This window comes from Taudactylus pleione, unplaced genomic scaffold (genome assembly GCF_031769625.1).
Source record: "Taudactylus pleione unplaced genomic scaffold, aTauple2 ptg000051l, whole genome shotgun sequence".
In the NCBI taxonomy this organism is placed as follows: domain Eukaryota; kingdom Metazoa; phylum Chordata; class Amphibia; order Anura; family Myobatrachidae; genus Taudactylus; species Taudactylus pleione.
The window spans coordinates 1,013,199-1,085,287 of NW_028284453.1; the positions used below are offsets into that span (position 1 = coordinate 1,013,199).

The 72,089-nt window shown below is 42.4% G+C and overlaps 1 protein-coding gene across 2 annotated transcripts; it reads right to left on the reverse strand.

Moving 5' to 3' along the window:
- Positions 1 to 24,949: 24,949 nt before the first annotated feature.
- Positions 24,950 to 60,490, reverse strand: LOC148535432 (pregnancy-specific glycoprotein 22-like). 2 transcript variants are annotated; one of them, XM_088462621.1, is made up of 5 exons: positions 60,305 to 60,490; positions 37,036 to 37,110; positions 34,646 to 34,981; positions 30,149 to 30,259; positions 24,950 to 28,048 (listed from the first exon to the last, which is right to left on the reverse strand). In XM_088462621.1, the coding sequence occupies exons 2-4, from the start codon at positions 37,082 to 37,084 to the stop codon at positions 30,183 to 30,185; spliced, it is 462 nt and encodes a 153-aa protein (XP_088318747.1). In that variant the 5' UTR covers positions 37,085 to 37,110; positions 60,305 to 60,490; the 3' UTR covers positions 24,950 to 28,048; positions 30,149 to 30,182. The 2 variants fall into 2 exon arrangements, with proteins under 2 accessions (XP_088318747.1, XP_088318749.1); XM_088462623.1 differs by lacking the exon at positions 60,305 to 60,490 and adding an exon at positions 40,189 to 40,239.
- Between the last annotated feature and the right edge of the window lie 11,599 nt (positions 60,491 to 72,089).

The following is a 72,089-nucleotide window of genomic DNA, read 5'->3' on the forward strand; positions in this document are numbered from 1 at the left end:
TTGGTCACTCTGTGTCAACAGAAAAAATTTACTTTTCTTGTATTCTTTGTAGAGATGACCATTGACAGGTCTACCATCAATGGTGTCATCAGTGTTTTACAGGGCCAGATTAAGGTCCTTGGGGCCCCTGGGCAACAAACATGTGGGGGCCCCTATAACTAAAAGTTGTATGTGTGTATATGTATATACGTATAGTATATATATAAATAGACACACATACACCGGGCTACCTGCCTGGTGTGTGTGTGTGTGTGTGTGTATGTATATAAATATATATACACATATATATATATATATATATATATATATATATAACAGCATCTCCATAAAAAGGAACGACCAGCACACCTTCATATAAATGCAAAGTATTCTGTATTGTGCATGTTTAAGTAAAGCATATCGGCTTCCAAAAAGTGCCTTCAGTCACATATCAAAGTGCATAGTGCAAAAAAGCTTATACTTAACAGACTTTACAGGGACCATATTGACCATATTGAGCCATAGTATTAAAGCAAAGGCAGCCCTATGTCTGACGGCGGCGGACGTAGGAGCGGGGTTTAAGGTAAGTATTGGTTTTTTTTGTGTAAGCGGCACTACAGGGGCATTACTATGGGGGCATTACCATATAGGCACTACTAAAGGGCATTACTATAGGGGCATTACCATATGGGCACTACTACAGGGACATCACTATGGGGCATTACTATATGGGGACTACTACAGGGGCATTACTATGGGACATTACTACAGGGGCATTACCTCAGGGGCCATTACTATAGCTGCACTGCTGAAGGGGGCATTACTATAGGGGCACTGCTGCTGGAGGCATTACTATGGGGGAATTACCAGAGGGGGGCGCCAAATTACTGTCTTGCCCCGGGTGACAAAATTCCTAGTTTCGGCCCTGTGTTACGTATACAGTAAATTAATATTCTTAATATTTTCCACTGGAAATTACTTTTACTCCATAAGGGATTTTTAATAGTTTTTTTCGGACAGTCCTATTGTCCCAAATGTCACCAAATTCAAGCTCATTTATACCACTGCCTATGGGTGTGCCCAATGATTAGATCTAGGTCTCTCTCTGGAGATTTGCCTCTGACCACCTTGTCAATTATGTCCTCTTAGCCTCGTAATAGACAATTTTTGGTATCCTGCTGTGTGATGTTTGAGCCTCAAGAGGTATCTTATAAACCATTTCACTGGCTGCCCATAAAATTATTCTTCAACTGTGGATTCAAAATGCCACCCCATCCCTCAAACTATTTAAAGAAAAAAAAATCTTTATATTTAACAGGAATTGGTATGAGGCATCTCTCCAGAGGGAGATTCATACAATTTTTTTTAATCCCCATATATGTTTCGCAGGGGGCGGGTAGTGCTGGCTCTGTCTAGTAATTTCACACAGCTTCCCATTTTAGTCTACTTACGGTGTTCTCACCCCATTATGACATGCAGTTGATCACTTTAGGTAATTTGATACTTTTCCCAATTTGTATTTCACTTTTTCTGTATACGTATTACTTTGTATGCTTATGGTTGTTCGCTGTCTTGTTCCATATTTGCATTCATATTTAGTTTGCTGATGTGCTCATGTCTTTACAAGTTTTTTCTTTCACTTTCAACTTTTTCTGTGTGAATTGTTTGTTTCTTGTTTTGCTTCAATAAAGAAAAAAATTTTGAGGGAAACAAACAAACAGAGAATCTTGTATTGCAATACCTGTTAAAATGGTCAATGGAGCTAAAGCCATCATCATCTGGCCATTCCCAACACCCCACTATACAGGAATTAAATGAGAATCTCAACACAGTTAATGCTATACTTTCAATAAATGGGCCGAGTTCTCCCCAGCACCTTATTTTTGAAAACCAATGGAATCATCTGGCACTATCTTGCAGAAAGCTATAAGACACATTTGGTCAACATTCTGAACGTCAATATTTTCTACCACACCCTATCTATCTACCTACTGTACATAAAGAAATCATCAGCAAACATGTCACAGCTGACTACTGCATTCAGCAGCTACTTGCAATTGCCCTACAGGCAATGCAGAAGAGCAGGTCATCATTTTAGTCCTGTAGTCCTGATATGTATCAAACTAAAATTGTACACTTCACACCATGCTGCTCCATTACCAGTCAGAGGTGCATTACATCCACATCTATTTCTCCAGGTACAGCCAATGTGACCAGAGACAAGCTCATCGGGTACTAAGGCGTTAGCCAAGATTGTTGCTACTCCATTACAACAAGCAACATCAACATACTGTAGCTGGAGTTATTCATGAATGAACAAACCTAAAAACCTCGCAATGTTATCTTAAGTACTCAGCCAGTCATGTTACCTGGAACTTGCCTGTAGTAAAGGGCATATTAAAGTCCAAGGGGGCCCGTGTGCAGTGAGCCCTCTCCTCTGAGCAGCAGGCCCCTCTCTAGGCCCTGCATCTTACCTTGTGCTGACAAGCGGGTCCTTCCTCCTCTGCGGCACCATATTTCCACCGATATTGAGGAAGATGGCACATGCACACAGGAGCGCAAAGGCTCTGGCACAGTACAGTATCTTCTATTTCACTGCACGCCACTAGCAAGATGGCGCAGTGTAGGAGGAGGAGGGACCTGCTTGCTGGCACAAGGTAAGTATACTATGGGTGCAGGGTACTAGGTGGATCCAGGGGCCCGTGTGCACGGCACATTATAAATATGCCTATGCCTGTAGTATAATGAAAATTGTGGAGTGAAAGATTAGTAAATATGTAAATATGGAAAGTTGTATGTTATTCAAAGCAAATGGATGATTCATTATAAAAGAGACAACACTGTATGTGTACCTTGCAAAGAGTTCATAACTCCAGGAACAAGTCACTTTATTTCATAATGTATCAGAGGTGCATCGTACGCAAAGACACTGAAAAACAAAGTAAGAACCTTTCCTGAAGTTAACTTCCGTTTTGTAGAAACCACTTCAATAAGCAGGAACCACACTGTACCATCCACTCCTGTTCTTCTGCTTTCATGTGTACTTTGAATGTAAGATTTAAGGCAGTGATATTTATGTACATGTTCTGAAAACAAGCATTTGAAACCTACCTCTAGAATTCTTGCATTGCCCCTAATAGCCGTGTTTTCACCATCCGACACAGAGCTAGATAGTGCTGCTTATTTCTATAAGGGATTCCTGCTTTGTGGAGTGGCAAAGGGTGAATACCTGCACCAGATCAGAGGTATCAAAGTTTGGGATTCAGCCTATTTGCACTAAGTACATTTCTATAATCTCTTCTCTCAAGGTAAGAAAAATGAGACACAATTAGTGCCCTACAAAATGGATAATCATTAAGCAAATCAAAGCTTATCCCTGAAGGGATGTAAGGGGAAATGTGCTTTCTACAACAGTATATATGGAAGGGGCACATAAGTAATCTTAATAGGTCACTAATTCATTAAATGAATTGATCTAATAGAACTACATGCTAATGAATGAAGTACAGATGTGTCCTCATACACTGGACAATTTGACGCCATATGGCGCAAGGCGCTCGGCGAGACATACAGACGCTCTGAGATCAGTAGTGAAGAGTATTTTTCTTTAAATTTTGCATCTTGTGCACCTAGCAAACGGAATGAAAAGCCGCTCACAGTGTTCTAGAGCCGCTGGGCTGTAACTTTAACTGCACAGGAATTGGTTTTACAGAGGTACAAAGCCACGGGCTAAACACAAAGGAAATTGTCCGTGAGCAAAAGCTGTGGCTCATCTGAGCCCTTTTAGACAGATACAGACTCAGCTATGTTTGAAACTGTAAATGAAGCATTCAAATGATAGAATATGGTCATAGCAATGAGCCCATAGGACATGCAGTAACCACAAATAGTGGCGAATAAGCCCATCAAATAATAGCTGCTTTCGTAAACATGGGCCATTCACTACCAATTCATAGTGGTAGACTATCTGAGCAACAGCTAGTGCTGCATAAGAAAAGAATAGGCTGTTCTCTTACCATTAGCGCTATGTGCTAGCTAAAAATATATTATATCCATATGCTAACAACCAAACCGTCCATGAACTAATTCACAAATTCTGTTGATGTGTTTACTGACAAATATTTTCTCCATGTTTTGTGACTCACAATTAGTCTGACCCGTAATTTAGGACGGCCCTTTTTCAGACCAAACTATGCCACATTTCATCATGACAGTCACGTGATGGCGAAAAGGAGGAGGTCCAATTTTGTTGGACAATTGACACACAATAAAAGGCATTGCCAGGAAAGTTGGTCATAGTCTGAGCCAGGAGAGTAACATGGAATCACCGGAACCCAATGCTGTAGCAAAATATGTAGACAGAGTTCAGAGAGACACCTATCCCCTTTTGAGGGTATCACTGCACCTACAACTCCCACTGAGCATGATCAGAGGAGCAAATGCATAGAGTATTCCAGGTGGCAGTTTTGCCTTTTGTCTGAGTGGATCAAGTTGTGACTTGAGCAGTTCTTTTCATGTCCTTTATGTTTATTTACTTAGTGGTGTGTTTTGTTAATAAAAGCATTGCGCTTTCAAATTTTGTAATGAAGAGTGGCGGCTTTTACACGTTGACACCTAGGGCCGTATTCAATTTGAGGCGTTACATCCGGATCCGCAGTAATTTACCGCCGATGACGTCATTATTGCCTGTTTTGGTTTTACCCCGTATTCAATTTCAAAGACTTTCCACCTAGGCAGAAAGTCAATGCAATGTAATAGGCGGTAAAGTATCGGATATGAATGGGAGGTGGTAAAAAGTGTAGAATTGGGGTTTTGAGGTGCAATGTTGCGGGAACCCCCGTGCAGCCTTCAGACAGTTCCCCAAAGGTAAACTGTGTCATAAATTTTTGAAAAAACACTTAAGGGCACCCCAAAAATTAACTTTGAATTTGGGGTAAAAAAAAAAAACTTTTCGGGGGACAAAGTTAAAAACTAGCGAACTTGACTCTGGGGGGGTCCCTGAGTATGCCCCAGGTGTTTTTTTTATTGCAGGTGCTTGCAGAAGGTGGGTTTTTCATGATTTTTTCAAGTCACTTTAGCAAGTTTAAAATATACTGAACCCCATTTTCAAGTACCCCAAATTTGATGGGCATAGTTGTTTTGCCCTAAAAAAACTTCTAAATGCTCTTCTGCATTACCTTATTCAAAGCCGCATTTATGAACCTGAGGCGGCTATTAGAAACCCCGACTTCCTTCAGAAGTTAAAAATGGGGGTACCCTTTGTCATCCCCTATGTCTACACATCTTGAGGGGAGTCTCTTGAATATTTCCCGAAAATTCCCATTTTGTTTAACCTGTAAAGAATACGGGGTAAAATTTTCCAAAAAAATATGACATAAGCCTCCCCCCCAAAAAGCCAAACCAGCCCCAGGCTTGCCAGCCAGTGGTGGTTTATAAAAATATGGGGAACAAAATGTGCAGGGTTCCACCGTATTTTAGAAACCACCCCAAGGCTGCAGGGACAAGTTCTTGTTTTAAATATATGTGGAAAAAAAACATGGGGATCCCCTATATATAAGACTAGCACCAGACCCAACTGACTGGGGTCTAATGCCACAGCCCGGAGACCCAATCACCGGGGCTCCAGGGCCAAAGCATTAGCACCCAAAATCGGTCAGTGTAAGCCAGTGATCTCGGGGGAGTCGGGGACCCCCAAAACATGGGTCTGGTGCTGGTCTTAAATATAGGGGGATCCCCACGTTTTTTTTCCACCTATATTTAAAACCAAAACTGGTCCCTGCAGCCTTGGGTTGGTTTCTAAAATATGGTGGAACCCTACACATTTTGTTCCCCATATTTTTAGAAACCACCACTGGCTGGCAAGCCTGGGGCTGGTTTGGCTTTTGGGGGGGGGGACCTTATGTCATTTTTTTTGTAAATTTTTACTCCGTTTTTTTACAGGTTAAACAAAATGGGAATTTTCGGAATAGATTCTAGGGACCCCCCTTAAATATGTGTAGACATAGGGGATCACTATGGGTACCCCCATTTTTAACTCCTGAAGGATGTCAGGGTTTCAAATAGCCGTGGCAGGTGCATTTTGTAGAATTTTCAAAAAATGATTTTTGGGACTTAAAAATATGCTAGTACCCATTTCCATGTACCCCAAATTTGATGGTACCACTTTTAAAAATGAAAAAAAAAGCTAAGTGCTCTTCTGCATCACTTCTTCAAAGTCGGGAAAAAAAACACCAGCCGCGGCTATTTAAAAACCCGACTTTCTTTTGCAGCCAAAAACGTGGGTACCCATAGTGATCCCCCATGTCTGGACATCTTTGGTGGGGTCCTAGGATTATTTCCCAAAAATTCCCCTTTTTTTTTACGCCGATCCAAGTGTCACTGGGCCCCGTTTTCGCCTACTTTCGAATTGAATACGGGGATACACGGACACGCACGCGATACTTTAACGCCTACAAAACAGCGAAGTCAGCATTAAGTCGGGGCCGCGTTAAATTATCGCAGCTCGGCTCAAATTGAATATGCGCTTTAGTAAGTTAACCCCCTAGTATCCTCATTTCTTATTTGGAATGGGTAGAAATACTGTTGCATATATTTCTCAGCATTGACACATGTTGCACTCTGCTTACATACATTCTACGTCATATAGTCTCATCACTACCCTGCTATTTTCAGTTATCAACACATCTGTACTCAAATTCCTCCCACTTTCTCTGTGTTCTTATATAGGGCGAGATGTATTAAATCTTCTAAAAAGGACAAGTGCAGAAGTTACCAATAGCAACCTGTCAATCTAGTTAGCATTTGGTTTCTGTGGGTAACTTCTTCACCTGCCCTCATTAGAAGATTTGACAACTTTCTTTAATGATTTCTGTGGTGATGTTGTGCTTAAAAAAGTCTCTTTGCTTTTGTACTCTGGCAATACCAATGTGATGCCCTGCTTTGGATAAATGTTATTCTGTTTGATGTGTTGGTCGCTTGTATGCCGTGGGGCTGCTCTGGCAACCATCACCTTACAATGGCCTATCCCTCCCTGTACATGTGACAAGCTCTTTTGCGCTGGAGATAGAAGCGAGAAGCTGGATGAGCCATAGACTATACAAAAAGATCTAGACTAACCATTACTAGCAGTCCTGAGCAGAGCCTATAGCCAAGGAAGAATAGAGCCAATGTGTAAGCCACCATATGGAGGCATGACAAATAACTGCTGGCCTCCAAGCTTAACCCAGAAAGAATTCACCTAGACACTGCCGGAGAGAGTGACAGTACTATGAAGAGGAAGGAAAGCTGCTCCGCCCATTCCCAGTGCTGCAGTAGAGGTCTAAAGTTTATACTCGGGAAGTTCCTCTGTCACTGCTGCTGTCCACCAGGAGAAGGTACTGATTTCTTACAAGAAGAGAGAGGGACAGAAAGCTCTGGTAGCAACATCACCTACTACTACACTGTTTACACCATACAGGGCAGCTATAATGAAATACATACAGAACTGTGGAGGTGATTCAAGGTCCAACACTATTGCTATCGCACGTGCTACCATGGTAGCAGTTGTGATAGTACTATTATGGTAATGCGGCAGGAAGCATCACGCCTCCTTCATGCATTACAGTTCCAAGCTGCGTCGATGGATGCAGCATCAGAACATCTGCATGATCCTCTGCTGGCTGAGTGACAATGTGGTCACTGAAGCTGGTGAATGCAGTTGCTCAAATGAGGCTAGGAAATATATGTCAGCCGACGGAGATTCTGGCCTCTTCCCTCCCCCCCAGTGATGGTGACACATCTTTATTTGGGGAAACGGAAGCCGTTGCTGCCCCCTCCTCACCCAGAAACAGCAGCATACTGTCAATCACTGACAGCTTTTTGCCACTCTGTGTGCGATCACGCAGGAGCCAAACTGCATATGCGCACCAGTGCAGAATGGCGCAATCAGAGATGTGCGTTAAACATGGGGTTAGCACACATCTCTGAATTAGCCCGTGTTAATTAGTGTCTGCTGAGGTATATGCAAACATTGAGAGCAGCGGGAGCAGTGTTAGAACAGTATACTGAAGAAATAATTGTTCCCCAGAGAAAAATCTCATATGGACTGATATGGACTGATTTAATTAATTAAGTATTACTTCCCCCATAATCTAAAGGCTGGTGCACACTAGACAATGTCTAGTGTGCACTGACCTTGTTAGCGACGGGACCCGGTGGGGTGCCGGTATCATTAAGTGCGTACACACTTTCCGATGTCGGCAGTGACTGCGTGACGGCGAGGGCCATGCTGCTGAATGTGTTTAATTGTGATTATATTGTTGTGACATGTTGTCATTCTATTCAAACAGATTTGATAAATTCACATTTAATATATTACAATTATTAGCCAATGCTGTTGTCAATTACTGTGACTAGGGAGCTGTGGGAATCCTTGCCTCTCTGTCAAGGTGTAAAAGATGAAGAGAACAGAATTGTCTCTGCTCCCTGCCACACACTGAACAATTAACTTGTAACTATTTAAGATTGAGAAACCATCTAAACATTGAGGGGGGGGATGAAACCTATATAACATGAAGTGCAGTAATAACACAGGTCTGCAAAATTCAAGCTATTGAAAGCTTTTTTAATAATACTTTTATATTTTTAATTATTCTCCTGTGTACATCAAGAAATAGTATATTAAAAAAAATTACCGCATCACATTTACCTATAAGGGAATTACATACATTTTTAAGAAAAAAGTTTAATTGTTTTTGACATATTTATTGTGAAATACGTAGAAGTATAGCTGATATCACTGTTTTTTTGTCTTAATTACATAATAAAATAACAATAAAATCACACAATAAAAGAAACAAAACCATAATTATTGAAAAAATCATTAATATCTTGTTTTTTTGTCTTCAAACTTTGTTTTTTACGCTTTTCGCTTATAAGCTTTTTCTGTGTCATCTCTGTGTAACATCCAGCAGTAGTCAGCCATCATGCTGACGTCCCAATGACCATGGTATCTTCTTTCTACATCTTTAACGTCTTTGGTGGAACCGTGCACCCTGTTCTTCACTGTATTCTCTGAGATTATTCGGGAAATGCTCAATATGGGAATTCAAAAACTCTCATATTGCAGACAAGGTTTCTGTAACTATTAAGCATTTCCCTGACAATTTCTTTGTAGTTTGGATCCTTGACATGAAAATGTTGAAATCCCTTGTACTGTATGAGTGGTGTGTACTGTATATGTATTGTGTGCATGTGTAGTATGTACTGTGTATGTGTATGTGGTGGTAGGCAGGGGTTAAAATGAACCAGCACAGGGCAAAACTGTGTTGCATCTGTTGTATTTGGTTTCACCTTGTAGTTGTTGTGTGTGTGCAATGTTCCTTTAGACAGTATGGGGTTTAGGCCCTTTGTAAATTTCAGCTCCAGGCCCATGTGGACCTTAATCTGGCACCGGGCGGGGGGAAGTTTTATGACGAGAACTGAATTGCAACGTTCTATACAACTGACTGAATTCATTTAAGACAATGTTTTATAATAAATGTAGGCAGAATACATTTATTACTTTAAAGAATATGAAAAAAATTACATTATTCATAATTACACACGTTTTGCAGAATCGGGAGCCATTTTCCCGTTTAGAAGCCAAAAATCTATAAGTATCACATAAATTCATAAAAAAAGCTTTTTCATCGCAGACCTGTGTAATCTATTTACAGAATAAAAGGAAATATTATTTTCTATGTATAATTTAAAAAAGGAGGATATTTACATGCACTGATAAGATATGAAAGAATCTAAAATTACACAGGAATGTCGCCAAGAGCTCCCTGTTGTTAATTAACGTGCCAGTGTATGAATGCAAACACTCCATATTGCTGCTTTATCTGCACATCTCACTAGCTGGACTGTCCATAATAGCTTTGTCTTTTTTCTGTCTCCTTCCCTCTCCTGTTCTTGTGTAGTGCCAATGGCTAGCGTATGTAAATAAGGAGGGGGGGGCACAGATTTAGCAGCATCATTGTCATGTAGAAATAAAGAAGAGTTTTCCTTCCTCCATGCTCTCAGGAGATACTCATGGGGCTCATTTGTGATGCCAAAGATGTTGCAGAACTTTTCACATCTTTTGTTAAAACACAATGCCCTCTAATGATGGCGTTATAAATGTATATACTTGCATTGGCCGCTAAGAGGAGAAAAGCAGTGAAAAGAGAGATCTGTTCCTGCTTCCTCCCACTGTGCATCTGTCGCTCTGCTCCTCCCCTCTGCAGTCTACCGGGCAGCCTCCGGGTCAGTACTGTACTTGACAGCAGTACTCCCCGATATCTACAGCTGATGCATACATATTTGCAGCTGCGATGGCATTAACGTACAACTAGGAATCAGGCCCAGTGTCAGTCTCTGGATGCGGAGGGAGAGTGATAGTAAGATCTTTTTCCTTTGAATACGCCTCCATAGACATAAAGCGGTTTACATCCGAGCATGGTATAAACCAACGGGGCCAAACTCCTAATAGCTTTGCTTTTTGGAGTTAGGTACATTGGAGCAGGGGCGCCAAAGGGGGGGAGTGGGTTCTATATACCTTGGCCTGTTGGGGGGGCCCCATGGGGGCCCAGGTCCTGCAGCCCGCCCCCCACCCCATCCCTCACCGCTGCTACTTAGTTCATGCAGGGAGAGAGAGGAGGACTAGCTGCTGCTGCTGCTGCAGCATCCTCTCTCCCCAGCCCAGCACACACGCTGCTGTCGCTCAGTGTCCTGGGCTAGGGAGAGATGCTGCAGCAGCAGTCAGTTCTCTCTCACTCTGCGTTATATGTGCGTAGGGGGCAATTGCACTCTCACCTACTTGAGAAATAGGCCCCTAAAATTGAGACTGTCTCTCCCAAAGGGAGCACTGCAGTCAATGTGCAGCCTGTGACTCACCAGGTTTTGTAGAACTACAAATCTCTAAAGCTTTGGTTCTTATAACTCAGTTCTCAGGACCCCAAACGGTGCACAGGTGTATTCACAGGTGGAGCTACTAATTCACTTGTGATTCTGTGAGGAGGCATGGAAAACATGCACTGTTTGGGGTCCTGGCAGGTTGCCAATGCTTGCTGAGGTCAAAAATGTGCAAAGTATGCTGGGATTTGTAGTTTAATAGCTGGTAATCCCATGCCAAAAAGAAAACATATATATATATATATATATATAAAATAAATATATATATATAATTCATTTGTATCCCATTACATACCATTTATAAGTGTCAGTTTGAATAGGGATTGCAAAACTGGTTTGATGTTAAATGACTAAGTGGCCTGATTATAGCACAGTAGGGAAGGTCATCACTGGGGTGGCCATCGATGTATCCATAAGTGATTACCATTGATGGCACCAAAAATCATCTATGCTAAACCATCGATGGTTTGCACCCCTCGATGGCCACTGCTGCTGAGGGCATGGCAGGCCATGAACCAATCAAAAATAAGTGTGGGACTGTGTGTCTACTGGGGGCGGGGTTAAGCTCCATCCTGTCAAAAAAAAATAACCATCGGCTCCCACTTACTTATCAACAGTTAACCATCGATAATAACTGACTATCGATGGTCAATGGCCATCACTATAGCACAGTATCGCAACAAGGTATAATTTCATGTGTGCAAGACAGTTCAATGTACAGTAATACACAGTGTCCACCATTATACAGTACACTAAATGCAGGATGCTCAGTCACAAAGGTATAGGGGTCTATTTACTAAGCAGTGTTAGGAGACAGAGTGAAAAGTGATAAGGTGCCAGCCAATCAGCTCCCAACTGTCATTTTTCAAACACAGCCTGCGAGATGACAGTTGGGAGCTGATTTGCTGGCACCTTATCACTTTCTTATCACTTTTCACTCTGTCTCCTAACACTGCTTAGTAAATAGACCCCATAATCTTATATCTCATCTGAGTAATACCTCTTTTATACCAAAGTTCTGGGGGTGACCCTGGGGTTGGAAAAGGATTCCAATCCGGATCAGACCTGACACTAATCAGCAGGTTGGTGTTCATTAAAATTATATATACTTTAACATGCTAATTACTTAATGCAGATAATGAAATACACTTACAGAGATTAAATGACATCAATTCAATAAAATTATTGTATATTTGATAGTCTGTGCTATATATCACTAAAGGTGCATACACACGTAACGATTTTTGAATGATTTAACTATAACGACGTCGTTATCGTTCAATCGTTGAAAAAAATCGTTCAGTTTCTAAGTTGTAACGATGAACGATTATCGTTCATGCGCGTTCCCGTTTGTAGTTCATTCTGACTGACCAACTGAATGATTTTCATTAAGGGAAGTTACAAAAATTGTTTGTAGATTTAAAAATCGTTCATTACACTTTAAAAAATCTGATAGATATGGTACATATACACATGGTCAGATTTTTCTTCAGATCTGATCGATAAAGATTTAAAAAATCGTTCAATCGTTCATATCTGAAGGAAAATCTGACATATCTGACATGCCTGAACGATGGACGATGAACGATGCGCGTTCCCGATGGTCAGATCACAATATCTGACATCTGTTTGCAGTCAGACTTGGACGATTCCATTCATTTTAATGCAGTCAAAAATCGTTCAATCGTTCAAATCTTTGGTAATATCGTTCATCTGACAAATCTGACAAATCTGACTGTGTGTATGCTCCAATAATCTGCCAGAAAATTGTTCATAAAATCGTTGGTAACAAAATCATTGTGTGTGTATGCAGCTTTATCATTATTAATATATATATATATATATATATATATATATAAATGGGGATGTCATAAAAATAGTTTAATCCAATTAACCACTTTATTTAATTCAATGCTGACACTGAAATGTGCTCACAAATAATACATGGATATAAACAACCATACAAAAATTACCTACTAATATCCGCAGTCTTGCAGTAAGAGCATTGAAGCATTATAGCTGGGGACTAAGCAGGTTTAACATCCGTACCTGTATCACATTCCCACCCAGCAGCCCGTCTCTTACCTGATAGAGTAACACAGAGGCTGAGATGCTGAGAACACATTTTATCCAGTCCATGAACAGTCATTATTTGAGCAATTAACAGTAAACTTTCATTTCTCCCTAATCCGTACCCTCTGACATTTCAGGGCTGTACAGTGTACGGCAGATATAAATGGGGAAGTAATGCAAATGTTACCACACCGTGATCTAGTGCTCACGGACGATTTCTATATAAAACAATTGTAGTCTGCAGAGGTTACTCTCTGTTACTCTTTTCTAATACATCTGTGTGTTAACCCATTAATGACCAACAAGCTGAACTATGGATAAATAAAAACTAAAAAAATACTAATTTCCTCGGCCTGGACTTGCGGCAGCAGCCTGTGTCTCCTCAGCACGGCACACGCGGCTGTTTTTTGGGCTGCAGTGGAACCAGGGAGGCTGCTGCAGTTTCTTCTGGCTGTGCAGGGGGAGGGAGCGATCACACTGATCAGACCCCCACTCCCGCCCGGACTTGCTCCTGGCTGAGGGGCAAATACTATTTTTTTATTTTATTTAAGGGGGTGTGGCCACACCTACTTACATTAGGTCACACCCCTCATATTTCTGGGGTCCAGCAAAGCTCACTATGGCCCTGCCTGTTCCTCCAAACTCCCTACCTCCCTGTCCACCGTACAAAATTATAATTACAAGGAAATTGGTTAATATTTGTTTCTTAGGGAGATGCCACCACTTAGGAATGTGCCATAAGAATAAGAAGCCAATTCATAAACCACACGAACAAAAGGGTTTAAACTTGATCCACTGAATTACTGCTATTATTATTATTATTATTATTATTATTATTAATACATCTGTATTCTGTTTCATTAAATAAATAGATTTAATCCTACAAGTTCAATAAAATCAGCAACATAAAACTAAAAGTATAACTGTGAAATAAGAGGAATAAAATATTCCAGTCTGAACCTTTATTTAATTCTCTAGAAATTCTCTTTATTTCCATAAAATACTGTATGCACAATTATTTCCAATAAAGGCAGGTAAAGAGAGCCTTTTATTCTTTTTACATTTAATTTATATTTTTTAAATATATCTTTTGATATCACTGTGGCCGGCTGAAGTAATGGCAACGTTGAATCTTAGTGGATATTCTTCTATTTAACACGTGTATTAAAGTTTTATATTTGTCTCACTCTTAATTATTGCAAAACGTCAGTCTTATGTCAAATACTACTCAGGATTAAGCTTGCTGAATAAATAAAATTGCTGTAAGCATGTAGAGACTATCTAGTTAATTGTTCCAATGTCTGAATTCCTTATGAGACCATATGATGAAGTCAATTTTTCTTACTGTTCAGTAGCAAGAAAGATCATAATGTAACTATTATTCATCGGAGGATCCGCAGTTGCAACAACAAGTATGAGCATTACCAATCTGTCTCCTACGACTACTGCTGGCAATAATACATACTCTACTTACATTATAGCCAACAAATATATCCAACAAGAGTCTCTTTAGCAGCTGGCATAATGGAAATCCAGAACAGCATGACAAATGCTTAATTCAGCAGTGAGATACTTTGTGCTCTCCAGAGATTGGAAAGTGGAAAATTCTTTGTGGTTGTTCTTGCTGATTCATAAGTGGTGTATTCCACTATACAAGGTACACCCCCATCTGCACAGAGGGTGATTACTTTTGGTGAAGGTCACAGAAATATTATTTTATTGCACTAGGAGGCGCTCTCTTTCCACTTTTGTTTTACAGGATTTTACACTGTTTGAACAACAGTACATGGGAGTAGGAGTTTGAAGATATAGAATTATATATATACAGTATATATATATATATATATATTTTTTTTTTTTAACTGGGTACTCCAATCCTTGCAGATAATGTTGTGCCCTCCTGATGTTGCTATCACCCATCATCCATACAGTAGAGAAGGAACAGTCGCACTCATAGGTACCTTCACACAAGAATTCACATGACAAACTGTGTCATAGTTCAACATCTCAGTTCCACAAGCCTTTTATCAAGAAGATAAAATAATGCAAAGATACATACATCCTGCATTGAATATGGATGTGATTTGAGCTAGTGTCACTTGTCTGTTACCACAGATAATTCTGGCGAGACGTCGCCAGTCACGATCACTAAGCACCTGTGGTCAATCACTGCCTGTCCACTGTAGGTGGTAATGCATTATTATAATTGGTAATGAAATAACAGTATTCCCAGTACCCACGTGACATCTAGATCTAGGAATGTTGAATGTCCGTACAACTTTGGAAATAGAACATCACATCTGACCGGGACCTGATCCCCTTAACATGCTTTCTCGGATCTGTGAAGTTTTCATCCAAATACATCCAATGGAACTCTCAGAACAGGCTCTCCAGGTCCGAACAGGCTTCCTGGTTTAAAGTTCTGCCTGTCACACTCTGCCTTGAGGTCATCTAATTTGTTTGGAGTGGATCTATTTATGCTCTGAGTGCCGCCTGTGGAGGGTAACATACTTTATATACCTACATACATTTCCCCCATGGGGACATATATATTTTTAGGTGATGTAAAATGTCAATATGGGCAGAATAGAGCAGCTGATCTAAGGGGGCGATTCAGACCTGGAAGCTAGGCTGTGTTCGCTCATAGCTGGCTAATTTTCACATGTGTACGCATCGCAGTGCTCGTGTGTCCAGCCAGTCATAGCGATCGTGAAGCGATCGCACGTCAGCCTTATTTTGCTCTTTACTTTGAGTGACAGCATGTGCCGTTTGTGGGGGTGACGGGGGCTGGTTTTTGAAAACGGAGGAGTGGATGTTTCGAAAGCAGGCTTGCCTGTGCGTTCTAACAGCATGGGCGTTCATAATTAGCAAGGAAGCGTCATTGTACATGTCACCTGGTTGTATTACAGACTGCAGTGAAAGCAGTGCTTGCGGCGCGGTAGGGTCAACCTCAAGGGCTGCGAGCAGGTCCGATGGCTCTCGATGTTACTGGTAAAGCATACGCTTCCTGGAGATGACGTGTGCCAAGAAAGGAAAGTGGGCGTCTTTTGACCGGCGTGCGTTCCCACTGCTGACTCTCGTTAAGACAGAGAGGGCGTCCTTAAGCCAGGCCGTGTGATCGCAGGATTTGCATACTCTGCCCCTTTTGGCTGCGTGCGTTCGCAGACTAGCGTCCGGGTCTGAATCAGGTCCTAAGTTCCATTACTATTAGATTCTCCATATCATAATATTTTAAAAAAAAGTTTTCACAAAAACATTAATTTCACAGTTATCATGTTATCTATTGTTTATCTGTATAATGGTACTGATAAGAACTGCAAATTTAAGATTTCTAGTAAAAATGGGGACCGTCCTGGGAAAAGGAAGTCACATGCTAAAATATTTCATGATATACATGTTCCAAAGCTTCCCACAAGATGGCAGCATTATATAAGTACATTATACTGTAGATGTACAAAATACTTCCCTCATTTCACATTTGACCAGAGTTCCGCTAGGATCACATGCAAGTATTAATTTCAGCATCTAGGAATGGGAATTGAAAGATTATACTGTTGGAATCATTGCAGGGAAATGAACTAAATGTAAAGTAGGTGTATAAAAAATGCTGTTTTCCGGTCTTTCCTTCTTTTGCTGTTGAAGTCTCTGGATTCACTACAGGCACAAACCACCACAAAGCCACCATTTATAAAATGGCCACACGACACATCACCATCGCTGTTAGAATCCATCATATTATCATGTGGTGGTTTTAAACTATTCAGAAGAAAAGGTTCTATAACGGGGCACACTTTTATTCAAATCAGTGATATACAATGTTTAAACATTAACCTTTATTATGTTATGATAAAATTATAGCAAATTATAAAATCATTGTGAATTGTATATATTATTTATAGTTGTCTATTATGTGTATCTGTTAACAGTATTAGGGATATTTAGCCTCTTTCATTTTGTTAAATTACATTTATGTATTCTGCATTGTATAATTCTATGAGAATTTATTTCTATATAAAAAGTAAAATAATAATATATAAAATAATGATTTTCATATGTGTAAAATTAAAAAGTGACATAATTAAACTAAACTGAATTGTTATATTTTTATTATAATGGTATTAAATGTATTACCAGTTAATCCTTTAGTATACTGAATACTGTAGTACCAAAAGGGCAGATGTATGAAGCTCTGGAAAGTGATAAAGTGGAGAGTGATAAACAACCAGCCACTCAGCTCCTAACTGTCATGTTACAGAATGTGTTTGAAAAAATGACAGTTAGGAGCTGATTGGTTGGTTGTTTGTAACTTTCCACTCTATCACCTTCCAGAGCTTAATACATAATGGAGCTCAGGGGCATATGTATCAAAGATTGATGTGAGATAAAATTGTGAGATATATATCACCAATCAATCAGCTTCTAACTTACATTTTGCAGGCTGTGTTTAAGAAATGATAGTTTGGAGCTGATTGGTTGGTGATATATATCTCACAATTTTATCTCACATCAAGCTTTGATACATATGCCCTTAAGGGGACTATTTATTAACATTATTTTTACTAAAATATTGTGAAAACAGATGTTTTCACACCCTTTTCACAATATTTAAGTATCACACAGATGAACTAAAGGGCAGTTAGAGATGAAATCACACATTTTTCCTCCAAGCCCTAATTATCACATTTTTTTAGTAAGCCTATTGCATTTCCCATAATTGTAATGGGAAATGTGATCTGCTCGGATTTACTAACCAGCAATTGTAAAACAAATATTGGGGAGAGCCTGTGTGCTAATAATGCCACCTTCACATGGCGTTATACAGACTCCCTCTAATCTGCATTTGCGATTATGATGGCTCCTCCCTCCCCGATCTATCCCCCTCCCATCTACCCCTCCCTCCATGCTCTGTCTGTGTTCAGCAGCAGCAGAAAGAAAACTCCATAGTGAACAGCTGCTTGACCCGACAGACAGCAGCTTTAACCCCATCCTTGCTGGGGAGGAGTGGGACCAGTGAGAAGTGGGTTTGTAATTGCAGAGAACCTCGCTGCCTCATCAGTGAGCTGTCAGGGGGGCAGTGCATAGTACAGCTTTTCCCTGCTCAGCCCAACAAGAGCCTGCCTCAGCTTCTGTAAATTCCATGAGCAATGGAGAAATGCTTTACCATGCACTAAAAAAAGCAAAAAAATTGCAGATGTTAATAAATAGAGCCCTAACTACCCCTAAAAAGTGTGTTAACAATAAGACATCAACTACATAAATGTTAAAAATGTAACTGAAATGTCCGATAGTTGAGTAAGGGTTAATCTAACCTGAAACAAACAGAAGTAATACTGATTGGTGGCCGGGGTTTTCAAAGTACCGGCCAAACCCAGCAGTCTAGTTGACCTGTTTGATAAAGCAGCAGATGCGAAATGCGTGTCACTAGGACGGATGGACCATTATAGACTAATTATGCATTGGAACAAGAAGAAAAACTGTTGTTGTGTGTATTTAAATGTTGATTTTACCTGAATACAATGCATATGGGCACAGGAATTTAGCTGCTGTCCCAAAACACTTATCCAGTGGATAATGTACCCTACTACTGTATATGTGATCTTTGACTACAGTGTGCTATCGGGTCTACGATAACTCCGATAGTGACATCTAAGGGGTCTATGTGTTAAGCTTTGGAAATAGATAGAGTGGACAGAGATAAAGTACCAACCAATCAGCTGCTAACTGTAATTTTTGAAGTCTGTAAAGTGACAGGAGCTAAGTGATTGTTGCTTTATCTTTGTCCACTTAATCTATCTCCAAGGCTTAGTACATAGGCCCCTAAGCCACTATCCAGGCTGTGAGTATATTCTACATACGGTCCCCAGTTTAAGTAAAGTGTGTCACAGCCCGTATAAGAGACTGCAGCCACAGACCCTGCTGCTTACCTGTCCAGGCGCTGTCCCGCGGCTTTCCGACTCCCCAGCAGTCTACTAATGCTGCTGCCATTTCAGCTACTCCAGTGCGGACCACTGCGCTCTCTGCTCCCCGCCGGTGCCTGCACTCTGTTTACCTCAGCAGGGCTGGTGTCCCACGTGTGTCTTCAGCCACAGTTTGGGTGTATGGGTGTGACCATCTTTGTTTTCATCAACTAACCACAAGTCAGCCAATAGAGTGGTCTCATCGGGGTAATCGGCCAATCAGCTTCCAACGGGTCCTACAAAGGGATTCCTTCAGCACACTCAGGTTGCCAGTGCAACAGGACTCATAGCTTGCTGTGTATGCTTCAATACTGTGCTTCTCTAGTGTATTGCTGTTTCCTCAGTTTGCTTCCACTGAGTTACCTCTCGGTCCTAACCAGAGTACCAGCCGTCCTCCATTCACTTGGAGCCCAGTTACCTCCCGGTCCTAACCGGAGTACCAGCCATCCTCCATTCACCTGGAGTCCAGTTACCTCCCGGTCCTAACCGTAGTACCAGCCGCCCTCCATTCACCAGGAGTCCAGTTACCTCCTGGTCCTAACTGGAGTACCAGCCATCCTCCATTCACCTGGAGTCCAGTCACCTCCCAGTCCTAACTGGAGTACCAGCTGCCCTCCATTCACCTGGAGTCCAGTCACCTCCCGGTCCTAACCGGAGTACCAGCTGCCCTCCGTTCACCTGGAGTCCAGTTACCTCCCGGTCCTAACCGGAGTACCAGCCGCCCTCCATTCACCTGGAGTCCAGTTACCTCCCAGTCCTAACCGGAGTACCAGCCATCCTCCATTCACCTGGAGTCCAGTCACCTCCCGGTCCTAACTGGAGTACCAGCTGCCCTCCATTCACCTGGAGTCCAGTCACCTCCCGGTCCTAACCGGAGTACCAGCCATCCTCCATTCACCTGGAGTCCAGTTACCTCCCGGTCCTAACTGGAGTACCAGCTGCCCTCCATTCACCTGGAGTCCAGTTACCTCCCGGTCCTAACCGGAGTACCAGCCGCCCTCCATTCACCTGGAGTCCAGTTACCTCCCGGTCCTAACCGGGAGGTTCCAGACACTCTTTATTCACCTGGAGTCCAGTTACCTCCCGGTCCTAACCGGAGTACCAGCCGCCCTCCATTCACCTGGAGTCCAGTTACCTCCCGGTCCTAACCAGAATTCTGCCGCCCCTCAGTATCCACTCGTAGACTCCTTCTGCCAGTTTATTCCTTCATGCACAGGAACTTCATCAAACCCAGTCTCCTTCAGAGACCATCCGAGTCTAACAAAACAGACCCAAGACCCAGCCCAGAAACACAGCCTCAAATCCCTTTGACTGTGACAGTGTGCAATTATGTGATCAAGATAAGGCTGATAGCGCTACCTAAACCACTAACTTGACTGCGTCCAACTGCAGACTGCTAGCAGGACCAGGATAAGCCCAACAATGTGTGTAAAGATAAAAAATAAAAAAAATGAAATACATATCCAATCAAGGGAATGTTTTGTATTGAGGATGTCTCTGGATGGACCTACATACTTCAACATGACAGTAGTGTATATTAGATAAACTGTAAAAAGCATTAATCACACCGCTGCATATAAGTGTAGCTATGCATAGAATCAGTGGGTAATCTGCATAACACACCTCCTTGTGCATTTCTGAACCCACCGCTGCGACCAAGGTCGCAGCCTAGGATCTCCATTGCAACTATCATGACTGATTATCGCAATGGTTGCTCCTTTGGTCAAGATGCAAGAGCTGAAGCTTCCCGCAGCCTAGCCGGGTCCTGGTCACTTGAGTTGAGAGGCCAAGAATCTGCATCCGCCGATGCAGACCCTAGCCTCGTCCCTCCTTGAAAAAAGGACCATGGGTGATACAACTGTGGAACAGGAATCTGTGTATAATAGGAGAAGAACTCTAACCCAAAGTTAACCTACAGTAACTAAATTAATGCAATACTTAAGAGATATTTTTTTGTGAAAACATCATTGAAATTCCCCCACCCCCAGAGTCCACAGTAGATAAGAGGAGACCCATGTTTTTTCAGTATGGACTAGTAGCCCCCTTAAAGACATCAGTCTGGCCTGTTACTGCTGCTTTGGTATGAACTATATTATTACTGGTCTGGTTTTCAGTATGCAGAAGGACCTCACACTTGTAGGGCTAAATTTACTAAAGGCCAGTTTTACTGGGGTGTGAAAGTGATTATTTCCACCACCGATCAACGATGATTTCTTTGTCAAAACCACCAGTATTTAGAAAAATATGCTTTGGCCTTCTAAACTGAACCCACCATCGATCTCCTTCCGTTTCCAAATGCCAGTCCCACCGCAAAGCTAAAGCGATTTTGTAGTGTGCATGGAGCCCATATTTCTAATATTTTAAAATAGAATTAAAAAAAAAATGCATGCGGTCTCCTTCAAATCCTAACTTGCACTAAGCATTGAAGTTTAGGTTGATGGTCTGTTGACAGGATGAACAGAGTGAAGTTCCCCGAACAACATTCATTCCCAGCAATAGGCTTTACTAGCCAGGGCTGGTAGCACTACAACTGGAAGAAGGATGGCGAGTGGGCACCCTTAGAGGCAAACCTGCTGCTTAGTAAATTTGCCCCATAGACTTTACTATAGTGTAGACCAGTCTGCCTAGCACTGGTTGAGGATTTGGGGAGAGGTATATGCTGTCTTGTTTTTATTTTTTACATTAAACAGCACCAATCACGTGAGAGCAGGAATAAATGGTCTATTCATCACTTAATTTATACAAAAGCATAAGAAAATTAACACTTTCACATAGTTTTGTATAAATCAAGTGTCGGCCATTCACAAAGTTCCTAAAAAGCATCTTTTTTTGGAACTTGATGGTGTTACTGTACGCCAACCTGAGATGGAGTACATCCCCCGATAATCTTCACAGGCTGCCGTTTACACGGCAGCCTATGACGATTTACATGGCAGCCGCTGTAGCCCGCAGAAGGTTCTATTCAGATCCCCCCCTGCTGTGTCTGCACTGCAGATCCCCGGGAGCTGAGAGTTCCGGGTCACCGCTGGGCTCTGTGTGACTCACCTGGCTGCTTGTGATCCTCCTCCTGTTCACTGCGCCGCTTCGGGAAGAGAGAAGATAAGCAAAGACAGGTGAGTGGAAGCAGGGAGGGGGAGAAGGAGGGAGCGGGCAGGGAGGCGTGACTACACAACGGGATAGGGGGGGAGGACAGAGCCGACATCAGGAAGGAAAGCTAAAAGACAGAAGCAGGGGGAGGAGAGAGGACACTGGATGGGGGCAACTGACAGTGTGGACAAATGGCAGCAGCACACAGCAGCAGGGGAGAGATGGCATAGAGGGGGAGGAGGAGTGGTTAGATACAGCAGTGGGGGCCACAGACATTGGTGGCTGCGGCATTGGGGGCGTCACAGACACCTGCAGCATCTGGGAAATCTATAGGGCATGGCAGGTATAGGGGGAAAAGAAGCTGATTCCGCAAAAAGAGCAACTTTTTGGAAGTAATACTTTTTTTAGGGAGACATGATGAATGCCTCCAACTAGTTTTGTAAACTCGCAACACAATTAAAACATAATTATCCCAAGTGTAAATTATGTCATGATGAATAGACCCCTAACACTGGTGTCTACAGAAGGGGACGTTTTTCTCCATTATCGCTGCAAAACCAGTTACTGTAAGAAATAATTGTAGAGCAGCAGTTTCCAAAAGACTGACAATTACTTGTTACTTCGGGATAGATATGGCTTGTCGACAATCAGAATGCTGACAAGCATTATGAGGACACTGGAATACAGACTCCATCATGTAGGTGAGTGTGAAATTCTGCTTAAAGCATTTTACGTGGCAGCAGTAAAACTGTCAACATGATGGCAATTAAACAGGTTGATAGTTGTAGTGCCGGCACCACCAGTAACAAATAGTGAAACCAGCACTGACAAATCCATGAAAAGATCACCAGGAGTATCCAATGAGGAGCAATATGTATGCAGACACTGGAGCACATACTAAGCATAAGCTCAGGAGCGTTAGTGTTGAGTTTACAGAAAGCAATAAGATTTGTTAGCAGGAATAGCCTACAGTATAGAGCACCTGAGTACCTCCTATTAGTAATGTTGCCAAACACAGCATTTAACTGTATTTTATTTTATTTTCTGCAGTTTGTGCGTATTTTGCTTATCTTTCACTTTATTAAAAAATGTTGAATCAAGTGTATAACAAATAATAGTTTTAAACATTACTTTATTCAGTTCTGATGTTCTGAAGGGAACAGATACCGATTGGCTGCATACTAGTTAAATAGAGAATCCTTGCTCTTATACTCTGATGAAATATTCTGATTGGCCAAGAAACGCATAAGAACTTCCTATGATCAATATGCCTGACTTATGCACCACACCACAGTAGCACTGATTACCAGCACAGAGCAAATCTTTACCAAGGTCAGTACAAAGGGCCTGATTCAGTACTGATCGCAAGTGCAAGTACAAGCGCAGATTGAGCGATTGTTTGCCATCACACAAGTCGCACTGCACATGCACTGCAATCGCACTGCGACTACGCACGCACAGAGGAATCCATCGCAGAGTGAGTGATAGGCTGTCAGCATTTGGGGGTGGTGACGGGGGAGTAGTCGGAAAAACGCAGGCGTACCTGTCAGTTTGAATGCAGTTTCTTGGGCGTGTATAAATTAGCCACTGTTATTGCATATGCAGCTTGAGAGCGCACTGCGTCTGAGAATACAGTGTCTGTGGCTGGTCAGGCCTGCTGTAAATGCTGCGTGAGTGGTCGATGTGCATTAATGATATTGAAGAATTGGACGGATGTGAGAAAGCAGCAGTGGGCGTCTTTATCCCAGCTGAGCTTTGGAAAGCATTAGCATATATTCGCTGCCGCGTTCCTTTCAAAAACACAGTTGCAATCGAAATTGCGATCCATACTAAATCAGGCCCAGAGAGCACCTACAAGCTTCATCTACAAACAGGGCCGACGAGAGCCGTGCCGGGCCCAGGTGAAAGGGGGCATGGTCTAATTGTGGGAGCTGTGGCCACACCCCCTTAGAATTTTTAAAAAATTATAATTATTTCAGCGCCGAGAAGCAGGGAGGGGAGCGCTGTGTGCCCCTCAGCCCGGTGCACTGCCAGTGGGGGCACGATCAGCGTGATCACTCCCCCCATAGGCATAGGAGACTGCTCCAGACTGCTGTGACTTAAGAGGGAGGGAGAGCGGTACCGGGCCCCTGCAGCAAGCCCGAGCACGGGCAATTTGTACCCGCTCCCCTCCACCTCTCGGCGCCCCATCTACAAATTCTCCAACCTTGTGGCTTTAGAACTTAGCCGATTAACACTACGGACCCCTGTGTATGGGTATAGGATGTCTCACTCAAATACACTACATAATGAGATCAAGCTGGTGTGTTAATTACTGAGTTTTTGCCAACATTCCTAAAAGAAGGTACCCAGGTGCCTTGGACTGCTAATAGGTACTTTCTTTGTTGCTTTGGTATGTATGATGCTTTTGCATGCATGTTTTACTGAGATTTTTTTTCTCTTAAATGAGATGTAGGGGAGAATTTATGAAGCAGCGGCTTCTGTAAGACACTACTTCCCGGCGGATTGCAGGTGAATATTTTAAATGGCACAAACCTCGGCATGCTTTACACAGACTTCGAGTGCCGTTTTAAATATGTACCTGCAATCCGCCAGGAAGCAGCGTCTTACAGAAGCCGCTGCTTAGTAAATCCTCCCCGTATACTTGTTTTTCTATATAAGGGAGTGGTTTTAGGTTTTTACATTTTATTGATGCCTAATAGTAAATGTGTATTTTAAGCAGCAGAGCATGTGGTTAAATACAGCAGTATAATGCGGGTGACATATGCCCGGCATAAACTGTTGCTAATGGCGATACGTACACCACTGGAGTTGTGCGTGACTCAGTAAATGGGCGGAAATAAACTTTTTCATGCATTTTTTGGTAGCATACATTAGGTCCATTTGCATATATTATTTTTTCATTTATAACAGAGATAAGAAGTAAAACCAATACCAAATCAGTGTTAAAAACATTACATTTTATTCATACATGTTAGTACAGACACAACCAATCATACAGTAAAGTGGTCAGTATACTTCCAGACAATATAAATAACACATAGCATTACGGCCCCATAACTAATACTTATACAGTTCTATAACACCTTTCTCTCCCATCATATAAACTGTCTATAAATTGCTGTGTTTTTGGCCTTGATGACACATTTTCAGTTCAAACTCCATCAATTTGTTTTGTTCTGCAACACAAATATATTGAAGCCGAATATTTCTGCGTTGTCCATTGTGACATGAAGGATATCAGCTGCCCATCCAGCATAGAATAAACCCATACCTATTGGGTACTGGCACAAACATACGCCAAGCCTACCCTATTACTTGACAGAGCACTATTGCTTGTATGTGGTTTTCCTAGGGCTAACATAAGGTAGAACTGTGGGCCTGATTCAAAGGCGCTCGCAAAAAGCGAGCGCTCGCTCTGAATCAGGGCGGGCGCTTGGTTTTTTAGTTGCGGCCTCTTGGCTGCTCGCATAGCTGTGGGTTACCACTCACAGCTTATGCGAGTGGCCATGATGATAGTCGCGATGGTTAAGACGATCACGACCATCGGGCTTGCGACGAGACCCTTGTGGTAGGGTCTCGTGGCCGCAAGCCCCAGAGAGCTTTCGGCTCCAGCAGAGCCGGAAGCTCTCTCACTGACATCACTGGTGATGTCAGTGAAGCCGCCCACAAACGCCAGGCGTTCGCTTGGGAACGCCTCCGTTTGTGAAGCCACCCCCCGGCCACACCTACAAAAGGGGTCGAGCTGTCGATCAACATCGACAGCCGCCCCTTTTATAGTGAGTCCCGGAGCGAGTGCTTTTTGCGCTCGCTCCGGGGCTCGCGCGTGCGCCCTGGCCCACCATCGACCCGGTTGCGAGCTCACAGCGCTTGCGACCGGGTCTGAATCAGGCCCTAATAGCATACATTTCTATGACCACATACTCTCCATGAGATATGGTGGATTCACATACTGAGGCAGAGAATGACTGACAGCTTGGAAGACTTGTCGCACAGAACGCACATCGGAGGGGTCAGTGGCATTGCGTCACCTCAGATGACCGCAGTGTCATAATACAGTACATATTTTTGCTGCCTGTGTAATTTCTTTAACATTCCTTAGTAGAAAAAAAAGCTGCCTGTAAACATTGTCAGTTATGGAGCTGGCCTGTATAAAGACTGGTAGTGTTCAAATTGATCCTATAATTTTCATGTCACAATGTTAGGTTTACCTCAATATACTATTTTGCCTGTGACAATTAATAAATAGAGAACCCAAAGGACACAAAAGATAATAATGTAAGTTATAGAGGTAACTAAGGGCCTGATTCAGAAACTGACGCAATGGGGATTATGCAGACCGAGCGATTGCTTGCCATCGTATACGTGTGTAAGCCGCACTGTGCGTGCGCAGTGATCACATTGCGATCATGGTGGCACAGATGAAGCCATAGCAAAGTGAGTGACAAGCTGTCAACTTCTGGGGGAGGTAACACGGGGGGGGCGGCGGGTTTCAGAAACGCAGGTGTCTCTGACCGTTTAAACACCGTTACATGGGCGTGCATGAATTAGCCATCGCAATTGCTTACACAGCGTGAGAGCCCTCTGCATATCAGGAGAGCTGCCGAGTCTGCGGCTGGTCAGACCATCCGCAAGGACAAGATGGCCGCTCAATGTGCAATGTTACCGATATTTCTGCAGGTAAGCGATGTCGTACGCAGATGAGAAGGCAGCAGTGGGCGTCCCTATACTTGGGTAATCTTTGCAGACATCAGCAAATTTTAGAAACTGCGTTACTTACAAAATGGCAGCTGCGATCGCATTAGCGTCTGTCTCTGAATCCGGCCCCATCTTTCCTCTGGCATACTGTTATATAACAATAAAATTGTCTTAATCTTTCATTATAAAATATTCAGCAGTAAATCCATATGGAGCAGGAAATCGTTTACACAAACACATATATACATATGTAATTATGTATATATGGTAATATGCACCCACTTACTCAGGTGACTTATACAAAGCCACAGGACAAGTGTATCTATACAGGTCACAAATCTGATGAATATATTTACATTTACAGTAGTCTCTGTGTTATTCCTAATAATAATAATAGTGTCCGCATGAGTAATGATGTCAGAATGAAATTATACAATGATATTAGAACTCATTGTTTCTATATAGACATTGTTTACAGGAGTTCATACATAAACTAGTTGTTGCCCCCCTACCGCAACTTCACCCATGATGAAATTGCTTCTGCCAACTTTTTTATTTTATTTGAGATGTTCTAGTTGTATTGCTTTACATAGGGGCCCTGACACATCAGTGGCCCACGTGACCAGAAGCGCTATACAGACTGGTGGAAGCAGCGCCATCACCCACCACTCACACCAATGTTACTGTGTGCCCTGAGCACAGCTATTTGGCTTATCCTATTCATGTGACCGCCCAAAGCACCTCTCCCCCCACCCCTTACTGGCCGCGCGGATGGTGCCACATCTGTCTCTTGCATTGATGATGTTATTCAATTTTGTTTTTGTTGTTGCTCAGTTTTAACTTGATGGATTGAGATGAAACAAAGTGCAGATAATTTATAGGAATACAAAATGATGCAGGGTTCTTGAAAAATGGTTTAGTAGTTTTTGAGCCAACTTGGAAAAAGCAGATAGATACAACGTTCTTATAATATTAGTATAGATTAGTAACACTTTTCATTTACATGTTTTTCTTCCACTTGTAAAGTTGACATAGGAATGACATTAGAATGTATCAATTTTGAAACAAAGTATTTTTGTTATTTTAGGCTGGTAAATGTGTTCTGTGGACAGCCTTAACTATTGAAAAAATCCCTGTAGTTTGCAAAATGTTTACTTTACAAAGACATTCATGGACTAAGTATATTCCAGATCATATAGACCTTACTCATCTTAGAATAGTACATACTGTACAACTAAAAACAAAATCACAAACACGCAGCAAATCTGTCATTCTGTCACTTGTCCACTGATTGGAATATCATTTCTTCATCTTGTATTGAGTAAACTCTGGAAAATCACCTGAAAAACAGAGAGTTTTATTTTTAATCGCAAATAACTGTAAAATAAGTACAAGTAATGTACTGTTTGAGTAATCAGAAGTTCCAAAATGGTGAATCCATCATATCTCTTGCTACATTTCATTCATTCTGAACTTGATGATGGTAAATAACAAAATGTTCTGCTTTAAGCATTACACCACAAGTAGTGAAACCGGGAAACTTACAGTAACTCATGCTCTCTATTTATCAAGCCAATTTTAGACTAAATTCTGGCAAAATCAGGGCCAGCATTGCAGGCCCTGGGCAAAGCAATCCACTGGGGCCCTACTCACCCATTGATGGGAATACACATGTAAATGGTCAATAAAATTATAAAAAACTTTAGATTTATTGGTACTTTCAACAAAATCAATGTTTAAACATAAAGAAATATGTAAAGCGATGATTATAGATTCCACATCCCTCTTATCTTCTCCAGCTCGCAGTGCAGTTCCTGCTCTTCACTGCAACTGCGATTAAATATGGAAGCCCCCTGAGAAAGCCTTATGCCTCCACCCCCTAAAGCTGGTTCTGTGAATGCAGGCTGGGAGGCATGAAGAGAATTCTGTCTGGCCGCTGTGAGTGTAATTTACAATCAGAGCAGCCAGGGATCATCTATCTCTACCTGCCCCTCAGCTGGCTGCACTATGCATGGAGCAAGTGGCCACACACTCCATGTAGATATGGAGATAGCAGCTAAACCCTATTTATCAAGCTGCAAAACGCCATCTAGAGAATATGTTACCTATACAATGCCTATAGCTGTCAATAGGAACCAGTGAAGCCTCTCACTGGATCTCTGCCAAGTAAAACAATGTTAGGCTGCCAGCAACCGAAAAAAGACGAGCACAGAGAAGGAATTCACCATCTACTATCTGAGGAGGATAAGTTTTAGTGAATATCAATAGTATTCACATATCTATCACTGCTAGACCCCTTAGTCATGAATAAATGGCAAACACAAGGTTATAGAAATAAATACATTAAATCATTTCTATCCTGCCCCATAAGCAGTGCTGTCCAAACACGGTGACTAGAGGTATGTGAAATCAAGGTGACACTGTATAGTATAGTATAGTATAGTATAGTATAGTATAGTATAAGTGCAGGGGTGGCTTGTACAATATGTGTGGTTTTAATAGGGAATGAAAAATGGAAATGTCATAGGGCTATAAACAAACAGAACACCTATGAGCCCCATCTGACAAAGCAGTGACTAGTCTAGTGACTTGTATGCAATAAAGATAGCAGGACAATGACCTTTATACAATATACAGATACGTCTAGTGACAGTTATATAATACAGGAAGCATTTCAATTAACTCTATACAATACACAGAGCATTAGTGATCTCTATACAATACGGAGAACATTCCAGAAATACAATATAGAGACCACCACAGTAACCATAATACAATACACAGCATTCATACAATACAGGGAATATCCTAGTACATATATACATCATTCTAGTGAACAATACATAATACAGGTACCACTCTAGCAACTGATATAAAATATAGGCAGAATATGAGTAACCAAAATACAATACAGGGAGCATTCTAGTGACCTATATACAATACCACCATTCTAATGACTGATATACAGTAAAAGGACTATTCTAGTAAGTGTTATACATTACAGAGGGCATTGTAGCGACCAAGAAGGAAGTCCATAGGCTTCTATAGGTAACATCATCTATAAATGGCATTACCTATTGGACAGAAGCCAATGGGCACATCGCAGTCCCATTGACTTCTATGGTACTTACTGTGCCGCGGTAAACCTCAGAAAATGGCATTTTACTGTTTGATACAAACCTCCCCAAGAGTCATATTTCCTGCAAAGAACATTCCTTTCTCTGATTATATTGGTGATACTTCTATCTTGACATCTTGTTCTTATAAACTGCAATAAACGCTCCTCTCTCTGATTACATTGGTAATTCATCCTTCTCAGTGATGTCACTAGCTATTTGATAAACTGTAATCTCAAGAACGTTAATTCAGCAAACCAAACAGACTGCACCCACTGTTTAGGTGACAGGTCCATACTGACACTGTTCAGCTGAAACACTTACCGCTAGTCGACTGATCCTTATCACATCTTTTACATCATAGAAAATTGATTGCAGAAACAAATACCATCCCTAAGGTGAGGGCAAACGAAGACAGCACAGAGGAGGCATTATCTGAGAAAGGAACCAATAAAGAGCAATTTATTATAAGGTAGAATGTCAGTTTATCTTCAGGAATTACGATATCGTCACACAGCTGATCCGGGTGACTGTAACGCGTTCGGCATGGTTGCAGCAAAGCCATACTCCCGAAATATTATTATTATTACATTTATTTATATAGTGCCAGTACATTCTATTTTGCTTTACAATTTGACGTATTTCACTATACGCACACATACAGCTCCTCTTTCCAGCACGTATTGGAATAGGAATATGGACCGTAGAGAGCTCTGCTGGGCACAGGTACAGAGGGGGCGTGGCCTAATTGTGGGAGGCGTGGCCATGCCCCCTTGAACAAAAAAAATGAACACTAGCTGTGAGCCCCTCGGCCCGGCGCAAAGCCAGGGGGGGCGCGATCAGTGTGATTGCTCCCCCCCACAGGCATAGGAGATTGCTGTGGCTGCACGAGCAGTCTCCCACTGCAGCTCAGCACACGCTGTGTGCTGGGCTGCTGTGTGGGAGAGAGAAGGGAGGGGGGTGGCACCGGACCCGGGCCCCTCAGGAAGCCCGGGTCGGTTAAACAGTACCCGCTCCCCCCCCTCTCGGCGCCCCTGCCCCTACTGCATATTGCATCTATAACAATGATTAGCAGTTGTGTTTAACAAAACATTGGGATCCATATAAGCATACTTGATGACTATTTATATGTCCTCTCCAGTAGAAACCCAGAGAGGAGACGCAGCCTGCCACTTCAGTGGGCGGGGCCGGGCTTCTATGTCATTAGGCCCCACCCAATCACAGCAAACTGCCGGGAATCGCGGGACTGAGGAGTAGGGACAGGACTGAATGATGCATTTATGCATCATTTAGCCCTTCTCCCTCCATACAGAGCAGCGATTCCCAATAATTACGTCCCCGTCCTGCCCACTTCACTATGAAGTGGATGGGTGGGAGAACTGGACAATCTTCCGGGGGGGTGTGCCTACCAAAAATTTGGGAGCCTCCAGCAACTTCCAGGAGAGTAGGTATGTATGCATATAAGACAGTGCAAGCAAGGAGAGATTTTCAGAAATCAGTTGCTACAGTATATGGACATATAATGAGACCTATAAGACAATACATGTGTGTGAGGGTTGGGTACGGGATCCACGGCAGTCAGGATACCGGCGGTCAGAATAAAGACAGCAGCATCCTGACCCACTATGGTAAGTATCCTAAATACTAACCCTCCTCTTAACCCACCTTTCCCACAGTCTATCCCTCCTCCACCACCTGGTGGCCGGGATTATGGCACCGATATTCTGAGCTCCGGCATCGCATAATCCGGCATAATCTGGTGTTGTGATTTTCTGCCATATCCAATATATTTGGTTAGATTTTAGTATCCGCCTTTCTCAGAAATATGGAAGTTGCTTTCAAGCAACTATTAATCATTTTCAGAGGACATAAATCTGTGCTGCGGTAACATAATGCTGTTGGCTTTGCGGGCAGTAGTTAGGTCAGCTTTGTGACAGCCCTTGCGGTCGCTGTTTACATAGATGATACTGTGCTGGGTGGCATTCAAGTAAGCTTCTGCGTCTCCAAGTTTACCAGAGGCTGGAGGTAAGAGAGAGCACTTACAGTGCAGTATGCTCCTCCAAATGAAGTCTGTTATTGGTATCACACACAGAGAGATGTGGAGTAGGCTTTAAATGTTCATTGTCCAATATAGTCCAAAAGCTGTATAAGGTCCTCTAACCGGTTTCACATCCAGATGGAAACTTTATCAAAGAGTGCAAGGGCCTATGGTGCAGGTCTCCTCTTAATTACAGTACCTACCCACATAATAAAATGATGAACACCTGTTGTAACAGGTGTAATCCATTTAATAAAATTGGTGCAACAAATACAAAAAATAGAATCTATAAAGGGCCCCATACATTAGCAACTGATTGCAGCAATTCTGCAATTTGCAATCGATTGTGTATAAAAATCTTTCCAGATACACAATCGATTGCAAATTGCAGAATTGCTGCAATCAATTGCTGATGTGATGTATGGGGGCCTTCACTCATACAATAAACAATCTCAAATACATATCTTAATTTATGGCGTCTTGATCAGGTTGCATTAAAGAACATAAAACAAAAATCCAAGGTATTAAATTAGAAGAACAATAAAAATATATAAGATATTTTTAAAATGAAAGGGGGAAAAAAAAAAATGCCCTCCTGTACCAGGTTTCAAACTCCAGTCTCCTTAGTACACAAACAGGTCTCTTACCGTTGTACTAAGCAGCTCCTATACAAAATTAATAAATTTACTAACAAATCCCTCTTGGTAACTTAAAGGTTAAATGTCTCCAGTGCTGGCTTTCAATATCTTTCTACTCTTTATATTTTAGTTACTTAGGTATATTTTCTCTTCAATGTGTGTACCACAGATGGATAACATTAGGCTGCACATTTATTCTACTACCATAGAGGAGTAATATAGACTCCCTTTACTGCCTTGTTTATAAGAACTAACTGAAATCTATTGATAAATCATGTTGTATGTGTGGACAGGAATAAATAAACACAATAATATGTATTTTGCAAACACTGCAGCCTGTGAATATTAACAAGTGAAGGTGCCCATCCACTGGATGATTAAGTTGAACGATTGAACGCTAACGATCGTTCAATGGAATCGGTATGATATCCCGGTTGTCGCATGGCCGGGAGCTCGAATCCCGGCAGCGGCAGCCCAATAAAACAGCAGAGCCCGGCAGCGGAAGCCCGACAGCGCTGGAAATCCCGAACGTGGTAAGGTAAGTATCTACTAATCTAACCTAACCCCCCTAACCCTAACCCTCCTTAGGGGTGCCTAACCCTAACCTCCCCACCTGTGCCTAATCCTAATCCCCCCTCTAAGTGCCTAACCCTAACTCCCCACTTCCCTGCTGCCTAAACCTAAGTCCCCCGGGGGGGGTGCCTAACCCTAACCCTCCCTCCCCCTATTCTAACCCTAACCTCTCGGGGGGAGTGCCTAACCATAAGTCCCCCCCCGGGTGCCCTAAACTTAACCCTCCCCCCCCCCCCACGGCCGTCCGCTCGCGGCGCCCGGCAAACGCTCGATCAGGATGCTGGGCGTCTGTCTCCCGGCGTCGGGGAAATGACAGGAGTCTAGATATAGACGCCGGTTATTTATCCCACAGCGGGATAAAGCAGTCGGGAAGCCGGCTGCCGGGATTCCGGCAGCCAGCTTCCCAATTGTATACCCGTTCAATCGTTCATAGATAGTTTGCAATTCGTTTGCAAAAATGTCTAAAACGACCAGCAATGCCCGTGCCTGCTGGTCGTTTAGACATCTATCATTGTGCAAACATGCTGGCCAATATGACGATAACATCAGGTTGAGCATGTCTGCAGATGATAGATGAGCCTGCACTGAACGACTGCTAGTTCAGTGCAGGCTCATCACAGACTGACAAACGACTGTACGATTACAATGTCGTAAAAGTATTGCGCAGTCGTTTTCATGTCTGCTAGTGGATGGACACCTTAAGACAAACTACAGCCTTGATTTTTAAGTTTCTCCACTATTCTTTGTCTTTTATTTAGCTGATTTTAGTATAGATTGTTTATTATAAATAAGTGAATAAGTTAAGTTTTAAAAAGATTTGTATTGACCTAATACCTATACAATATACACGTGTGCATTCCACTTTAAGAACTACTGTTCTGAGGTTTTGGATTTGTGACTATATTGGTTCTGGAATAGCACCCCTAATCATTACGTGTACTTGAAATTCATTATGAATGATATATACAAGTGGAAAATATAGAGCTGTACTGTATAGGTAATTGAGAAAGATTTCTACTTTGGTTCAACCTTGTACCCTGTGTTTTTCTGAATACCCTTTATTTACTTTGTAACATGGCACTTATCTCTTGCCAGTTGAACATTACTCTATAGGTCCTATCTGTGAGGAGTTTGTATGTTCTCCTTATGGTTGCATGGGTTTCTCCTGAGTGCTCCAGTTTCCTCCCAATATTCAAAAACATAGCAATACAGTAGGTTAATAGGCATCTGACAAAAATAAAACACTGCGTGTATGTGTGTGGCCATATAAAAAGGAAATAGATTGTAAGCTCTCCTGGGGTAGGGATTGATGTGAATGACTAAACATTCTCTGTAAAGTGCTGTGGAATGTGTGTGCGCTGTATATATGAAATAAATAAATAAATAAATAAGTAAATAAATAATTGTTTCTATCCTCACAGATGTTTACACAGTCTTATTTTAATATATAAAGACATATTTTCCCTCTAGATTCAGGGGTATAGTTACTAAAGTGTGGGTTTATAGAAGTAGATGTGTTGCCCATAGCAAACATACCCCTTAGCTTCTTAATATCCATATGTTCTCACTCACCATGGAGAGTCAGCTGCACAGAGCCTTGTTGCAAAGTATTCGTCTGTACCTGGACTGTATAATAACCATCAAGTGTCTTTTCGACTTCTGTAATCACCAGTGAACCATTTGCTTGGCCTTTTGCTTTTGAGAAGTATTTATTTCCTCTTATCTCAGTGGAAGGAGGGAAAAAGTTTAAAATCTGGTCTGATGCACTCGTACTCTGTCCTTTGTACCAGGTGGCAAATCGGATACTTCCATCGATGATTCCAGTAACACGGAATGTGACCGTCTGTCCTGGTTTTGGCTTCGGAGGCACCACTTCAATACTGATCCCAGTGCAGACATGTAGAAGAGCTAAAACAGGTGAAAAAAAGAAGAATATAGCTAAATTTGTATTCTACATCCCATCTGATTATCCAGCTTTGGTATTTCTGTAGGTGCAAATTGCTGATCCTCTACCACCTCTCTGTCCTCAGGCAACAAGTGCGGGTTTAGAGAAGTGGAGATGTTGCCCATAGCAACCAATCAGATTCTATCTAATATCTTCTAGAAGGTGCTAGATAAAAGATAAGTAGAGTCTGTTTTGTTGCTATGGGCAACATCTCTACTTCTATAAAGGGGTGACTGTGAGATGTATTATACGATTTATGCTGTGAAACCTCTGACAAATGCAGTTATTGACTGCATCTCTATAGGATCCCCATATGTATGATTAGGGTTCACAACAGATACCTGCTACAGTCCCACAGCTCAGCATTCCCAAAAGCCTTCTATGGGGCTACGATATGGCCACATGTTGGAGTTTGTGCCCGATAGCTAACCCCATCATTAGAAGGCATCGACTGGTGTAAGCTATTGGCTACAGTACTGCAAAGTTGTCCAGAGCGGGATCTGAAGGATCCCTCTCCAATAGTTGCCGCCAGCACACGCACAGCATGGTGGATGCTCACTCGAGTCATAAACCCGGAAGTGATGACATCACTGGGGCAAATGGTTACATCGCAGATCTGTCTTGGCAAAAGTGATGAAGAATACCACCAGACCTTACCACTTGTAAGTAGGCGCCGATGGGCATTAATGATCAAATTATAAATGCTTTTCATTGATAAATCTAACCCTAAAATACAGGCATGTCTTGATGAATTAGACTGGGATCATTGGAGGCGTATTCATTTTTTTTTTTCTTAGTAATGTTTGATGAGCTTGTTCACAATCCAAATCTTAGGGGCCATTTAAAGAATGTCAAGCTGACCCTCTCATTGCAAACTCTTTAATGTCAGGGGTTAATTAAAGATAACATATCATTGTCATTAATCACCTATGAATTTTGATTGTGAGAGGACTTTTTGTTTAATTTGGTGAGTTTTGGCCTTTGTTTACAGCTAGACATTGTACAAATATGATATATAACCTATCCTATTCCTTGATAAATAAAAAACAGAATAGTGAAGGTTTTAGCAAAATTGGTCCAGTAGTTTTTGAGTTAATCCTAAATAAACAAAAAATAAACAAACCCAAACAAACAAACTGATAAACCTGCTAGAAATGGTTAAAGTCTGGGTACCCTATAAACTATAGCGCTAAGTTCATATCACCTAGACATTTTACAATTGCAGATAAAGTTGCAATTTTATTTTATGTTTTAATAAATATCTAATTATATTCAGGCATCGACCACGGACCAAAGTCAGAATTTGGGAACCACTACATGTAATCTTTCTTCAGCAACTGTCAGCTAAGCAAAAAGAATCCATCAGCTCAGCATTTCCCTTCAGTTGGAGTAAAAGCAACATAGACTGGTCTAACCTCCTAGTACTACAGAATAATAAGTGTTAGTGTGGTGTGTCCTGCCTAGTATCAGAAGCCGGTAACTAAAAGATACTTTAACCTCGCTTAGTCTATACAAAGATGGACAGCTGTGGTCAATATAAACATGATGTACGTAACATTTTGAATTTAGTAATACCCCTTTTCCATCAAAATCCCCTCTCCAACCCGGGACACTGAGCACGGATTGAACATAGGCCAGATCTGGGTTTTACCCCTTTCACACCGATGGCTGGACCCATGTTATGTATCCAGCCGTTCACACTGGATCCAGGTCTTCCGATGTTACAGTGGACGCTTGGAAATTATGTAATCTCCAAGCGCTACTGAAGCCAGTCAATCCTCTGGGTTGGGGCATAACCTGGGTCAACGTGACCTGCGTCGTGCCATTTACACTGCACAATTACCCGGGTCCTTCCCAGGTCCGACCATGGTAGCTACCCAGGTCGAATTTTCAGGTCACTCGACCCGGGTTATTTTTCAAGTACCCTTTTATACCGAGCCGCAACCCTGGTAGACCCGGTAATATTCCTAGTTATTGCGACAGTGGAAAAGGCGTATTAGTTTGTCATTTTCTTTACCTGTTAGGACAAATCCCTGGATAACTGGGGAATAAAGGCTGCCCCACATCTCTAAGAACGCTTTCAGATGCTAACCTAGGGGGGAAAAATAAACAGAATCATGTTAGCAAACATTATACAATGGCTGATACTTACAACAGCATTGGGAATGTAGGGGTACTGAATAAGGTCTTTATACTGATTCATTGGGGCAACACAGATGGTGTACTGGTTAGCATTACTGCCTCACAGCACTGAGGTCATGGGTTCAATTCCCACCACGGCCCTAACTGTGCGGAGTTTGTATATTCTACCTGGGCTTGCGTGGGTTTCCTCCAGGTACTCCGGTTTCCTCCCACACTCCAAAAATATACTGGTAGGTTAATTGGCTCCCAACAAAAATTAACCCTAGTGTGTATGTGTGTGCATGTGATAGGGAACATAGATTGTAAGCTTCTCTGTAAAGCGCTGCAGAAGATGTGTGCGCTATATAAATAACTGATAATAAATAAAATTGTGCAAGTTAGCAAATGACAATACTGTGCTCGTATAGAAAAATAATGAAAACTAGTTCAAATTAAACTTTGCCCACAAATTGCAGGCTATTACATTGGGGCCTTTCTCTTGTATAACAATACTTAAAATGTACACTGAGAATCGCTAATTTATAATGCTAGTGAATTAATAGAATAAATAACTAGTGGATGGATAATAGTATCTGCATGTATAACCACTATATTGTAGGATTGAAATAAGTTACTTACAATATATAGTACAGTCTACAATTTTGTAATTACTATTAGTCAATAAAATATACTGTAAGTTTAAAAAAAAGTTATTACAGGAAGCTTTTATGAGCACAAAATGGGCTTATGGCAAATTGAAATAACTTGAAGGGAGATAAAAAGGTTAAGCTGAGTACACACTTAGGGATCTAGTTACTAAGCAGTGTCAGGAGACAGAGTGAAAAGTGAGAAGGTGCCAGCCAATCAGCTCCCAACTGCCATTTTTCAAACACAGCCTGTGAGATGGCAGTTGGGAGCTGATTGGCTGGTACCTTATCACTTTTCACTCCGTCTCCTAACACTGCTTAGTAACTAGACCCCTTAATCTTGTGTGTACCAAGCGATGGAACAGATGACCGGACAACTGACAGGCCAACTTATCGGGTGGCTGGTACACATTATACTATCCGGTGCCCAACCTCCCGATATGTCGGCACTGCCTGCATCCCACTACATAGGTCATCAGGTGGATTGTCAAATTGAGCTGCATGTTTTGCCATTCTGCCTTAGGTACAGTGACCAACTGTGACACTGAAGAAGGTCGAGTCGGCCTAGAATGCACCCTTCACTCTAATGTGGCCCAGATGTTCTCAATGGGGTTAAGATATGGATCTGAGCTGACCAGTCCATCTTGGTTACCAAATTTTCTGTATACCAGTCCAGTGTCGCCCTGGAAACATGACAGGTGGCATTGTCGTCCTGAAAAAAGCTTTTGCTGTTTCCATAGAACTACAAGTGCATGGGGCTCCCTCCGAAGTGTTCTTGTCGAAACCGCCACGTGTCCAATGGTATGCTTTTTGCTTGCGTGGGGGTGTCCAATCACTTTTATCTACATAGTGTATATTACTGTCCAGATTTATCAATGAGGTATATTCTTGTTATCACTCGGTACTAATTTTTAATGGTGCTCCATCCAATCAGCTCCTAACTGTCATGTGTATAACTTCCATGTGTTTATAAAGTGACAGCTAGGAGCTGATTGGTTGGAGCACCATTTAAGATTAGTAACGAATGATAACAAGAATATCACTCGTTCATAAATCTGGGCCTAAATACCCCCTTTGCCTAAACTTGCGTTATTTATGAGGAAACCATGATTTTTGAGGGGAAAATGTTTTATATGCCCCTTAATGTTGTATTCTTAAAACATTTGTCACCGCAAGCTGCAGAATAACTTATTATAGAATGGCCACATGGGTGAAAATGTAAAGTACGGTATCGCTAAACCGGTCAGCGGGAACTGAGAAAACAGCTAAGATAACAAAGACGATGATTGTTTGGAGAACACAGAAGTGCTTATACATATAGGACAAAGAAGTCAGTCTGAAGACAGCAAATATGCGTAATATTTATGAGACGCCATCAGCCCAGGCTGTGTGTACGATGTTGAGACTAATTATCCTTTTAAAGTATGTAAAGTGACTTTTCCTACATACTTGGAAGTTTTGAAATCAGCATTCTCAGATATCTCAAGAGCAAACTTTTAGGATAGGAGATAGCTCACAAAGCACATGTGGAGGAATGCAGTAGTCACAGCCAGTACCTAATGTTGAGTGTACCTATTACATTGCGTAATTCTCTATTTTGCCCTCACTTATGTCCATCAATACACTTGCACATTCTTTTATGCATTGGCTGTCAACACTTATGGTGATATTGGCTTTGCAGAGAATAAACCAACCCGCACTTTAAAATTCCAGGAACTTTCTTACATGTCACATTTTAGACACAAATGTAAGTGGTTCCATATTCAGAACTGAGAGTGATAGTTTAACCATTTGACCAGTTAGGTCAAACATTACAGATGTCTGCAATACAGTTCTAAAGAACACTCTCCTCATTCTGCATATCGCTGCCGAATGTTACACATTTCCCCAAAGGAATTTACCATTTAAGGGCCCATGTATCAATAATCAGAGTCTCAATGCGATCTGGGCGCAATATTAGTGCCCTAAATGTGATGTGATGACATCTATTTTCATGTGTGCAATACAGGAGCATCTACCCCCGATTTGCCCAGCACTTGGTCCCGCTGTCACTGATTCCTTAGTACAGATGTATTAGTGTAGAACACAATAAAACAGACACCCGTTTTCTCCTTTTTTTAAAAAAAACATACACTTTATTTTTCTTGATCACTAACCCTATTGTATATGTTCTATCGTTTTTAATATATTTCACTGCGGTAGGACTCAACCAATAGGATATGGGATGAGTCTTTTTAACTGGTTAAATAAGTTATATTTTACTATAAGTGTTAGTCTGCCTTCCATAGCAACTCACATCCATAATATATTGCCTATTGTTGTACTTGGCCTAATAATAGCTCTTTTTGTTTTAGTTTAAAATAAATAAAAAAATAGCCCTAGTTACACTTTAATCTGCTTACCTGGGAGGTGAGAGTATACCGCATTACAGTGTTGCTGGCAGCATAGATGCAAGTATAGAGACTTGCAATCATAAAGACCCGTGGTGTGTTGGGTTGTAAGCTTGTACTTATACAGCACTGTCATTTTGCTAGATGCATTCTGATTAGTAATAGTGAAGAAAAGCACCGACAGCTGTGTTTTTGGTTTGTAATTTATATGGTCTCGTAGCTCCTACCCCGGGGTGTATGAGATTAACCAACCACTGGTCTATTTATTTTGGCTAGTCATGATAAACACATCGCACCCAAAACGAAGAACATTGTCTACCCCTGTGGTACATAATACGTTATGACTTTTTGTTGCTATGACTGGAACAAACACAGCCAAGTACATTGAAACTGCTGTTTCATTAGCTGGGGCCTTCATTTTTAAACTGTGCAGTTACTGTTAAATGTCTTCCTTACATTTCAGGGCAGATTTAAATAGCCGCCAGGTTCTGCCAGAACATTGCTAATACTACGCAGGTTATCCGTTCAGGAAACCCTCTCTTGTTTTTGCATCCCATAGAGGTCCAAGTCATGCTAAGCAAGATTGTCTCACCAAAGCAATTGTTATGTGCCCAGCCGCACATTGCGTGAGGTTCCCAAAGGACTCTCACACCTAAGTGATACTGCCCCTAAGCATATATGTAAAGTATTCATTATTAATCAATATGACTACTGTATAGGTGAAAAGTAACATGTGAGAAATTTTTGAAGGCAAAGTAAAAGAGATGCAGAAAATACAACTTTATGTCATTAAGGGGTCTATTCACTAAGCCTTGGAGAGAGATAAAATAGAGAAAGATAAGTACCGACCAATCAGTTCCTAACTGTCATTTGTCAGACACAGCCTGTAAAATGACAGTTAGGAGCTGTTTGGCTGGGACTAATCTTTCTCCATTTTATCTCTCGCCATGGCTTAGTGAATAGACCCCTAAGTTAGAGGTCAATTGCCTCACAGCCTATCCTGCCAGACAGACAGCAGCAGATATGCAAAAGAGCAACTTCCTGTCTGGCTAGTAACTACCCCTCCCTGTGACACACAGATACTGTACACTGCAGGAGACAGACACACACCTCATAAAGGAAATAGTAGACATCAGGTACAAGGTTCTTCTTTCACTACAGTGGAATGTTGTTGTTGCGTTATCACAATTCCTTTATGTATGTCAGCATTTCACACTCTGTTAAGCACGTACTCCTACCACTCTCCAGCAAATGCACTTCCCTCCATCTCAGATGTAGGACAGTGAATTACACCCTTCCTACCACATGGGATAAGTCACATGAAGCCGCAGAGCTATGTAGGGGAGAGAGATGATGTTCCTGCTCTGTTGAGTGTCTCAGTCACAGAAAAGTGTCTAAAATGTGTGCAGCCGGGTGTTCTGTGCATGTAGTGTATGGGTTCAGGGGAGCCCCATGCCACTCACTCTACACCATGTTCCCGGAGACCTGCGCATGCGCAGACCCCCTCCTCACTTAAAGCGCCTCTGCTCTTATGCAACATATTTTCAAAATATATCACTGGAAGGATGATTCTAACCTGCTGCATGGTGAGGGATTTGCACACAGGCTTAAATTTCCCCTAAATCAACCCTATTAAGCCAGTCTATGGCCAGACCTGAGTGGCTATGTAATGCCACAAAAAGATGCTGCCATCTTAGCTTGTATTTAAATTCTATGCAATGCCATTCCAGGCCAGGAATAGTAAACTGGGCAACAGGCACCCTCTGGATGTGTTCGGTGTCTCCAGGCAACCGGGCATTAAAACCCTTAAGGGATGTGTGATGACTTACAGGGGATGTATGATGAATTTAATGAACCTGGGACCTCATTCAGACCCGCTCGCAAGCGCCTATGCGCTCGCAAGTGGGTCAATGGTGAGGCCTTGTGCACGCGCAGCGGCTGCAGTGTGCTGCGCTAGCTCCGGAGCGAGTGACAAATTCACTTGCTCCGGGGGGCTCGCTACAAAAGGGGCGGCTGTCGATGTTGATCGACAGCTCACCCAATTTTGTAGCTGGGGAGGGGGGTGGCCGGACAGACGGCCATTTGTAGGCGGCCCTACTGACATCAGCAGTGAAGTCAGTAGGTAGCTTTCTGCTCTGTTAGAGCAGGAAGCTACCTGGGGCTTGCTGGAGATGAGACCCGACCCCAAGGGTCTTGTCGCAAGCCCCAATGGTCGCGATGGTCGAGACCATCGCGACCATTACCTGGTCACTCGCTAAAGCTGTGGGTGGTCACCCACAGCTTAGCGAGCAGCCAGGAGGCCGGATTTTAAAAAGGAAGCTGCCGTCCTCATTCAGAACGGCTCTGACTGAGGTCCCTGGTGGAAGTGAGAGAGTTGTAGGGAGGTAATTTATGATTCTAGAAAAGAGTGCCGCATATTATTAATGCATAGTCACGTCTATGATAAAATATCTTGCATTAGTGGGTTAATGGCCTAAAGAGCAGACTTATTGGCCATCTGTGCAGGCTCTTTTCGTGGCAATAGACTACACCTAAAGCTTTTGCACATGACTAGTTAGAAATTAAAAAGAGATTTGTGTAACCAACTTTTAGACAAGTATTCTCTAAATTAAATACATTTATTTTACAGTTGGTGGACTAAAAACTGGACAAGCGTATATTTATATAAACAGATATAACTTATCTAAAGTCAAATATATAAGCAGTGTCACAAGGCAAATAACCAGCCTGCATGTGTTTAGGTGAAGTATCGTGGGATTGTGAGAAATATTTTTTAGGATATGATAAATTAGAGCATCTGGTCCCTTTGAGGTCAGGGTTTGGTAATTATGTGCTTTCAATTTTATAAGGATCCTTATAAAACAAAATTGGATTCACAGTCACCTATTATGGAAAATCCTGATGGTTGTTCTAGTCTCCCAGACATGCAATTTCACACCCTATCAATATAGCTGACATGTATTAATACTGGTGCCCAGGGTTATCATAAGGGTACTGCAAATACTGAAGTTATAATAGAAAAATGGCTTCATCGATATTACTGTATCATTTGTATATTATTATTATTATTATTATTATTATTATTATTATATATTATTTTTACAGGTACAGTATAACAATACTCTCTCAATATAAATTAGCAGATAGAGAAAACAAGTGTGATGCAAATGGCTTTAAATAAAACAGAGCATATGTCATCTCTCTTTGCTTAATGTGTCTTCCTCATCGTTATCCAAAAATATCTATGGCATGAAGTATGCATCACTCATAATTTGTGAGACAAGGTGAAATATGAGTTCATCATTGAGTGCCACTGTGGAACCTACAGGTTGATATAACTGAAAGTCAGTCTTGTAAGCACTGGACTCTCTCATAGTAAGTACCTTGCTGAATATAACAGGGCAAGGCTACTGGAATACTTGTGCACTAATGAGAGAGTGTAGGAGTAATTGTAAAGGGTGCAATGATCACAAGGAAATCACTGAAGTAACTTCTGACCAGTATGGAGCTCCTGGGTCCTGTCTGTGTACAGAGGTGGACTACGTGATCAGTGACACGCGTTTCGCCTGGAAGTGTCTTGTTCACAAACAACCCAGACCTCAAGGGGAACAGATGCTTCTACTTATTGTAACCTAAGCTTCCTTTTTTGTGTGTGTGTTGGCTGTTATGTTAAAATATTGTCACAAATGCACTATATTTCACCTAAATATATGCAGGTGGGTTATATGATCCATGACACTGCTTAAACATTATTCTTTGGAATTCAAATAATTGTTGTCACTTTATATAAGTATCTGTTTGTTTGTGCATTACTCTGGTAGTTTTTTTAACACTAAGACCCGTATTCAATTAGTTTTGCACCCGTTTACTTTTTCTCATGCCGTACTTTTTGACGACTTTGCGTGTTTTGGCTGCAGAAAGTTTTCGTGCGCGCCCCCAATATTCGCTGTATTCAATTCCAAAAGATGCGAAAACGCAACCAGGCGAATGTGAACCAGGCAAAAAGTGCTGTCGGAATTGGGGAAATCAGCCTGACACCCAAAAAAGATGCACTAACATTGGGGATCAATGTACATGCCCCCAAATAGCCCTAATAAAGCTATTTGGGGTACTTAAGTAGTGTCAATTGCCTCTAAGTAGCGCCTTTACACAAGTGGTGAAGAATAGCATTTACCAGGTTTTCTTGGTGAAAATAAGTAGTTCTGCCAAATTTGGTGTACATGAAAATGGGTGCTAGCATGGTTTAAAGTAGGGGTGAGCGGGTTCGGTTTTACTCGGTTTTACCCGGATCTTTTTATTTGCTGTCGCCGAACATGTGTTTTGGATAGCGAATGAAATCGAGCCAAAGTTGCGGTAAAGTGGCGATAAGAACCGAGTAAAACCGAGTAAAACCGAACCCGCTCACCCCTAGTTTAAAGTCGCTAAAGTGAAGTTTTAAAAAACTGAAAAAATGCACCTGAAGCAAACACCTGCAATCACAAAAACACCTCCCCCATACTTGCAGACCCCCCAAAAATCTATTTCGCTAGTTTAAAATTTTGTACCCCCACTTTGCACTTTTTCACCTAGTTTTTCAAAGTGCTTTTTTGGGGTGTTTCTCACTTTTTTTAGTTTTTTTTTACACAGTTACCCATTGGGGGGCTGTCCCAAGGGTGCAGGGTGGTTTCCCCACCTTTGCACCGCAAATTAGCGAATTTGCACTTTTTTCACCACCTATTCACAGGCAAATCTTTTTCGCGTATTACATTGCATTGCGTTTCACGTATGCGAAAAGTGTTTGCAATTGAATACTGCGAAAAGTTTCCGCCTTGCGAAATGACGTCATCCACGTCATACTTTTTCGTGGATTCTGACTTTTCGCACCTTAATGAACATGGGCCTAAGCGCCTCATTTATCAACAAGTTTTATCATTCACAACGAGTGATAAAACTTATTGCATATGATATTGTGCTCCAGCCAATCAGCTTCCAGCTGTCGTCTGTGCGAAAAATGACAGTTGGGAGCTGATTAGCTGGAGCACCATTTATCATATGCAATAAGTTTTATCACTCGTTGTGAATGATAAAACTCATGGATAAATGAGGTCAATATAAAAAGTAAAATATAAAAAAAGAGTTTCTCTTTCTTTTCCTTGCTAAATATATGTCTGTCACCATGGCCTCCGATCACGCTTGCATCTTGCCGTCATTACATAGCTGCTATTTAACTTGGAAAATTAAGAACATCAGAGCTTTTACAATCTTGCTGAAATGCATTTTCACAATCAGGAAAATATGAAGGTAAAATGCATTGGTCAGTGTAACCCCCTGACGTTCCACTGCCAAAAGTATTACATTCTCACTCAATTACAGACTGTTGAAGCTACTGTACTACTACGTCTTCATTGTAGTATCCTGATGGGGTTTTGTACTAGTCATAAAAGCTAATTCTGCAGGTTTTTAAGTTCCTGTGACATTTATATCTGCACAGCAAGTTTGCAAAACCATCATTCAGACTCTGCCAGCTGAGATAGACCTCTCACCTAACATGTCAACCTGCTGCAGAGGAGTGACACAGAGCATGGTGGACATATTTAATTTATATAGACGCCTTTAATTTTGTGGGTGTTGTAGATGCACAAATGCCCAAAACTCTTACTGAGGCTTCTCCAGGCTAGCTCACTCCTTTAATTATTTCCTCCATCAAACATGTAATGGTGCAATGATGGCTCAACACTGCTTCAAAGGATCTGCACAAGAGCTTACACTAATTTGCCATTGGGATAGTCACACATGTTCCCAACCTTTATTCTGTCCATCAGCTCCCCTGATCTTATACAACAGATCATGTCACTTGTTCCTCTCATGGGAGTATCACAGTTACAGGTGAGATGCCCAGGTCTCCTGTCCTACACAAATCCCAGACATTAAGGGGCATATGCAATAGGCTGCGAGATTATCAAAAAACCCTGTGGCACCTGCGAGCTTTTTCCAGCAAGTGCGGGTTTTTTGCTATTCTACTTGGTGCGTGTGTTTTTTTTAATAAACACGCGTCATGAGGTTTTTTTCAACGCACCTCCTGAGCAAGCATGATTTTTCCTAAAATCGTTGGTTTTAGGTTAAATCATCGACACTTGCTTTGACACCCCCGCTGCGCCCCCTCTGAGGATTAATTAAGCAATTGGAAGGATCCAATTAGCTTAATTAGTCCTTAATTACTTACCTCCAGCAGCGCTGTCTTCTTCATCCTGCGTCGGGAGCCGGCTCTTCTGCAGCAGTGGTATGTCAGTGTGTGTGGTGTATGTAAGTGTGTATAAGTGTGTGTGTGTGTGTGTGTGTATGAGTGTGTGTGTGTGTGTGTATGAGTGTGTTTGTGTCCCACTGTCACTGTGGCCCCCTGGAATGGGCGCTGGGAGAACTACATCTCCCAGCAGCCCTTGTTCCTCCCACCAGCCCCTGGGACTCCCAGCAGCCCCCTCTCCAGTAAGAAGAGAGAGGGGAGGCCGCCGGGAGCCGTGGAGACTACTGGAGACCCTTGGTAAGGTAAGAGGTGTTTTCTTTTCAGTAAAACTGAAAACCCTGTGACCAGTATTTTTGGAATTGAATACCGAGGGTATCGGGAGCACGCATACCCGCGGTATTTCTAAATTGGACACGACGGGCGCCAGATTTTTACCTCGCTAAACCTCGCACCCAATTGGATATGCCCCTAAATGTCCAAATTTGTAAATGTAGCACCCGGTGCTGTGATGATTACTGCTCAGTGCTCATTGAAATTATGGGGAACATCGTACCACCCACTACAGTGAGGCTGTGATGACCCTCTTCTCTGAGAAGCATTGTGGCCGCATTCATCACTTTCACTCAGTCTTGGGCGGGACATACCAAGCAAATGCAGTTTTCTGAGTTTTTGCCGCATTTCTGTATGTACCAAGCTCCTGAATGCGATACAATCCCGGAGCTTGGACCCGGTGGGCAGCAACATCTCTAGATGGTATTACTCTATAGAAGCCTATGGGCTTCTTTCCACATTTCTTCCGGGAGGGATCCAAAAGGATCCCTCCCAGTGTCCTCCGCGAAGTGCTTGCCCTTTAGCGCATGCGCAAAGGGACTTCTGGGAATTTACTCTATCGCAAACGACAGTTCTTACCAGGGAGAGCTGTCCCTTTCAATTTTAATTGCATTTCTAGGTAGAAGCAGATTATTTGGTACTTTATCTCAGAGCCATAATTAGACTTTTTGGTGCAATGTGCCAGAGAGAGCATTGGTGCCCCCCTCCCCAATTTTTAAATAGTGACATAAGATAATGCACCTCATGGGAAAGGTCCAGGGAAGAGATAGGGGAGGCAAGGAGATGCTGGGGATTAAAGAAGAGGAAGCTACAAAGAAAAATAACAAACAGGAAAATTGACAGGCCGCACCACCCGAGTTACGGCCCTGCTTTATCTTTCCAAGCTTTGATATATCTCCCCCTGGCAAACAGTGCATCTGAGATCTCCTCGCTCCCCAGCAAACAGTAATCATGATTCTTCTGTATTAGTCTATCTTTTCTATTTAAATAGAGCTATATAAATTTCATGTTTTATCAATAGTCAGATTATTTTAACTTTCTTTATTCTTTCTATAATTTAAGTGGTGGCCCTAATGTAGTGAACTTTATTCTGACAACCAGAACATGAGATCAGATTACTGCAGTACAGTCATTGCGGCCCGGGCAGCGCTGCCGCTGAGCTCTTCTGGGAAGCTCAGGCGCTCCCAGGCCGTGACTCTGTAGGCGCGGCGGCGTGACATCACAGGTCACGCCTGCCCGCTCAGCCAGCCAGTCATCCCGCCTGATTCCCCCAGCCCTCCCTCCCGCTCCACCTGTCCTCTAGTGTGCTTACCGGCCCGCTCCACCCGACGGCTGCACTCTGCTGCACTGACAGCTCTGCACAGCCTGGTAGGTGCCAATAAATCTTTATTTATTTTTAACATGGGAGCAATGTGGGTTTTTTTCTGTAGGGGTCAGCCAGTGTTGTTGATTTTTTGTGTGTGGAGAGCATTGTGGTTTATTCTGTGTGGCCAGCCAATGTAATTGTTTTTTCTGTGGGGGCCAATGTATTGTTTTTTTTTCTGTGGGGGCCAATGTAATGTGTTATTATTCTGGGACCAATGTATGTGTGTTTATTCCTGCGGAGGCCATTGTATGTGTGTTTTATTCTTGCAGAGGCCAATGTATGTGTGTTTTATTCCTGCGGAGGCCAATGTATGTGTGTTTTATTCCTGCGGAGGCCAATGTATGTGTGTTTTATTCCTGCGGAGGCCAATGTATGTGTGTTTTACTCCTGCGGAAGCCAGTGTATATGTGTTTTATTCCTGCAGAGGCCAATGTATGTGTGTTTTATTCCTGCAGAGGCCAATGTATATGTGTTTTATTCCTGTGGAGGCCAATATATGTGTGTTTTATTCCCGCGGAGGCCAATGTATGTGTGTTTTATTCTTGTGGACGCCCATGTATGTGTGTTTTATTCCTGCAGAGGCCAATGTATGTGTGTTTTATTCCTGCGGAAGCCAGTGTATGTGTGTTTTATTCCTGCAGAGGCCAATGTATGTGTGTTTTATTCCTGCGGAGGCCAATATATGTGTGTTTTATTCCCGCGGAGGCCATTGTAGTGTGTTTTATTCCTGCGGAGGCCATTGTAGTGTGTTTTATTCCTGCAGAGACCATTGTAGTCTGTTTTATTCCTGCGGACTCCAATGTATGTGTGTTTTATTCCTGCGGAAGCCAGTGTTTGTGTGTATTATTCCTGCGGAGGCCAATGTATGTGTGTTTTATTCCTGTGGAGGCCAATGTATGTGTGTTTTATTCCTGCGGAGGCCAATATATGTGTGTTTTATTCCCGCGGAGGCCATTGTAGTGTGTTTTATTCCTGCGGAGGCCATTGTAGTGTGTTTTATACCTGCAGAGACCATTGTAGTGTGTTTTATTCCTGCGGACTCCAATGTATGTGTGTTTTATTCCTGCGGAAGCCAGTGTTTGTGTGTATTATTCCTGCGGAGGCCAATGTATGTGTGTATTATTCCTGCGGAGGCCAATGTATGTGTGTTTTATTCCTGCGGAGGCCAATGTATGTGTGTTTTTTCATCTGTCTCGCACCCCTCATTGCCGGATGGTGTGCCTTGGCAATTTTAAAATCTTGAGCTGTGTGCCTCAAGTTGAAAAAGGTTGAAAATCACTGCATTAAGGTGTCTCCTTGATTTCAGCCTGGTTCTATTGCCCACAGGAATCGGAGGTTACTCTCCCTGCCTTGGACGTTACCCGTGACAACAGCTGACACTCTGCTTACTACCAGAGTGAGACGGTTCACAAACTCCACCAGTAGCGGCCACGACATCTGTGATCGCCCCCATCAGCACTCTAGGAGAGTCGAGCTATTGCACAGAGCTGCACGGCTGAGCCGCGGTCTGCCAAGCTACGTTTGCTGTACAGTAAACTAGGATCCAGACTAAAGATACTCTACGGATGTGGTAAGACAATCAATGCAGATTACACAGAGTAATTGTGCCTACGCACATAGCGATGTGCTCACGATCCGACATTGTGCACCATTTCCCTTGAAAACTCTCCTCGGCAGCTCTGCACACGATTTGGTGTTTGCAGTGTCCAATCTTCAAACGATCTATCCTGCATCCAGACTTTTCTCCAGTGCATTGGGTCCCAGATTGGCAGATGTGCCCTATGGCACGGCAGATCTGACGATGCGATGTACGACCAGCTGGGACGCGCATCGCATCATGATTGTGAGTGGGGACTCACGATTTACTTACGATTTGGGCATATTTTACACAATCTGTCGTTCCAAAGCGTCGGAATCGGCCAGATCGTGTAAAATATCGCCATGTGTGTAGGCACCTTAAGTTTTCCCTATCTGGCTAACCTGGCCTTTTGACTGTTTAAACAGCCGAACATGCTCTTTTCATCTAATTATAACTGATGCATTTAAAACTGGAACTCAGGAGATCATTTCGGCTGATACAAGCCATGGATTATGTCTGGAGTGTGTTTTATTAATATATTGAACCCCAAATCGAGTACTGGATTAACAATATTGATTGCATTGACGGCATACTGTACGTTTAACTGTTATATTGACTAATGTTATCATGCAGGTGTTTTACAATAGATATCTTTGAGACATGAAACTCTGTATCTGAATGGGACATTGTTGTAATATAAGTTATCATTCTGTGTGTTTATGATTACAATTTCATTGAGCAGCTACGGTACATAACATTTAGAAACTAATCTGCTATTTAGAAAAAATATATTTTTTTTGTCCTTTTAATAAATGATTTTTATTAATACCCCTATCTTGTTCTTGAATTTAGTGTGGTTGGCATACCTCTTTTTTACTGCTACAGGGTGTCTTGAACCTAACAAATCTACACTGGTCTAGTATTTATATATTTTTTTGCAGAAATAAGTATGTCTATATCCGTATCCTTAACCCTAATGTCGGCATTTCGCAAAATGTCGGCATTTCACTTGACATATGGAATGTCAACAATGCAAACATGTTGACATTTTGCAGATGTCAACATGTTAGCTGTCAACATTTCAACAATGACAACACTGTTCTCTATCGACATTTGATAAATAGACCTCTAAGCATGCTGAATTGGCAGCATCAGGATTGGCGCACAATTGCTGATGGGAGGACCTGTCCTGTTTCAGATAAGCTTTACAGTATACATTGTATTAAAAAGAATGTAGGCTTGATTCAGAGGTCGCCACCGTTGCATCCGCAATTGCAACTTTTTGCTAGTTGTTGCGGTGATAATATGCAAATGTTAGTGTCAGCCTTTCCCTTGTGTACAAGCGTGCACCGGGCCGTGCAAGTCCTGAGACACTCACGTTCAATGCCCGTGTATGGTGCAACTCTGCCGATAGTTCTGAACGCTCCATTATCAGCGCACCATGGCGTGCACCATCGACCTTTGCACCAGCCTATGGTGGTGCAGTGTCTCCGTCTGAAATCCGTCTGTACATGGCCTCTGTGGCTGCAGGTCTGCACCTGAGAACGCAGCCGGTTCCACCGACATTCCCATAAAATACCCATGAGACGGCCTTTATTTCCGTTCACTTCAGGAAAGATCCCAGTCACCACCCAGGAATGTCCATGGTTTTGCCCCGACGTTCCTAATGCCAGCGCTGCCATATGCAGCTGTGTATACTCACATACCCTCCAACATTTCCCAGTAAGAACCCGGTACATGGGGGGCATGGCCGCAGATAAAGGGGCATGGTCACGGATAAAGGGATGTGTCCATGGGGGCTGGAGGCATCGGGCGCTGGCTGATTTAGAACTTGCAGCAATATACTGCTTGTTCTGTATATCAGCGCTGGCGATGTTCAGGGCAGAGAAGCACGGAGATCGGAGAAGATCCGGCTGTCACTCAGCAGCGCTGCGGGAGTCCTGTGTCCCTGCAGCGCTGCTTAAGAAATCTGGTGAGTGTACCAACACGGTACAAAATGGTACAGCCCCGTTTGCCAGTACAGGCCATTAAAAAACGGTACTGTACCGGCTAAAATGGTATAGTTGGAGGGTATGTGCACTCAGGGGGACATGTGCAAATAGTCGCTCCACTGAGCCCCTCTGTTAAGGCATGAAACCTGTGCTTTGTGCAAATGCTGAATGTATGCTGCACACTTATGTCACCTCCTGGGTATTAAACAATAAAAGTGAGTTACGTGATTACAGAACTAGAGAGTCTGTCAATTATTTACAACCTTAGATTTCTTAGTAACAGGGAGCAGTTTTGGAAGTAACTTGCTAACGTATGTGGTCACAGGTAAGATAATATTGATCTGCAGGGTAAGATAATATTGATCTGCAGCTTTTCATGCTTATCTCTTTTGAATTAAAGCCATAATGCGTATTAAAATTCCACATCATATCTCCTAATGGCTCAGAGTTTATTTTCCCCGACCGTACTACAAAAACTTGGCCAGTATCATCACAAATGCATTAACTGCAATTGTGTTATTGCGCTGTCGTACAATATAAATGCATTATCAGAAAGAACATAACACTAAGGACCTCATTCAGAGTCGCTCGCAAAAAGCGAGTGCTCGCTCTGAAGGAGGGCGGTCGCTTTTCTTTTGAAAGGCGGCCTCCTGGCCACTCGCTAAGCTGTGGGTTACCACCCACAGCTTTAGCAAGTGACTGGGTGATGGTCACGATGGTCGAGACCATCGCGATCATCGGGGCTTGCGACGAGACCCTTGCGGTAGGGTCTCGTCTACCGCAAGCCCCAGGTAGCTTCCTGCTCTTAACAAAGCAGGAAGCTCCCTACTGACATCACTGGTGATGTCAGTAGGGCCGCCTACAAACGGCAGGTGTTCCTTCAGGAACGTCTCAGTTTTTCTGGCCATCCCGCCTACAAAACGGGGCGAGCTGTCGATCAACATCAACAGCCGCCCCTTTTGTAGCGAGCCCCGGAGCGAGTGCAGTTGTCACACTGCGCGTGCACAGGCCCTCACCATGGACCCGCTTGTGAACACATAGCGCTTGCGAGCGGGTCTGAATGAGGTCCTAAATACAGTGGTCAGGCGCAAACCTATGGCTGGAACACTGTGCTGCAGCAATACTAGCCACTGTGCCACCATGCTGTATTTACCAATGATCTGCATTCTTTATAAACTGTGTATTACAGTGTGTGTGACAATGGCCCATTCAATAAGCTTTTGAATCATGTGGGCAGCTTTTGACGCCTCTCAAGCTGATGAATACATGGTAAAATGTCATGTGAGGTTTTGTTGTTTAGAAGAGGAATATAACAATTTAGGGCCATGAACTGGGACCAAATACAGATTGTTGGGATATATGCAACCACTTTATCCAAGTCATGACCATTATACAATGTAACATCACAGCACTTATATCTGTTTGAATAATAATAATACAAACATGATGTCGCAGTGTTATCAATTGCAATAGGAAGATATCCCTATTCCGCTGTAGCTCATTGCTTATTTCCAGATGTGCTCATGTGTGTAGCAGCTGTTTATTCACATAGCAATGATCCCTAAGGTTCTGCATTCCACTGCAGGCCAGTAAGGCATCTGTGTGCAGTCTGCATAGCAGGAGAGCACCAGAAAACCAACAAGCCCTGTACAAGACAATGTAACAAAAGCAGTCTAGATACTGCAGAATGAAATTAGTTGGTGATGTAGCCCAAATCCCAGAGGTGAATGTAATTGAAAACAGACTTTTCAGAGTAGAAGGGTGTGCAATAAGAAATTGTAGCTGCTGTAAATACTTGCAGAAAGTAAAAGACTGTGAATAACAACCATAATGAATAAGGGGCCTATTTATGACTAATTTGCCTGATAATTATTATCAGTGATAGACAGTGGCGGATTTTTACCTAGTCATGCACAGGACAGGCAGCCCCAGGGTGAGGTGTCTCCTCCCCCTGGGAATACCAGTCACGGCTTCCAGTGGAAGCCGCTGCTCTGCCTTTCGGGAAGCACTGCACGGCTTCTCGGGGCTGCAGTGAATGCAGGCCCCAGAAGCCTGTGTCATGCACCGGTCGAAGGCCTGACCAGCAGCAGCGACAGCTGCCCTCAGATAAGAGGGCAGGAGCCGCTGCTGGTGATAGATGAATTACTGGAACTGTTGCCAGGACAGCACATTAAAATTAGAGGCCATTCTGGTAAAGAGTTTACAAGATCTCTTACGGACCGCAATTGCGAAATTATGCTAATGTCTTCCAAAGATTTCCCGAGCATAGGGACGCCCACTGCTGCCTTCTCAGCTCCATCTGATGACATGCAAGAGCGTAAACAGCTCCCAACTGTCGAATGTTAGAAAAATGACAGTTGGGAGGTGATTGGCTGGAGCACCATTTATCACACACAGTGAAATGTATCACTCGTTTTGGTGATAAAACTTGTTAATAAATGGGGGCCATGGTTAGTTATTGTATGCCATGTAATATACCCCATTGGGAACAGTGACGCAGATCGGACAGCCACACACCTTCTGAGTGCTATGTCCTATATTAAACACTGCACCCATGAATTGGAGTTTAAATGGTCCCGACCCACCTGAGTTTGCCTAGCCACCCCCGTTGCCTCCCCTGAAGACTACCTGTCACTCACTATGCAAATTAATCCCCTGTGCGAGTGTAATCGCAAATCATTCACTGCACGTGTGCGGTGTGACTTTCACTCATGCGCAATGGCTAAAAATCACTTGACCTGCGGAATTATTGGCATTGCATTAATCTCTGAATCAGACCCCAGGAACTCTGTCAGTAAAGTTTTGCCACATAACTCCGACATATTTAACTTTGATTCCAGTAGGATATTTCCAGTTTCTCTGTATGCGGGTATCCACTTGCCAATATAAATGGACAATTGATAATGACATCGTTATCGTTCAGTCGTTCATTAATCGTGCAGTGGATATGCCGCCAACGACCAGCAATGTGCACTCCCGCTGGTCGTTGTCGGCATCGCTCGAAAATGATGGTCAACCTGACGATATCGTCAGGTTGAGCATGTTGAGGGAGTGTGACTGCACTGACCGACATATCATTCAGTGTGGGCACTGCACAGTATAATTAACAACTTAACGATATCTTTATCGTTCAGTCCTTCATTGTCGGCAAGTGGATACCCACCTTAAGGGTTATATTTACTAAAGTGAGAGTTTTTAGAAGTGGAGATGTTGCCCATAGCAACCACTCAGATTTTAGCTATTATTTTCTAGAAGGTGCTAGTTAAATGTTCAGTAGAATCTGATTGGTTGCTATGGGCAACATCTCCACTTTTAAAGACTCTCACTTTAGTAGAGATACCCTTAAATGTTCAGTAAAACCAAGAGTTGGCCAGAAACATTGACTAATATTGGGACATATCACTTTTTTGCCTTGTTGAGTTAAAATGTAAATCATCCATTCAACTGATTGAAGATAAATTCCATCCAGCTAAGATTGTAAAATTATTGCTTGTATTAAATGATCAATCATTTCTGAATGTAAAGTGATAGAAGATGAACATTTTTTTTTGCAGAATTTAACTTAATACATTAAGAGCCTCATATTATTAACGAGTTATATCACCAACACGAGTGATACATTTCACTGTGTATGATAAATGGTGCTACAGCCAATCAGCTCCCAACTGTCAACTGTTATAAACATGACAGTTGGGAGGTGATTGGCTGGAGCACCATTTATCATACACAGTGACATTTATCACTCGTGTTGGTGATAAAACTCATTAATAAATGGGGGCCATAGTTAGTTATTGTGTGCCATGTAATATACCCCATTGGAATGTCACTGGCAATTAGACAGTATAATCGCTCTCTTTAAAGTGTTGCTGTATAGCGGTTAAGTTAACATAAGGGTTGGTTCTAAAGAGGAAGAGGATTGGATTTGTCAATCAGTAACTGTTACCTTACGTTAATGTTTCATGTTGTCTTCTTATAATAATAATAATAATAATAATAATAATAATAATAATACACATATTAATTTTTCCATCATTCATACCTAATCCAAACTACAGTATTTATCAGTCTTTTGTCTATTGAGAGAATCAGATGACTGTGTAATGACTTTCGCCCTTTTCTGTTCACATGATTTTCATTTCGATTTAATTATTGGCAGTAACATCCTCCAAGTAGAGCAATTCTACGTACTGTAGTTCTAAATTTGTAAATATGTTTATACTATGTTTTTGTTTTATACCATACATATTCTCCTTCTCTGTCGGGGGCAGCTGGCATTACAAATAGGTTAGCGTCTATCCCAGCGAGGTGTACAGTACAAATGGAACATGTTTACACTGGTTTTCCACCTTCAGATCACGTTCATTTATTGACTAGTATATGTTCTCCTTCTACCTTTCATTTATTACATTATTTTATGTTCATAGCTTTCTTGTATGATTTCCAGCCATGTGCTTATATCTGAAGTGAGAGTTTTTTGTGTTGAGTTGCCCTGGGATACAACAGAAAGCTGTTGCCTACATGCAGTCACAAAATGGGCAATGCAATTCTGATTTGCCTTTTTAATGATTACCCAATTGGCCAGACTCATCGGGATCTCACAGATCCCTGCTATTTGTAGTCTATTACATCTACCCCTATGTGATTGGTAGTGTAGCTTGAACCAAGGAATCATGCACCGGGCTGCAATGTTTCAATTAATAAAACATTGTGAGATCTATGTGCTAAGCCTTGGAGAGAGATAAAGTGGACATCACTCTACAGGCTGTGTTTGAAAAATGACAGTTAGGAGCTGATTGGTTGGTACTTTACCTCCGTCCACTTTATCTTCTCTCCAAGGCTTAGTCCATAGGGCCCATATCGCTCAGCACTATATACTATGTATAGGATTTTGTAGTTGAAATACAATAATATTATTACGGTCATCCAGGAACAGTTTCTAGAAGTGGATCCGAAGCTGGGTGCTGCGGGACATTTGCACAGGTGCCAGGGGTTGGTGAGTCCAGGACCAAATCAAATATGTTATGCTCCACGTGATAGGCAAAACCAGAGCTGGTGGCTGCCAATCATAAAGTACTGTATGTGGACAAACAGAAGTGCAAACCTGTCCACCACCACATAACTGACCCGAAGGGTGACATGTAAGCACAATTTACTTACTTTAGTAATGATTGCAGAATTTCTCAATAAAATACCTTTGGTCTAGGGGTGACGTGAAAAAAATGCTGATACTCTAGGGCGCTGCGATTCAAGAAAGTTTGGGAACCACTGGTTATTAAGGTCTATTTAGTAGATTAAAAAAAGGTTTTCTTCAGCATTTTAGCAGTAGAAAGCCTAAAATATAATTTCTCAATATTTAGTATTGAAACCCCTAAACGTCTATAAGGTTAATATATATGTATGTGATTTCATCTCTCATCCTGCTTACTGCATCTACACTCTGCATAGAACTTCATGCAATCATGTGTGGTTTTAAATGTATGTGATTTTATCTTTTGCATATATTTGTTATTACCCTGTATAGGCTATAATGTTCAGTGAAGGACAGTTTATGGTAGATAACAGGCCTGGCTTTTGCTTCAACTCAGAGCAAGTTATCTCCTTTGATTAGCAGACCAATTGACTCAGATGTAGCCTGTCTTAATCAAGGATACCATTCCTATAGATTCAGTCTAGGGGCAGCTGTGGTTTTTTAGCAGCTGTGGTTAAATCCACGAAGTGTTAAATCACAAAGTGTGCTAACATAACAGCTAATCAAACAGTTGAACAACATCTAAGGTCATTTCAGATTAAAAATAGTGTGATTTTCTTTTTACATTCTGTCCAAAAAATAATTTTCTAAAACTCTCACCATGTACTACACATTTCTTTTCATCAAAACAATCCATTGTATTTTCTCCTTAACTCTTTCTGCATCTCACCTCTGCTCATTGCAGCCCTACTGATTCACTCCCCTCCTCTAAAAACTCATGAGCTTTATTCTTTTCATCATACACTGACTATTACATCCTCATCCTGTCACCATACAAAACTTTTACACACCTCCTACAACTATATTTACTTCTCCCTCCTTCTTTTATTAGCTGCTGACATATCCCCAAATCCAGGCCCCCCCACACACATACAGTACAGCTGATTTACTATGGAATAAAAATCCTGCAAACCTCATACACATAATGTGTCTCCCTTCACCCTCCAAATCATTAAATGGGGTGTAGTAGGTATTATCCCGGCCGCATGGCCGGTGGTTCAAATGCCGACAGCAGAAGCCCGGCAGTGGTGAAGATCCCGATCGCTAATTAAGGTAAGTATCGCTAACCTAACTCCCCCCCCCTAACCCTAACCCACACTTAGGGGTGCCTAACCCTAACCTCCCCCCCCAAGGGCCTAACCCTAACCCCCCCTAAGTGCCTAAACCTAACCCCCCCTTCCCCGCAGCCTAAACCTAAGTCTCCCGGGGAGGGTGCCTAACCCTAACCTCCCCCTGGGGGTGCCTGACCCTAACCCCCCCTTCCCCTAGCCTAACTCTAACTCCCGGGGGGCGGGCTATCCCTAAGTCCCCCCCGGGAGCCCCTAGCCTAACCCTCCCCCCCGCGGCTGTCCACTTTGGGCTTCTGCCATAGGTATGACAGGCGTCGGGATTTCGGCGCCTGTCATTAGTACTTTGCCGGTATTAGACAGTCAGGAAGCTGGCGGTCGGTATTTAGACCGTCGGCTTCCTGACTACATCCCACTAAATGTGCTTTATGGAATCCACATTGTGTAACAACTTATCTCTAATTTCAACAACTGTCCACCTCTCCACCACAACTACTGTTACCAATTTCTACATACAACTTACTGCTGTTTCACACCTTAACCAAACTCTGTAAATACCCCTTGATGAAGTGGCTCCAGCTACCCAGAAAACTTCACGTAAACTGAAATAACACACGTAAAGTAGAAAGTCAGTGACGTAAATCTCTTACTCCAAATGACATCCTCACATACTGTATAATAGGAATCCAACCATTTCTCATCCTAACCCTCTGTCCCATGCTTATTGTCTACCCCATCTGTGTCACTCCTATCTGTCTGCCCCATCTCTTTAGAATGTAAGCTCTAACGAGCAGGGCCCTCTTCCCTCATGTGCTTTTCCTTCCTTTATGTATGTTATCTACTCCATACTCCTTACAGCAGCACCTAACCCTTGACTTTTGCCATCCTGCTACTGTTGCAGTAATGTTTTTATACCATGTACTTGTCCTGCACTGTCTTGTACTGTATGTCACTGTTCTCTTGTTCTGTTCAACTGTTTATGTACTATGTAAGGTGCTGCGGAACCCTTGTGGCGCCATATAAATAAAGGATAATAATAACAATATATGAAGCTACAGGGAACTGAATGAAAGAGCTGTTATAGTGATCAGTTAGGAGATTTTGATGAGTACCGTAGTTCTCTTCATATACAGATAATGAGACAAGCTAATGTGTAATGACAAATGAATATATTGCATTACTTGTCACTAAGGCCAGTATCCTGTTAGCCACGAACATTTTCCCATAAAACAAACAGGCTTTTATCGCGATTTTTGCCCTATGGTCATTATCAGGCTGTCCAAAGCCTGTTTTTTTCCGTGAGAGAAATGTCCCATTTTCATGAGAGAACCTGTGTGTTGTTTCACGATCGCGGGCATGAAAATGGGCGGGTGAAACACAATCCCCGATAAGTGCCACCATTCGGGGCTAATTGGACAGCCCCGTCTGCGGTAATTTGCCGCGGCTAATAGGATAGCGGCCTAAATCTGAAGCATTATAAGCAGAGTTTTGTTTCTATGGAAAAAGCTGTCGGTACTCAAACAAAAAAGTGCTGGTACTCACCTAAAGTCACAAGATATACAGTACAGTAGCTCACACACTATAGATAAGTCTGCAGATGCTAATCTAACTCATTCCTGAACCGATTTCACTATCTCTGTAAGTAGTCACAAGGGTTAAACATTACAGCAAATAGTAAGGTGTCATTACCTTGTGTTGCTGAGTACCTGCCCATATATATATATATATATATATATATATACATATCAGTGATGTGCGGTCAGGTGAGGCAGAGCCTTTCATAATTAGGTATACTCCAAAGTTTTTACTATAACAATGATATGAAAAAATGAAAGAGAATATTATAAATATCTTCTTTGTATTATTCTATTCATTTTTATAGTGAAAACTCTGGAATAAGAAGTGATGGCTGGCACGTGAGGCACTGCCTCCCCTGTCTACCTTTTCCGCGCATCCCTGATAAAAACTCACCAAATTTCCAGCACTATATCCTGCTGCACCTTCGTATAATGCCCACATGTACCCTCGGGGTCATATATGTATCTGTAAATCTGACTCTGATACTAGCCAGTGCCTCCCCAGCCATTTACCTCACCGCACGTCACTGACATATATATATATATATATATCTGTGTATATATATATATATATATATATCATAGCAGCCATGCTCAGAAAGCCTGCATAGTTTTTGTTCATATGGGCACCGTTATAGCAGATGATTTGAATGGGTACAAGAGACGTGCTGAGAATAAAGAGCATGTATACATATAATACAGCACATGACTGCAGCGATTGTTACATGTAATCAGTTCCATTATACTCACTGTGTGCAGAGAATCGCCCTCCCTCCTGCAGCTGTGTATCCCTATGACTGGCACAAACTCTGAGTGACCAGGATGGGAAAATATGGTGTCAGACTCCGAGGGTGTGGATGAACCCAGCTGAAGGATTGGTGGGGTGGAGGCAGTGTGAAGGGCTAGAGGATCAGAGAAGAACAGAGAGGAGTTATGCAATGAGAACTGAGGGCTCAGCAGGAGCAGAAAGGAGGATGTTAAACATGCACTGAATGAGATTCATGGGGTTTACTGTAAGGTGAGCGAGAAGGGACACAGAATGCTTCTCCTCCTCCCCTTTCAGGAAAGATTATGTCTCAGAGACCAGGAGGGTGACAAAGTATTAGATTACGCTATACCTGATCCATCCCAGCATTTTAATCTGGTTATTATGATATTTATACACATGCTGGGAAGGATAGGACTGTGCATGGCTGACGTTCCCTAGCTGCAGCTAGGAGGAATTTCTGGCTCCCTAAAATTCTGCCCAACTGGTTGGCACATCCCACCCACACAATTCATCTTTTTTTTTTTATCTTCCATCCATTTTAGTATTTATATATTTTGATTCAATAAAACATTTTTTAAATGTGGTAGTTTGATGTTGTTCTTATTTTTTGTTTTTGTTTGTGTATTGTGTTTTTTTTCAGTCATTTTTTGGTATTAAATCACATACTGTAACTATTGTTATACGTACTGTTATGTACTTTTGTCTATATATGGCTTTGTACTGTTTGATGTTAAAACATTCTTTATGCTATACTGTATGTATTTTTGCTTAGCTGTCATCTACCCTTAAGGTGCATACACACACAACGATTGAGTTAATGAACGTTTTTAGTAAACGATTTTCTACCTTGAAAAAATGAATTAAAATCGTTTACTAAAGTTGTTCATTTACTATGTTCATTTAAATGTAATGAACAATTTTTTAGAACTACAAACGATTTTACATATTCCCTTACTGAAAATCGTTGAGTTGACAAGTCTGACTGAACTACAAACTACAAACTACAAACATGAACGCGCATGAACAATAATCGTTCATCGTTTGACTCAGAAAGTGAATGATTTTTTCAAACGATTATCGTTAAACGATATAGTTTAACGATAATCGTTCAAAAAATCGTTGTGTGTGTATGCACCTTAATAAATAAAGAGATTTAAAAAAAAAAAGAAAGGGCCTGATTCTAAGATAAGAGTAAAACAAAAAAAGGCAAGTAACTGCACCTGATAAACTCTATATAAATAAACTGAGGCTTGTCAGTAAAACTGAAGTCCTCAGTTTACACCTGGCGCTTCGTGAAACCCAATTGAGATGATTTGAAAATATTATATTATAAAGAACAAAATGTATAATTGCTGTTCTCCTACAAAACTTAATTTCAGTTGCCAATCTGACATGCACAGCAGAAAACACAAGAGAAAAAAAGGAAATAAGTTGTGCTGCTGTTACTGTGTAATTAGGTGTGCCTGATCGATCTAAATAACAAGCTTCTCTGAATCATAAAAAAAACATTTATTACGCATACAATAAAAATACAAAATATCATAAAATATATCTCTAAAGAGAATGTATGCAGCACAATGCTACAATTCCTGTAACAACTCTTGAGACTGGTAAAATGTATCTATATAATGATACAATAGATCCCCATATATAAAATGTCTTGGGTTGAGTCAAAATATAGACGAGTTCAAATGCTCACCGCTTCATAAAGAAATACACAAAAAACACATTTGATGTTTGGTATCCAGTAAATGGGCTGATGTATACCGGCGTTTTGCTGGTGCTTGTAGTGCGCCGGAGCTTCCCTTATTTAGTTGGATAGTGCAAAGCACAGGGTGTACCAAGAATAATTCACCAGGATGACACTCAGCACAGTGGTGGAATGGGCAGCAAAAGTCCCCACATGGTAGGTAGGATGGAGTGGCGGCTGTAATCCGAGACAAGTACCTGTCCGACGCCGCGGTCTAGTTGCAGTCTCACATCTCCGTCAGCAATGTTAGCTCCACCGCACTGCTTCACGTCTTAGCTGCCGGCTGGTTATGCTCTAGTATGAGCCAACACCTCTCTGCGCATAAATGGTAGTCGCGGTGAGCAGCAATGTCCACTTTGAGTTGAAGTAGCACTGGTCACAGTGTTTTAACCCCTTTGACACGTTTCGCCCCCCTCTTGGAGCTTTTTCAAGTAACTGCACCTGGACAAACCATGCAATTTATGTCTTTTGACATGTAGGATAAATATTGGCTGCTGTTGCATGTAGCCCACAAATGCTGGTCAGCTGTATTTTTATACTGCAATTTAGATTTGAGTTAAGACACACCTCTCCCACATTGATGTTTTGGCCCAGATCCCAAATCCCCAGACACCGGGGTTGGGGCATCTGTAAAATAAAAAATTTTGGATGTCACTGATTTGCCAATCACAATCAAAATATGATCATGATCAGCAAATCAGGGATTTTTAACACGAAGAATTTCACCAATTCCCCAAAGGATTGGCGAATATCGATGGCCTCTGATCTGCATTTCTGACAGGCGGTTCTGGAAATCGAGAAATCAATGAAACAACCGCCTGATGTATGGGGTACTTAACTGTCTGCACATTTTACATCTGCCCCACCTGCAGTTCAATATGGTTTGTCCAAGTGCACAGTTACTTGCTCTTTTGCTTTACTTCCATCTCACAATCAGGCCCAAAATCTTAATAGACATGCCATATCTATGGTGCTTAGCGCACCTCGCAATGCATCAATATGAAAATCATGCCCCTATCCATCTTAACCACACTCCCAGACAATGATGCCACATAATGGTACTGTGCCAAGCACTGAAGCGGAAGTTATGACATGTCATTTACAACAGAACTGCAAGTTATTAAAATAACCATAAATCTAGCAATACTGTCCTCCCCCATTCAGCTAAACTGTGTCATGCTCCAGTCTGTCCATTTACCGCTATAACCTGCCTGATAACACCACTTCAAAATAGTGTGTTTAAAGTGGCTTAAAATAAGTTGAAACTTAAAGTGTTGTTTGGTGGCAGGGTGTATCTAGGGATCCAAGCACCCCTGGCAATGTAATGGACTGGGCCCCCCTCCCCCCATGCAGTGCCCCCAGTAGTAGTCCCCCCTATACAGTGCCCCAGTAGAAGTCCTCCCTATGCTGCATTGCCCCCAGTAGTAGCCCCCCCTATAGAGTGCCCCCACTAGTAGTCCCCCTATAAAGTGCCCCCAGCAGTAGTCCCCCCTATACAGTGCCCCGAGTAGTAGTCACCCTACACAGTTCCCTCAGTAGTAGTCCCCCCTATACAGTGCCCCCAGTAGCAGCCACCCCCCCTAAAGTGCCAGGCTTACACACACAGAAGAAAAAAAATACAACTTACCTGATCACAGCTCCTGACGCGACTGCCGCTGTCCGCTCCGAGTCCCGACTCCTCTCTTGCACTATGGGAGAGACGTCATGACGTCTCTCCTATCACATGCTGCGGGGGGAGACGGAAGACGGAGCTCATGAGTGAGCTCCAGCCAGCTCCCTCCGTGGACGACGCAGCCAATGAGAGTCTGTTGACTCATTGGCTGGCTGCTATAAAAAACACACAGCCACCAGCAGACAAATCTCACTTCGGTTTGCCCTACACTTGTGGGGCCGGAGGACTAGTGGGGGTAGTCCACCCCTTGGCTGCTGGTGGCACTGCCGGACAGCGCCCCCCCTTTGGTCGGCGCCCCTGGCGAGTGCCATCCTGGCCAATGGTAGATACGCCTCTGTTTGGTGGTGAACTGCAGGTTCCATCAAGCCCTACCATGCCTAAAGTGTTTGGGCTATGTTGGTATTTGAGGAACTCCAGCATGCCCATGACTGCTAGATCTTACTGGTATGGTATTTGTTAAACTACAAGCACCAGCATTCCCTGCAGTTCATTTGTATAATAAAAAGACACAATGGGAGTAAAAACATAAACAAAACACACTGGTAAAAAAAAAAAAAAAAAAATATTCAAATAAATACTCCCTGACACCCTCTGTCTCCACTTAATTGCTCACCTGGAACCAGGGGGTGCTGCGGAGGGTTCTTCTTACCTCAAGGCTTGCGCTCTACAGGGAAAAAATAAAAACCACTTGGACGATGTTAGAATAGCGTAAATGACAGGCTTAGAGCAAATCATTCTAACATTCAGAGCGGCTTATGTTATATAAACATATCCTCCCTTATCCTGTTTACTAACAATGGGAAAATAAATATTCTAAGTTTGGGTGAAAAATAAAAGCACGTTTGGCCGTATACATCTACGTGAAAGGAAACCTCTGTACATTCAAGTTTGAACACCCGGCCAGTGAGATTGCACCGCCTTTTACTGCATTGTGCCTCTGATAAAGGAGCCTGATCAATTCACACAGAGGGCATGGTCGCATTTTGTTAGTCTGCCTCTGACCCACATACCTGCCTCTGACAATAACCCTATAGAGCTGCAGGATACTTGCTCAATAAGATGAATGGGACACACCTCACAGCATTACTGGCATGCAGGACTATCCCACATAAATCAGCATAGTTGGGAGATATGTAAAATTGCATCAAAATCACAAATGCTCTGTACTTATTTCATTCAAGTTAAACAAAAAAGTGCATAAATAGCTACTTTGGATTTCAGTGTCATCTCTAAGCAGGTGATATCAACATATATCTAACCACTCGGACTCCTTACCATTTGTGGTGGCTGCAGTACCCAATTGGGAGAGGTTTTAGGTGTTGAGATGTTGCCAATAGCAACCAATCAGATTCTAGCTATTATCTTCTAGAAGGTGCTAGTTACATGCTAAGTAGAATCTGATTGGTTGCAACCAATCAGATTCCAGCTATTATATTCTATAAGGTGCTAGTTACATGCTAAGTAGAATCTGATTGGTTGCTATGGACAACATCTCCACTTATAAAATCTCTCACTTTAGTAAATATACTGAAATACTCCCTAATGCACAGGTAATGTTAGGTGTGGTGTAATAGATTGCTTACCAAACAACTTTGCGTTCAGATTTCTCTTTAACACTGCTGAAGTGTTGCTTGCAACATTCTGTACTGTAGGTAGATTGAGCCAAAAGTACGATTTATCCACAGATAACAAATCCGCAGAATAACAATTGCCACACCGGACATATGATTCAACGATTTCAGAAGACAACTCGTCACATACACTGTGAGCAAAAAAGATTACACTTGTATCGTCAAATTTATTAGAGCCGGAATGCTTCTTTCTTGAGCTGTAAATGAAGCGGATTAGCAATATACTTTAACCCAACGATTACAAGCAGATATTAACATATACTGGCAGTTCACTCTGAGCCTAACCTTGCTTATCTAGAAATAAGTCTTTAAAATTTAATTCAAGTCCCTTTTTGCACTGGCCAGTTCCTTTCGTCGGTGCACTTTTGTTGAAGAGATTACCTCGAAAATGATTTATTCGGCTATCCTGAATCTACTAGTTAAAGTTATACTGTCTCTTATAAAGTTGCGAGCCCGGGCTGTTCTGACACTGAAGAGGTTTGACTCTGCCTGTACTGGCGTAATTTCCTGACAGGAATCAAGGTTCACTGTATAGTAAGTTGAGCCTCGTAGGATCCTATATTACTATAGTGCAACTGATCCTTTTGCTGAACTTTTGATAAAACCTGTGCTTCCTTTTGCTTATAAAGTTATACAGTCTTATTGGAAATGCAGTCTCACTGTTCCTTATGGCGACTGCAACATTCCTGGCTATACTCTCTAAGGTGACTTGCTTGTTAACTGACAGTCTATTTCTTCCTCAAAAATTGCTCACTTACTGGTCAGATATCTGTCAGACTCTTAGTCTACTTGAGGAAGCTATGTAGTTCTTTGTTTTTATTAGGACTGGAGCAATTAATGGCTCAAACTACCTGAAGGTGAACTGTCTTTATTGTGCCTTAATTCACTATTATGAATACCCCTTAATCGCTAAAGTAAAATAATTGCTTTCAAATCCAATTGTGGTTCCAAAGCACAAAAAGTTATATTATTCAAAAAAAGTATAATGCACTGTGATCTAAACAATTAGCGCAAAAAGCAAGTAAAATACAAGGTACAGCCGATACATACGCTAGCGCTCTGGATCCAGTTCTCAGTCATCAATCCTGAAGCCTGACGGTCATCAACGGAGGGAAATGACTTCCTTATGGTGTCCAGAGCAGTAGCCTATATACCTTACAGGTCACAGATACAACAATAGGGACAAGTTGCCATGATTCCATTGGTCCTTGCTCCTGATCATTTTGGTCATTGGTTAGTTCATACGTTGTCATCAGGGGTATGTCCTAGTTCTCCAACATATGCTTTTTGTAGTTTCCCGCCGAAGAACTAGTTTAAACTGGCTACCGACACTACAAACAAAATGTTAACGTGCTTACCAATAACTCTCCATAGTTCGTAACTTGCGGACGCATGATGCGATCTCCTTGCTGATAGAACCGGAGATCTGCAAATGAACAGGGATTTAATATAATACCAAACATGACATGTCTACTATGTTCTAAACCTTAGTTCTCATTTAGGTACATATTACATCATGATTACTTGTTAAAAATACCTTTAATAACTCTCTTCATTTAACTTATTGTAAATAGGAACCATTATATACATATGCGCGTCTGTGCATTGATGTAGGAAATGTTCGTATGTATGTATGTGAGGACGCACGTGGGCGTCTATGTGTACACATGTGGATACACATACGAGCGTCTATGTCAGGGGTCTTCAAACTTGGCCCTCCAGCTGCTGTGGAACTACACATCCCAGCATGCACTGCCACCTTTTTGATATAACAGCATGCTAAAACTATGTGCAGTGCATGCTGGGATGTGTAGTTCTACAGCATCTGGAGGGCCAAGTTTGAAGACCCCTGGTCTATGTGTTAGCATATAAGTCTATTTGTGTGTGTTATGTGAATCAGTGTATGTGTGTGGTGGGTTTGCAGTTGTGCGCATTGGATTGTGCCAATGCAAAGTAGCTTCCGGTTACTCGACGACAGACAACAGACGACTAGATCGTCAGATAATAATTGCAAGCAATCACATCCGATTATTTGGTTTTGACACTATAGATGTATGTAGTTGCACCGTTAATAAACATAATAAACCAGTGGTTCCCAAACTGTGCGCCGTGGCACCCTGGGGTGCCTTGGGACACTTGCAGGGGTGTCTCAGGTTGATGGTCCAGCACCAAATCAAATTCTTTATGGTCAATGTAATGTAAATATGTGGACAAACAGAAGCGCAAACCTGTCCACCACCACATAACTGAGCCTAAGGATGACAGATCAGCACAATTTACTTCACTGTACTACTTCACTACACTTTTTTCTGAATTTCTCAATAACAAACTTTTGGCTTAGGGGTGCCGTGAAAACAATACTGATTCTGTAAGGCGCCGTGATTCAAAAAAGTTTGGGAACCTCTGATATAACTGTTTGTAGGAGCTACAATGTATTATGCCGAGGTGTGATCCTGGTAAAACTGACAGACTTGTCCTCCATATGCTCTGCTTCAGCACCACAAACAGCGGCTTCGCTCCTTCTCCGACTCCCAGCTGTCAGTCACAGTGAAAAGGGAAGGGCTCAGGGCGGTCCCGCTGATGCTGCTTCCTTTCCCAAGCAGCAACAGTCTCCTGGCAGGCTCCGGTCCAGGCACAACCTCCCTGGTAATTGTGGTCCATCTCCTCACAGGTAGCCTCTACCTCTCTCTCTCCCGTAAGCGCAACGCCTTTTTCCCTGCTCGCTTACCTCAGACGACTCACCCAGTGGCACCCGCGAATCCTCCTTATAACAACTGCGGTCGCACCGACCACTCATGCTGCACTGCCCCTGCCCTCCCTTGTCCACTATAGGGACAGTTCTCCCCTATTGCTGGGCATGATGCAGTGTCCTGAGTCGTGTGCCCCTGAATTTCCATAGTCCTGTGAGCCACGCTGCTCCAAGTTCCCCCACCAAAGGAGGATGGCACATATATATATATAGGCAACTGGCATCTTAACGGGATCAGTATGATTTACAGCCGGCCGACAGCGGAAGCCCAGCAGTGAGATTCCGACAGGTAAGTATTCTTTTCTATTTACTAACCTAACCTCCCCCCTAACCCTAACCCTCCCTTAGGGGTGCCTAACTCTAACCTCCCCCCTCTAATTGCCCCTCCAGAGCACAACACCCACTAGGACAGTTACTCCAGGACATTTACAAACGGACATTTTGATAAATTTTTTATTTTATATTTGCTTCCCCCCCTGGGGTTCCTGACTCTAAACCCCCCCTTACCCTAGCCTAACCCTAACCTCCCGGGGGGGTGCCTAACCCTAAGTCCCCCCAGGAGCCCCTAATCTAACCCATCCCCCCCCATGGCCGTCCGCACCCGGCTTACCTTCAATCGGCGTAGGTCTAATGACAGGCGCCGGGATTTCGATGCCGGTCATTAGACACTTGTCGGGATTAAACAGTTGGGATGCCGACAGTCGGCATTTAGACCATCAGCATCTTGACTGCATCCCATCTTATCTAACCTGTACTATCTATGTAAACATCAGCCTAGCAACAATCATCTAAGACAGTGTGACTACATAGATCACTTTATCATCATATCATTTAGGAATTACCATTACTGTGTACATACTGTACATGAATTATCTCTTTTTAAACTGTATATAATATATATTGATTGAATAGCAAACACTTTTAGGGGTATCACAATACCCCAATGTCTTCCTAACATGTTATCTCACACTCAACCTTTCTAAAGCTCAACTAATAATATCAACCAGATTCCCTCCAGCCAGCAGAAGATACTGTACCTACCATCTCTATTTATGTTGCCAACAAGACAATGTACATCGACTTTCAAGCAGGCTACTTAGGTGTGATCCTTGTTTCAGAGCTGTCTTTTGTGCCCACATCCAATACACATCTAGATCCTGTTACATACAGAAGTATCCATTCCTCACACACCTACAGTAGCCTCAATACGCCGTGCTGCATGAAACAGCTGGCACAACTGAGCTGCACTGAGCAGTGTAGCACCTTTTTTTGTGTGAAAACCGCTTCACAAGACTGTGCATAATAATTTAATATGTGACACTTGTATATCTGTGTGCGACTGAGTCTGAATCTGTACAACAGAACTTGGTGTGAGGAAAAGCCGCTGTCTATGCATCATAGCACTTCGTATACAGATTTAGAATTAGTCACACATAGAAATACAAGTGTTGCATATCGAATTAATCAGTGCAGTCTCAGGAAGGGATTTTGTCATGTCACATTGAGACTAAGATGCACATTTGAGGGAAAAAGACGCAAAAAAAACTTAGCACAAATCAAATTAAGTTGCATGAGACCTGACGCCGCCGTGAGGGGCTGTTTAGCGCAACTGGGGCAATAGTGTAGAGTATGAGGACACAGCTGTACATACAGAAACATATCCAGAATACATATATATCATAGGCGTATTTACAATGGGTGCAGCGTTTGCAGTGCACGTGGGTCCAGGGGGCCCACGTGCACTGCAGGGGGCACATAGATATATAGTGCATCTGGAAAGTATTCACAGCACTTCACTTTTTCCACATTTTGTTATGTTACAGCCTTATTCATTATTGTCCTCAAAATTCTACAGAAAATACCCCATAATGACAACGTGTAAAATGTTTTTTTTAGATTTTTGCAAATTTAATAAAAAAAAAAGCCACTAAGAAATCACATGTACATAAGTATTCACAGCGTTTGGCATGAAGCTCAAAATTGACCTCAGGTGCATCCTGTTTCCACTGATCATCCTTGAGATGTTCCTAAAGCTTAATTGGAGTCCACCTGTGGTAAATTCAGTTGATTGGACATGATTTTGAAAGGCATACACCTGTCTATATAAGGTCCAACACTTGACAGTGCATGTCAGAGCACAAACCAAGCATGAAGTACAAGGAATTGTCTGTAGACCTCTGAGACAGGATTGTCTCGAGGCACAAATCTGGGGAAGGGTACAAAAAAATATTTGCTGCTTTGAAGATCCAAATAAGCACAGTGGCCTCTATCATCCGTAAATGGAAGAAATTCGGAACCACCAGAACTCTTCCTAGAGTTGGCCGTCCGTCTAAACTGAACGATCAAGGGAGAAGGGCCCTAGTCAGGGAGGTGACCAAGAAACCGATGGTCACTCTGTCAGAGCTACAGCATTCCTCTGTGGAGAGAGGAGCACCATCCAGAAGGACAACCATCTCTGCAGCAATCCACCAATCAGGCCTGTATGGTAGAGTGGCCAGACGGAAGCCACCGTAGCAAAAAGCACATGGCAGCCCACCTCTTTCAGCAGGACAGCGACCCTAAGCACACAGCCAAGATATCAAAAGAGTGGCTTCAGGACAACTCTGTGAAAGTTCTTGAGTGACCCAGCCAGAGCCCAGACTTGAATCCGATTGAACATCCCTGGAGAGATCTGAAAATGGCTGTGCACCAACGCTTCCCATCCAACCTGATGGAGCTTGAGAGGTGCTGCAAAGAGGAATGGGTGAAACTGCCCAAAGATAGGTGTGCCAAGCTTGTGGCATCATATTCAAAAGGACTTGAGACTGTGATTGCCGCCAAAGGTGCATCAACAAAGTATTGAGCAAAGGCTGTGAATACTTATGTACATGTTTTTAATGAAATTTGTAAAAATCGCAAAAAAAAACTTGTTACACGTTGTCATTATGGGGTATTGTGTGTAGAATTTTGAGGACAAAAATTAATTTATTCCACTTTGGAATAAGGCTGTAACATAACAAAATGTGGAAAAAGTGAACTGCTGTGAATACTTTCCGGATGCACTCTATACCTACTTTGTGCCATTAAGCAGGTACCTTCTCCTCTGCTGTGCCATCTTCCCAGTGACATCTTCGAGAAGATGGCGCTGCTCAGTGAAAGCAAAGCATGTGCTATCTTCCCAAAAATCACTGGAAAGATGGCGCCACGGAAGAAGAGGGACCCACTTGTCGGCTCAAGGTAATTATATGCGGGGCCCCGTGACGTGTAACTCAGGGTGATCCGGCACTGCATCTTTGATCTGGCGTGGTCCGACCGACTGCGGCTTCTAGTGGCAGCTGACAGCGGGGTGCTTGAACAGGGCAGGATTTGGGAATGGTGGATGGAAATTGCCTGGTGGAGTATTTACTAGAACCATATGGTAACCAGCGCATACTGCTATAGATGGGGTATGAGTAGTAACATACTATTTGGAGGTGTGATCAGTACCATGTTTTTTTTTTAGAATAAAAGTGTTTATTTAATGTACTGTGGATTTTCCCCTTTTTATTTTACTGTAACAGATTTATTACCCGTTGGACTCCGGGATTGATGGAAAGGGGAGCTGTGGTCTGAAGAAGAATCTGGGGACCTAGTGCTTAAAGAAATATTTTAACCGTGGCAAGAGACATTGGACTTTGAGCCTGATTCAGAGCCGGACACTTTGGAAGAGCGCCCACTCTGAATCAGGGCGTTTTTCTGGTTTTTTTTAAGTGTGGCCTCCTGGCAGCTCGCATAGCTGTGGGTGACCACCCACAGCTATTGTGAGCAGCCAGGTTGATGGTCGCGATGGTCAAGACCATCGCAACCATCGGGCTTGCGATGAGACCCTTGTGGTAGGGTCTCGTCGCAATCACCATCGACAGCTCGCCCCCTTTGGTGCGAGACCCGTAGCGACGAGGCGCCCGCCGCTAGCCGGGTCTCGCGCATGCGCACATCGGAGCCGGCT

Coding starts and splice junctions, on each gene's coding strand:
- LOC148535432 (XM_088462621.1), bottom strand. CDS start 37,084: ATGTGGGGCAGCCTTTATTCCCCAGTTATCCAGGGATTTGTCCTAACA. Junction 34,982..37,035: donor CCAGGGATTTGTCCTAACAG/GTAAAGAAAATG, acceptor CACCTGTTTTAG/CTCTTCTACATGTCTGCACT. Junction 30,260..34,645: donor TGTGCAGCTGACTCTCCATG/GTGAGTGAGAAC, acceptor TTCCTTTCTCAG/ATAATGCCTCCTCTGTGCTG.